The sequence below is a fragment of the Ursus maritimus genome, unplaced genomic scaffold (genome assembly GCF_017311325.1).
Source record: "Ursus maritimus isolate PB19 unplaced genomic scaffold, ASM1731132v1 scaffold_16, whole genome shotgun sequence".
NCBI lineage: Eukaryota > Metazoa > Chordata > Mammalia > Carnivora > Ursidae > Ursus > Ursus maritimus.
Genome location: NW_024424008.1, coordinates 4,747,435 through 4,800,417, shown reverse-complemented (window position 1 = coordinate 4,800,417; position 52,983 = coordinate 4,747,435). Strand labels below are relative to the sequence as shown.

At 43.8% G+C, this 52,983-nt stretch overlaps 4 protein-coding genes across 10 annotated transcripts in view; 3 read left to right on the top strand and 1 right to left on the bottom strand.

Annotated features, from left to right (window-relative positions):
• The window catches only part of LOC103656411 (transmembrane protein 9B), a 52,002-nt gene extending 37,253 nt beyond the window's left edge, over positions 1-14,749 (top strand). For 3 of the 6 annotated variants that reach the window (XM_040630757.1, XM_040630758.1, XM_040630763.1), the window contains 3 exons: positions 6,979-7,087; positions 9,097-9,231; positions 13,535-14,749. In XM_040630757.1, coding sequence (XP_040486691.1) covers positions 6,979-7,087; positions 9,097-9,231; positions 13,535-13,690 — 400 coding nt within the window. In that variant the 3' untranslated portion in view covers positions 13,691-14,749. Of the gene's footprint in view, positions 1-88; positions 352-2,668; positions 2,761-6,978; positions 7,088-9,096; positions 9,232-13,534 lie in introns of those variants that run through there. The other 3 variants (XM_008683797.2, XM_040630764.1, XM_008683799.2) reach the window with 3 other exon arrangements.
• A 7,104-nt stretch (positions 14,750-21,853) lies between these two features.
• On the top strand, positions 21,854-23,223 carry ASCL3 (achaete-scute family bHLH transcription factor 3). Its single transcript, XM_008683802.2, has one exon. The coding sequence runs from the start codon at positions 22,286-22,288 to the stop codon at positions 22,829-22,831; it is 546 nt and encodes a 181-aa protein (XP_008682024.1). The 5' UTR covers positions 21,854-22,285; the 3' UTR covers positions 22,832-23,223.
• Positions 23,224-26,393: 3,170 nt separating this feature from the next.
• Positions 26,394-35,321, top strand: CUNH11orf16 (chromosome unknown C11orf16 homolog). The gene is made up of 6 exons (XM_008683800.2): positions 26,394-26,565; positions 27,782-27,938; positions 29,535-29,769; positions 30,442-31,092; positions 34,109-34,329; positions 35,057-35,321. The coding sequence occupies exons 1-6, from the start codon at positions 26,402-26,404 to the stop codon at positions 35,087-35,089; spliced, it is 1,461 nt and encodes a 486-aa protein (XP_008682022.2). The 5' UTR covers positions 26,394-26,401; the 3' UTR covers positions 35,090-35,321.
• A 103-nt stretch (positions 35,322-35,424) lies between these two features.
• Positions 35,425-42,553, bottom strand: AKIP1 (A-kinase interacting protein 1). Of its 2 annotated transcripts, none has more exons than XM_040630755.1 (6): positions 42,438-42,553; positions 41,983-42,210; positions 41,438-41,518; positions 38,899-39,003; positions 37,841-37,912; positions 35,425-35,868 (listed from the first exon to the last, which is right to left on the bottom strand). In XM_040630755.1, the coding sequence occupies exons 2-6, from the start codon at positions 42,202-42,204 to the stop codon at positions 35,728-35,730; spliced, it is 621 nt and encodes a 206-aa protein (XP_040486689.1). In that variant the 5' UTR covers positions 42,205-42,210; positions 42,438-42,553; the 3' UTR covers positions 35,425-35,727. The 2 variants fall into 2 exon arrangements, with proteins under 2 accessions (XP_040486689.1, XP_040486690.1); XM_040630756.1 differs by having other exon boundaries at positions 42,428-42,518.
• Positions 42,554-52,983: the final 10,430 nt, after the last annotated feature.

Below are 52,983 nucleotides of genomic sequence, written 5' to 3'. Positions count from 1 at the left end.
GCCCGGCGGGCGCGGCACGGCGCAACCTCCGGGCCCTGCGCGCCGGGAACCGTTTCCGGGGCGGATGCTTTTCGTAGCTGACCCGGCGCGGCCGGTGACGCTGAGGCCCAGACGGAAGTGCGGGCGGAGGAGCCCGAGCCGGAGCCGGATCCCGAGCCGGATCCCAAGCCCGAGCCCGAGCCGGAGCCCCAGCCGGGAGCAGGTCTCGGGGGCTCCGGACTGTGGGAACCGCTGGGCCTGGCAGCGATGGCGACCCTGTGGGGAGGCTTCCTTCGGCTCGGCTCCCTGCTTAGCCTGTCCTGCCTGGCGCTGTCAGTGCTGCTGCTCGTGCAGCTGTCAGACGCCGCCAAGGTGAGTCCGCCCAGCCTCCGCTCCGGACAGGAGCTCCTCCCGTCCCCCGGCCTGGCGGAAACTGAGTCAGGCAGCCTGCTCCGCACCCCATTCCCCGCGCAGCCCTGCCGGCCCGACCCCTAGCTTCACAGCGCCTGCACACCCCACCCAGCACGCTACTGCCTCACGGCACTCCCGCACAGCAGCCCGGCCAGTCCGACAGCCGCTTCCCCGCTCCCACCCGTCGTCCTGTCACGACTCCCCCCTTCCCGCCCGGCACCCCGCCGCGTCCCCAGCTCCACCTAGCCGTCACAGTGCCCGCAGCCGGGACGGCAGCTCCTCCACCCCCTAGACATTTCCCTCCCTTCACAGCCTTTCCAGCTCTGAGAGCCTTTCACTTCCCACCCTTCAGCTCCTTAAGTCGCCGCCGCCTTCCACCTGCCTCGCAGACCGCTCTCTTCCTGCCCCGCCCCCATTCCCTAAACCAAAGTTACGAGAAGCCCCCACCTCGCGGAAATCTTGCGGTTAGGAACTAACTCGTTTCCACTTATCCCTCAACCAGTTCCCTTCCCAGTGCAGGAGCCTGCCTCTCCTGGCAGCCTTCCTTCCCAGGAGGACCTACACAGAGTCTCACCAGCCTAATATTCTGACCTAACTCCCTCCAGGATCTCTTGGCCCCTTTTTTGCCTTTTTCTTCCTGATAATTCAGTGGGGGAAGGAAGGGTCCAAACTGGAAGGGAGGTAAAGTTGTAGCCTTCTCCCATGCGCCACTTCTTGGCTCTTCCAGCCTCCTCATGCTGCTCTTTAGTCCCCTTCATGCTCCTACCCTCCAGTCCTGCTCTGCCACCCTACACACTTCGGCTTCATCCTTGGTGAGCTAGCTCCTTACTGGAGAAAACAGAAAGAATTCACGTTAACGTGATGGGGAAACAGAATGAAATTTGCATTTTTTAAAAAATAGGAGTTTTAATCTAGAATATCTTTAAATACAGGGGATGGGAAAGACGGGTTAAATGCAGACAGATCAGGGGGTTTTGGTCGGGAGTTCTTTTTGAAATCTTTCCTACCTCCCACCAGAAATAGGGACAGCAGCAAGTCTCCTGTCTGTCAAAACATGGCTGGCATCCTCTGCATATCTCCTGTCATCACTTTAAGAGTGTATTGTAATGATGTATTTATCTGTCAGTCTCCATTACTAGGGTGTGCCCTCATTACTGGCAGGAACCATGTCTTACACTTATCTGAATCCACTTCATTGAGCACAAGGTCCAGCACTGGGCAAATGCTCACTAAGTGGTTGTTGAATGAATGCATTGTGAACAGCTCTGCCAGACACAGCACCATATATTGGAGCAGTGGGCCTTGTCCTTTGGGGACTAATGAGCCACTTGCCTTCTCAGATAAATTCCCCTTTGCTGATGAAACTTCTCCTATTCCCTGTACTCATATATTTAGTCACCTCTGTCTCCACCTCTTGAAACTTGCTTTATCAGTAGTTATCCCGTCTGTCTACCAGTGATTAGAAGCAAAGTTTCTTGGGAAGAGTAGACCAAACTGATCTCAGCTAGACTTCGACTACTTCCCTTGTGTACTTCCTTTCTAAATAAAGCTGAGTGCCTCTAAAATTTCACCCCTGCTGTAGAGCTCTGGTCCACCCCCCTTATCCATATCAGTGCCATTCTACCAAAAGGGTGGAAGGATGGTGGTTAGAAGAATTGTGACTTGTTTCGTAATTTTTAGTTTGATTCTTCCCCATCCTTTTGTAACCAGATTCTTATTTGCAGGCACAGCTATCTGTCTACTATGTCTTTTTACTGGCAGGTAGATGGTGATAACATTAGCACAATTTGACTGTCATGTGACCTATAAATGTGATTAATCACAGATCGTGTACAGGTATTATTTCAAAATAATTTTATGTAATATAAAATGATTCGTTAGCATTACCAAAAAGAACCTGTGGCTTTTAAAAACTTCTGTCTCGGGGCGCCTGGGTGGCACAGCGGTTGTGTCTGCCTCCGGCTCAGGGCGTGATCCCGGCGTTACGGGATCGAGCCCCACGTCAGGCTCCTCCACTATGAGCCTGCTTCTTCCTCTCCCACTCCCCCTGCTTGTGTTCCCTCTCTCGCTGGCTGTCTCTATCTCTGTCAAATAAATAAATAAAATCTTTAAAAAAAATCCTTTAAAAAAAATAAAAAATAAAAACTTCTGTCTCGCAAAATGACTAGTTTTAGAATATTTGGCAGGGGATGCTTAGCAAAATGTATATGGTGCGGTTTTTTAAAATATTGTTGCTAAACTGTTAACAGGCTATACTAAGTTTCCATTTTGGTTACAGAATTTCGAGGATGTCCGATGTAAATGTATCTGTCCTCCCTATAAAGATAATTCTGGGCATATTTATAATAAGAACATATCCCAAAAAGATTGGTAAGTATTCTAGATTACTGAATTACCTGTCCGATTTCTTTTTGTGGTTGTCACTGTTAGTCCAGAATGTTCATCCAATGTACTGTTTCCTTTTTAAATGCAGTTGACCCTTGAACAACGTAGGGCTTAGGTGTGCTGACCCTGGCACAGTCAAAAATTGGCATATAACTTTTGACTCCCCCAAAACTTAACTGCTAATAGCCTACTGTTGACCAGAAGCCTTACCTATGAAACAGTTGACTAACACACATTTTATATGTGTTCTATACTGTATTCTCACAATAAAGTAAACTAGAGAAAAGAAAATGTTATTAAGACAATCATAGGAAAGGGGCGCCTGGGTGGCACAGCGGTTAAAGCGTCTGCCTTCAGCTCAGGGCGTGATCCCAGTGTTCTGGGATCGAGTCCCACATCAGGCTCCTCCGCCATGAGCCTGCTTCTTCCTCTCCCACTCCCCCTGCTTGTGTTCCCTCTCTCGCTGGCTGTCTCTATCTCTGTCAAATAAATAAATAAAATCTTTAAAAAAAAAAAAAAAGACAATCATAGGAAAGAGGAAATACATCTCAGTACTGTACTGTATCTATTGAAAAAAATTTGCATACAAGTGGACCCATGCAGTTCAACCCATTGTTCAGGGGTCACCTGTATTTCTTTTTAAGTGTGTCAAATTCCACTTCTGTTTGAAAAAGTGAGAATAAGGCCCTGAGTGCGTGATGTAAGCTTAAGGGAATATAGCCAAAAACAAGCCCCAAGTGGGGAGGGTTTTATAAGGCACAGAGCTGAGTTTGTGGCACCTGAAGTGCCCGTAGCTGCCTGCCTGTGCCCTCTTAAATTTCAGTCCTCTCTCTTGCTTTTCCTTGGAAGGTAGGCAGGCCTCATTTATCTGGGTTATCATTTTCACAGCTTGTAGGTCTTGATGATATATTGCCACGTTCAGGAGACTATGTTTAAAAGTGTCAAAAGGCTCAGGAAGGAATGGGAACGAGCCACGTATATCATAGTTTCCCTGTTGGCGTGCTGTAGATATATCAAGAAGTTGCTCCCTCAGCCCTTGGAGTATCAAGCAGGCCTGTGATGACTGGGATCTTGACTCACTAGCCCCCAGCAGCCTTCTCTATTTATGGACCTTACAAATGATAGGTTTTCTACATATAGCATAAAATGATTGGGAAGCAGTGGTTTTGTAGCAGGATGGATGGGCTCCTCCTCATGGTATTATGATGTTTATGGTTTGTAAAGATGGTGGAATACTGCATAGGCATACAAGAAAAATAGCTCGAAATGCTAGCAAGTTTCACATGTACCTGATTTCACAGCTAAACAGTCAGCAAAACTTTGAAAGCAAAATTAAATTCATTTGGTTACAATATTTCAAGCTGACTTTGAAAAAGAAAAAGTAGCCCTTGAGCATGTTTTCTTCTTTCTTTCTTTCTTTCTTTCTTTCTTTCTTTCTTTCTTTCTTTCTTCCTTTCTTTCTTCCTTCCTTCCTTCCTTCCTTCCTTCCTTCCTTCCTTCCTTCCATCCTTCCATCCTTCCATCCTTCCATCTTTCTTTCCTTTCCTTTCTTTCGTGGGGGGGGGGGGCATGTTTCTTTTTTCTGATGCCATTGTCTGTTCTTCCCATGGTATACATTTAGGTTCAATCTGATATTCAATTGAAAACTTTTTTTTTAAAGATTTTATTTATTTATTTGACAGAGATAGAGACAGCCAGTGAGAGAGGGAACACAAGCAGGGGGAGTGGGAGAGGAAGAAGCAGGCTCCCAGCAGAGGAGCCTGATGTGGGACTCGATCCCAGAACGCCAGGATCACGCCGTGAGCCAAAGGCAGACGCTTAACGACTGTGCCACCCAGGCGCCCCTCAATCTTGAAAACTTCTTATGAACTTCAGTGCTCCACTTTAAATTGTCTCATATTACAAAGTAATCTAGCTATATTCTTACAGATTTTATATCATCAAGTTACTTTTATGATACAAGAAAGCTCAAATAAGTTTTTAAGTTATTCTTATACATTTTCCAAAGACATTAAGCACTTACAATTCATTTAATGTATTATCAGTAATAGAATGTGATGCCTATTATTTGAGTGGCAGGTGAACTCACTGTTCAAGTGTTTAGCACTAATCTTTTCACTGACTTTTTATAATTCCAGGTTCAGACAGAACCATATGCCATTCATTCTGGTTTTTTGTCAAAATAGGGAGCTTTGAAAAGAAACAGTTGAAAACAAGTCTTGTTTGTGATCTTTCTTCCCTCTCTCCCTTGCTTCCTTCCTGCAGCTCAGCCTTTTACTGGAGATAGGTTCTCAGCTGTTAACTGGTTTTAGAAGGGTAAGCAGGTTATGATTAATCAGGATGTTATGACTTTACAAAGCCTCCAGTATTTGTTTGGTCCTAGTTATAGTTTTACCGTCTGGCTTCCATTTTGTCCCACTGTTAGCTTTAATTCTTTATTGACTTACGCTGTCTGACTGAAGAAAAGTTTGAGGTCTCCGGTTTGTTTGGGGTGTGATGTTAGCTGATAATATCCTTGTTTTGGCACTAGGGGGAGGTGTTGCCTAGTTCCCAGAGTGGTTGTGTTCTGTATCTGGGTTCTAGGTTTACAACTAGCCAGCCAGAACCAACCTTCCTCTCCCACCCTCCACAACTCTTGCACAGCACTCAGTATCTCCTTGTTATTAAACTGTATCTGTACTTAAAAAAAACCCCACTCAATCCTCAACACTTAGTTCCCCCAAGTAATTCCTAGGTGTTGTTATGAAGGCTTCTGAAGCTGAAATGGGAAACTAGGAGATAAGTCTTATTTTCCTAAGATTCGGAGAGATACAGAGGAGCCAGCCTAGGTGGTAAGAACCCAGAGTTCTAGTCCTTTTAGCTTCTAATCTACTGTGACCTTATGCAGATGACCTCTGAAAGTGTTGGGCTGGATGACCTCTGTGATTGAATGGGATTTAGCTGCTTCTGCCGTTTTATGCCTGCATCCAGCTGGATACATTCCTGGTTTTCTTATATGTTTGGAACGAATAACACAAATTTGTGTGGTGTGAGTTGTGGGACCTTACCATACTACCAGCTGAGGCTTATTTTTTCATTAGCATCTTTGTTGAAATTAAATTACCTGTTAGGGATAACGGATTGAATTTTCATCATTTATGCCATTTGGAGTTTTCTGTCTTTATGACATGGCTCAGAAGGAATGGGACACGAAAAAGTAGATTTTGCTGGACAAAGGGAAAGATGTAGCCTAGAGCATTGGGTGCCTGCAAGAAAGATGGGTGGAATGAGACAGGATGCTATCGTAGTTCTTCAGACAGCCAGAAGTACCTGAGGAAGAGATGACAAAAGAGAACTGGCCAGCAGTTAACAGGACAGGAGTGTTTTGCATACTTTTGCTGAAGGTAAACAGAGTAGTAGGCTCTTAATAGTTGGGGAGAGTCATAATTTATTTCCTAGAATTGACAGATTTCTGGGGAAAGATTTTTTTCATGGAATTGCTTTTTTCATAAGCCATAAATAAGTGGCCTAGAAAATGGGGAAAAAGTAAAGAACATCTAACAACAAAAACATCTAGCCTTTATTATTTTTTATATAGTTCTTATGGGTAATCAGTTTTCATTTTTAAATATTTTTGTTGTCCTAATCCTATTTCTCCATGTGTTTTCAATAGACTTTTGCTCATTAAGAAAAGTAATTGTTTTTCTTTTTTTTGAAAAGTAATTGTTTCTTACTGCACCTTTGAGAGCTCAGTTCCCAGAGTTTCAGAACTTCACCACTGTTCAGTGTGATCAGCCATTTCTATACCACTCCGTGGCAGTTAAGTTTGATGTTAATTCAGAAAAGAGATAATCTCATATTTGAACAATGACCCAAGATACCTTAAATCATTTAAAGCAATTTTTTTCTTGGTAAATGGGAAAGTCTAAATATAATTTGATGTGCTAAGTAGTTTTTGATCCCATCTGAGATTTTTCAGGTGCATTTTTAACCGTTAACAGCAGCACTTTTGAAAATAGCTACTATATATGTGTCTTTATGGTTCTTAAACTGTTAAATCTCACCAAATTGCTAATACTGAGAGAGCAAATGATTTCACTCCCCTCATTATTTGTTCCTTAAGTTCTTAAGTTCGGTGATTATTCTGGATCTCAGGAAAGTTTTGATCAGCCTAAGTAGAAAATCCAGGTAGGCCGAAGCAATGTTTTATCCTTGTCTTTTCAGTGATTGCCTTCATGTTGTGGATCCCATGCCTGTGCGCGGGCCCGACGTAGAAGCGTACTGTCTGCGCTGTGAGTGCAAATATGAGGAGAGAAGCTCTGTTACAATCAAGGTAAAAAAAATCATCTCTTCTGCTTCTGGAATCGTTTTTGATGGTATCTAGACAAGAAAATTTTGGACATCTGAATTCTATTTCATTCACTCACCCCCTGTTCTTCCCTCCCTTCCCCACCATCCACTAACCCCTTCCTTCCTATCCCCAGTACCAGCCCCAGAGGAGCCATGGGTCTGCTCTCTGCCTCACTGAGATGCTTTGTGGATTACTTAGGACAAGTTACATCGGTGTGACATGGGAAATGGCACGAAAACGCCTGTGTGTAATTAGCATATCCTGAAAGATATCCCGGCTTTTCTGTGGGTCACATATGCCAGAAGTTAGTGAGAACACAGCATGACTAGGCCCTTTTCCTCCTGCCCTCTCAACCCTTAGGGGGGAAAATGTATATATAGACTACTTTATTCTAGAAATATCACTTCTGGATTCTAAGATTTCCTTTCTTTGTTTCTTATAGGAAACAGAATGTAGATCTCATCACCATTTGGACCTTTCTTACGGTGGCTTACCGTTCTCCCCAGTTTCTTTACATGGAGCTTCCCATTCATTTCCCCTTAGAAAAGCCCTCATGGGGAATCTGGGGTGGTCAGCTGTAACAGTTACAAAGATTTCTGTAGGAGAGTTCCTGCTCCAGCAGGGTGCTGTCCTGTAGAGAAATCCTCACTGTCCTTTTTTATTTTTCAGCTAAGTTTCTGAAGTGTAATTTACAGACCTAAAAGTCACTCATTGTAAGTGTACAATTAAATAAATTTTAGGAAATTTGAAACAATTTTTTAAAATTCAGTGTTAGAACATTCCATCACCCCAAAAAGATCCCTCATGCCCACTTACAGTTAATCTCATTCCCACCCCTAGCCTTAGAATAGAATAGAATCATACAACATGTGGTCTTCTGTGACTGGTTTCTTTCAGTTAGCATGTTTTTGAGGCTTATCCATGTTGTAACATGTTATCAATATTTAATTCCTTTTTATTACTGAATATCATTTTATTGTATGAATATAACACATTTTCATTATCCATTCATCAGTTGATAAACATTTGGGTTATTTCCAGATTTTAACTATTATGAATAATGCTGTCATAAATATCTGTGCACATGTCTTTGTGTGGATATATGTTTTCCTGTCCAGTAGATTCCTTAGGTTAAGTTTATTTTAACTTTTTAAGAAACTGATGGATTGTTTTCCAAAATGGTTGTCCCATTTTCCATTCCCACCTGCAATGTGTTTGGCTTCAGTTTTGCCACATCCTTGCTAACATTTGGTACAGTCTATCTCTAATTATAGCTGTCCTAGAGGTGGGGGGAGAAGGGTGTCACACTGTACTTTTTGACAGCATACAGATTAAGAACTCAAGAAAATCACTGGCCTGAAATGTATTTTTTTTTAAAGATTTTATTTATTTATTTGACAGAGATAGAGACAGCCAGCGAGAGAGGGAACACAAGCAGGGGGAGTGGGAGAGGAAGAAGCAGGCTCCCAGTGGAGGAGCCTGATGTGGGGCTCGATCCCATTAACGCCGGGATCACGCCCTGAGCCGAAGGCAGACGCTTAACCGCTGTGCCACCCAGGCGCCCCCTGAAATGTATTTTTGTATATCTAAACTAATCTAAAAGAGTATTCTGTTGAAATTCATCTGAATTACATTTTTTGTTAGGGTTCCTTTAAGTTTTCTAAACACCGTGCTGCTGAATCTAGGACACTGTATTCAGGTGAAAAAAGAAAAGTGGTGTGCGAGCAGTGGTGACAAATGATTAGCAGTAGGTGAAAATGGAGTTTTGAAGACTCATAATAAGATCCCAAAGACAAAATGCTTTCTTTTCTCTTTTTCTTTAAATAATATTTTGGTGACGAGTTGCGTTTGTTTATGTTGGAATCTGGTTTGTATAGGAAGCCGATATGCTTAGCAGAAAAATCAGTCTTCACTGTGGCTTCACTGTTAGTACACAAAATTCTGATTCCTTGGCTTGAATAGAGATGTAACTTAATTTCAACTTCCTTTAGGTTACCATTATAATTTATCTCTCCATTTTGGGCCTTCTACTTCTGTACATGGTGTACCTTACCCTGGTTGAGCCCATCCTGAAGAGACGCCTGTTTGGACACTCACAATTGATACAGAGCGATGACGATGTTGGGGTAAGTACTTGGCATGCCCTGGCTGTGTATGGCCAGTCTCTGTCACCATCTGATATGAAGAGCAAGTGAAAAATAGTTGCATATAGACGTTCATGTGCTGGAGCAGATCCTCCGCCAGAGAAGCTAAGGACTGTTGTAATTTTAGTCTGTGTCTCTTCATGAGGAAAGTGCTCTGGGTAGCCATCAATATGGCGGTCTAAATTGATGATCCCTGGTGAGTGTGCTGTACAAGGCTTTGCCCTTTAGTATCAAGGGCACAATTTTCATTGCCTTTCCCTGTTTACACTGAGAAAACTTCTGAGATTCTGAGATAGATTTTTCCCCAAGCTCCTGCCTGAATACCCTTCCTGTCAACATGACCAAATATATAGAAGGCAAAGAGGCTTTAGTGAAGGGAAGCACGAAGACAAGGTTCTTTTCTTAATGAAGTGCAGCTTGATAAGCTGCTGATGTTTTATATTTCTTTTCTCCTCCCTCTTAAAAAATCTACGATCTTTAGAGAAAAATAAAATCATCATTCCAATTCTCTTCCTGTCTTAAAAACACATTTCTATTTATAACATATAGTTGGTATAATCAGTGTATAAATTGTTTTGTGGTCCCCTTTTTGTATTAACATTACTTCATTCAGAAATGTTTGGTAATTAAAAAAAAAAAAAGTCTGGTAATTGACATAGTCCACAAACTTGTTATTCAGTATAGCTTAGAGAATTATATTGTTTTGTCATTAATCTGTTCGGGCCTATTTTCAAATTTTCCACTATTTTATTATTCTATATATAATTTTTTTAGAAATTACTTTTTATTTTGGATTACTTTATTGGCCTACGTTCCTTAAAATGGATAAAATTCAATAGAGTTTCAAGAACCAATTCCGAAAGCTAAAGCCAGGGTGAACCCTTGCTAACTATAGTCAGAAGTCCTTTTATCCTGGAATGGCTTGTGGACCTGTTGATAAAAGATGGGAAGAGGGAATCCTGACTGGATGCTTGAATTATTACTACAAACAGAGCCTGCTTTTTGATCAATACATTGTTATCATATGAATATCAATTATGAATGCTCAACTTATTTGGGCAAGATTTCATTTATGTTTTGTCAAGAACTTTTATAGAAACACCTCTGTTTGCCTCTTTTTTCCTTGCTTCCTTATTAGTTCAACACATAACGGGTAACTTTTCTGTATCAGGTCCTCTGCTAGGTACTAGGACTAGAGAGATGACTAAAACAGAAACAGACATGTAAAAGAAATGACTAATTATAGTACATTTCCACCTCTTATTTTTAATTGTGTAAGAAATGCCTGTTCATTTTTTAAGAATTCCAGGAGGGGATTATTGATAGGCTGGGAGAAAGGCAAAGGGTAGAGAGATCTGATGTGGTCAAAAACTAGGCATATGGGGCCAGTGGGGAAAGAGAGCTAGAAGGACAGGTGGTTGTGTACCAGAAGCATTAGAGTCTCCAATACTGTTCCCATGTTACTTTTCATTCACATGTGACAGATTTTTCTCAGCCTGAACAGCACTGACATTTTAGGTTGGATAAGTCTTTGTTGTGGGGGGTTTTCTGTTCATTGTAAGATATTTAGCAGCGTCCCTGACCTCTACTCACTAGATGTCGGTAGCACCTGTCATCCCAATCGTGATAATCCGAAGTATCCACAGATATTGCCAAGTGTCCCTGGGGGACAAAATCACCCCCAGTTGAGAACTAACATATGCAAATGTTATATATCAAAGGCCACATAAACTATTTCTTAATAGGCACATAGATAGATAGAAAGTCTGACTTAAACTGTATCCTTTACAGTATTAAATATTTGGTTCCTGATTTTAGAAATAAACAATATTAGTATGATACACATAGAACATAAAAGAACTGGATGCACAATTATGTAGATGAAAACATGTAGGAAAGGCATTTGATTGGTGGGGTCATGTGCTTAATAACCATTTTGTTCACCAGTGATTGCTTCTGTGGATATATTAACTGAAAACATCATCTCTGAGAGTCCTGGCTGACTCTTGGATATCTATTGAATTGATTCTGGGCAGAGAGAGGTTTTCTAAACTCTAGCTGTGAATTTATGGTAACAACTATGTACAAAAAAGTTAAATTTAAATTCCTACAGTTGTTGCTTATCTTAACATGAGAATTACCTGCTTTTAAAAATGTTTTTGTTAAATTCTCAGTTACAGTCTTTCACTCTGTTTCATTTTTGTTCACTGTAGAGCATTTTAAATCAAGTGAGAGTTAGTACAAATAGTTAAGAAGCTCACTGCAAGTAGTCACAATATTTATCGTATCATATCCATGACACATATTGCTATTATCAAAGCATTACATTAAAACATGTTTTGTGTTTATTGTAATTTTATCAGGTGTAAAAAGACCAAACATATGAAAAGGGTAAATCTCTGTTTGCATTCTTCTCGCGTCCATGACCACAAGCAGCTAGTTCATTCTTGTTCTGATAGGTGGAAAAGGGACCAAAAGGATTAACTGGTTTGTTTAGTCCTTTAAATGTGTTCCTTAGGAAAGTTTTTCCGGCCCTACCTTGAAGGGTAGATAACAGGACTATGAAATTGAGAGCTGCTCTGCTGATAAAGTACATCCTTCTCCCCAGTCTTGTTTATGTCGAAACAAACCAATGGTAATACTATTTTATATACAAGTTCCTTGAAGCACTGTGTTCCCATAGAGTCCGTTTAATCTACTTGAACAAAATCAGTGTGTCGAGATGACATGACACCCAGTCAGGGTGAGGGGAGCTAAGCCTTGTGTTCATTTGTTAGACGACCTCGGGTCAGTTTATTTCCTTATGAGAAAACAAGTAATCCAACAACTTTAGACTTCCTCGTTCCTGACTTTTTTTCTTAAATCTTTGAAACATTTCGAACTTTATGGAATCGTTTTTATTATTTTCATTCGTAAGGTTAAAAATTTAAAAAACAGGTCTTGCTGTTTGCCTCTCTTATAACAAGTTGTTACCTAAGTTAAGCAAAAAGTTGAGGAAATTTCGGTAAAGAAGGCAGGGGAAGATTCCTTATAGAAAACTGTTTGATGTCTTTGAAATGTAGACTTTGTGTATAAGTGTCTTACCGTAAAAAGAGACCAGGTGCTGCAGCTCCATGTATTTAAAGCTGTGTGTAGTTATGTGGTTGTGTAGAGCTTTCGACAGACATGCTGACTCCTGCCTTCGATGTATAATAGAGCTTTTGCAAACATGCACAGCAAAACAGTATTTCTTTCTTTGAGGCAAGGTTTAATGTACGAGGTACAACTCGTGACTTGGATCCTATGCTGGGACATTTAGAAGCTTTGCTAACACAGGGTTCAGGAAGAAGAGATCAAGGAAAGGGCAAATAAAAGCAATAAATTAGCATTGAATGCTTTTTGTCATTCAGGCAGCTGTGTTTATATCTCATTCATAGATAGATTAGCATGGTGGTTTCCTGTGTCGTGACTACAAACATCAGTGGCATTGGTTTACTTTGACCAGGATGGGTTGGTTTTCTACACAGATACCTGGGTAACCCTTTAATAGCCTCTTTCTTAAGGCAGCAACTAACATGGAAGCCCCCGAGTGCTTAGCAGTAAAAGATTCAGGTGCTGAACTAATAAATCCTTACTGTCCTTGGTAATAGAGGGTGATCGTAGCACTTGAGCTGTGTCTCTTCATTACAGATTGGGGAGGGGGAAATGAAAAAGGAGTTTGGAAACCAGTCCATTTAGTGTATGTGCAGGGAGAGAGTAAAACCAGTCGAGATAAGATCCTGTCAGCTCCTTTCCCAAGGGTGAATGTGGCCCCAAGCTGGCAAGTAACAATTCTAATATAACAGCAGTCAGGAAAGTAAAAGATAAGTCTTTCCCCTGCCAAATTAGCTAGATCGTATTGAATACAGCAAGGAGAAGTTCTATCTTCCATATCTGTAACATGTGGGTATTAACACGAAGATAGATTTTCTTTCCCCTACTTGTCAGGGAAGGCTGTTCTTAAACATAAATGACCACTGTCTTTGTCTTGGTCTTTGCTTCTTATGGGAAATATCTTTGGAAATGATGACTCATGGAAACATTTCACAAATACCTCCTCCTCACTCAAGCTACTAGAACCACCTATTTCTGTAGTTGAGTTCATCTTACTCTTGGCACATGAGTGCCTGGACTGCTTGGCTCCAGAGACGGTCTGTTTGTAAAGTCCAGCTGCTCCTGTCTCTGTGGCTGGACGATTGCTCTTTCGTGTGTGTGTGCTGTACCCTGAGCATGCCATCTGTGATGGTCTCCATTCCTGGACTTTCAGGATCACCAGCCTTTTGCAAACGCCCACGATGTGCTGGCCCGCTCCCGCGGTCGAGCCAATGTGCTGAATAAGGTGGAGTATGCCCAGCAGCGCTGGAAGCTTCAAGTGCAAGAGCAGCGGAAATCCGTCTTCGACCGTCATGTTGTCCTCAGCTAATTGGAAATCAAATCGAAGGTGATTAGAAAGAAATGAGGCAGACAACTAAAAAAAACTGACTGCGTTTTCCTGGGTTTTGTTTTAATACCCTATTGATTTCACCAACTGTTGCAGGGAAATTCAGAATTGGAAACAGAAATGTGCTTGGTATTTTCTTTTCTTGTTAACATATTAATACAGACATTTTTAAGAGCACACACCTCAAAGTTAGCCAATTAACCTTTTTCCTATTCGTGACTTTTACTAATAAAAATAAGTCTGCCTGTAGATTATCTTGAAGTCCTTTATCTGGAACAAGCACTCTCTTTTTCACCACACAGTTTTAACTTGGTTTTCAAGATAATTTTCAGGTGTTTTTTTGTTTTGTTTTTTTCTTTTTCTTTCTTTTTTTTTTTCTTTCTGGCAGGGGAGGGGAGGGATGCGTGGGAAGTGGTTAACATAACTTTTCTCAAGTCACTTTACTAAACAAACTTTTGTAAATAGACTTAACATTCTATTTTCAAGTTTCATTTCTATTTTGCAGTGTAGCCAGCCTCATCAAAGCCCCGACTTACCCATTTGAATTTTGCACTGACTATATTATCTAGGTATCTGGTTGGCCTGTGGCTGCACTTCATGGTAAAGTGGATCTGAGCTACCTGGTGGCTCTTCATAAAATGCAGATTTTCCTCATGTACTGTGATGTCTGATGCAATGCATCCTAGAACAAGCTAGCAATTTGCTAGTTTACTCTAATGACTAAACATAGTCTGGTGTGTGTGGTCTTTCTCATCTTCTTCTAGTATCTTTAAGGATGAATCCTAAGAACTTGGACACTTGCAATAAAAGAATTTTCTTTTAACCTCAAGCGTCTCTGGATTGGTGACATACACACATTTGCCAACATTTCCGGTCAGGTGGAGAGGCAGCTGTTTGAGCTCTAGTGTGTACAGCTTTGAACTAAGACTGGAGTTCCTTTCTGGGTGCCTCCCTCTGAAAGGCATAACAGTTATTGGATAACTGGCTTTTTTCCTCCTGTGTCCTCTTTGGAATGTAACAATAAAAATAATTTTTAAAACACCAGTGTTTATCTCCTCCTTCTTTTGCTGTATAATAAACTCGAAGATACAAAGACGTTTGGTACCCTGTTATGAGACTACTGTTTTATAACAGTGTTTCATCATAAAATATTGGCACTAAATTATCTGTGTGCATGTATGTGTGGAGAAAAAGGGAGAAAGAAAAAACATATGGTACTTAGATGGGGCTCTGAAAATATACAACTACTATTTTGACAAATTGAGAGATTAAAATTCATGAGGAGAAAAATAAAATGCATGAAGGAAATCTTGTTCAAAGAAATTCTTGGCAAAAATTATAATAAATAATAAAATTACACAACCAAGTGGAATTTATCTCAGATATGCAAGGCTGATTGAATATTCAAAAATCAAGTAATGAAATCTATCACAGCAACAGGCTAAAGAAGAAAAACATGATCCTATTAATAGAAGCAGAAAAAGCATTTGACACAATCCAACACCCATTTATGATTAAAAAAAAAAACTCAGTAAACTAGGAATAGAGAAGAAATCCTTGAACTTTATAAAGAACATCTACAGAATCCTAAAGCTAACATCATGCTTAATAGAAACAGAAGCTTTCGTGTTAAGATGAGGAACAAGGCAAGGATACCCTCTCTCATCACTTCCTTTTCAACATCATACTGCAAATTTTAGCTAATGCAATAATAAGAAAAGGAAGTAAAAAGTATACAGATTGGGAAGGAAGAAATAAAACTCTGTTTACAGATGACATGATTGTCTATATAGAAAATCCAAAAGAATTGACAAAACCCTAAAACTCCTGTAACTAATAAGTGATTATACAAAGGTTGCAAGATGGAAGGTTAACATACATAGGTCACTTGCTTCCCTATATACTATCAATGAGCAAGTGAAATTAAAAACACAATTCCTTTTACATTAGCACTCCCCAGAATGAAATAGGTATAAATCTAACGAAATATACATGAGGAAAACTACAAAACTGATGAAAGAAATCAAAGAACTAAATAAATGGAGAGATATTTCATATCCATGGATAGGATGACTCAATATTAACAAGATATCAGTTCTTCCTAATGGTCTATAGATTGAACACAATCCCAGCCAAAATCTCAGCAAGTTATTTTGTGGCTATCAAAGACTGATTCTAAAGTTTATGTGAAGAGGTAAAAGACCTAGAAAAGCCAACACAGTATTAATGGAAAAGAACAAAGTTGGAGGACTAACACTATTTGACTCCAAGACTTACTATAAAACTACGGTAGTCAAGTCAGTGTCAATGTGGTATTGACCAAAGAATAGACAGATAAATAGAACAGAGCCCAGAAATAGACCCACAAAAATGTAGCCAACTGATCTTTGACAAAGGAACAAAGGTAATGCAATGGAAAAAAGCATTTTCTTTCTTTTTTAGATTTTATTTTATCTATTTATTTGAGAGAGAGAGAGAGAGAACAAGCAGGGGGGAGAGGCAGAGGGAGAAGCAGACTCCTTGCTGAGCAAGGAGCCTGATGTGGGACTCGATCCCAGGATCCTGGGATCATGACCTAAGCCAAAGGCAGACAACCAACTGAACCACCCAGGTGTCCTGAGAAAAGCATTTTCAACATATGGTGCTGGAACAACTATACATCCACATGCAAAAAAAAAAAAAAAAAAAAAAAAAAAAAAGACACAGACCTTATACCCTTCAAAAGATTAACTCAAAATGGATCATAGACCTAAATGTAAAACACAAAACTAAAACTCCTAGAAGATAACATAGGAGAAAATCTAGATGATCTTTGGTTTGATGATAACTTTTTAGATAAAAGACAAAAAAAAAAAAAGAAAAAACCACGAATCATGAAAGAAAGGAATAATGGTAAGTTGGAGTTCATTACAATTAAAAACTTGTACTCTGTGAAAAACAATATCAAAAAAATGAGAAGACAAGCCACAGACTGGGAGAAAATATTTGCAAAAGATATATCTGATAAAGTTCTATTATCCAAAATACACCAAGAACTCTTAAAACTCAACTGTAAGACAACCTGATTAAAAATGGGCCAAACACCTGAACAGACACCTCACCAAAGAAGATAGACAGATGGCAAATAAGCATGTGAAAAGATGTTCCACATGGTGTCCTTAGGGACATACAAACTAAAACAACAACGAGATACTCCCACACACCTATTAGAAGGGCCAAAATGAGAACAGTGACACCACCAAATGCTGGTGAGGACGTGGAGCAACAGGAACTCTCATTCATTGCTGGTGGGAATGCAAAATGGTACAGCCACTTTGGAAAACAGTCTGGCAGTTTCTTAACAAAACTAAACGTGAACTTATTATATCATCCAGTAATCACACTCCTTGGTATTTACCTAAAGAAGTTGAAATCTTATATCCATGCAAAAACCTGCACGTAGATGGTTATAGCAGCTTTATCCACAACTGCCAAAACTTGGAAGCAACCAAGATGTCTTTCTGTAGGTGAACAGATAAATTGTGATGCATCCAGACAATGGAATATTATTCATCACTAAAAAGAAATGAGTTACCAAGCCAGAAAAATACATGAAGGAATTTTAAGTGTATATTATTAAGTGCAAGAAGCCGGTCTGAAAAGGCTACGTACTGTGTGATTCCAACTATATGACATTCTGGAAAAGGCAAAACTATGGAGGCAGTAAAAAAAATAAATAAAAATAAAAAAATCAGTGGTTGTCATGTAGTGGGGGCAGGGAGAGATGAAAAGGTAGAGCACAGAGGCTTTTTAGAGTAGTAAAACTATTCTGTATGATTCTATAATGGTGGATACATGTCATTATACATTTGTTAAAGCCCATAGAACGTACAACACCAACAGTGAACCCTAAGGTAAATTATGGACTTTGATGATGCATCAGTATTGGTTCATCAGTTGTAACAAATGTATGACTCGGGGCAGGTGGTGATGGTGGGGGAGGACATGCATGTGTAGGGGAAAGGGTATATGGGATCTCTTTGTACTTTCTGCTTCATTTTTCTGTGCATCTAAAATTACTCTAAAAAGAAAAGTCTAAATTGAGGAAAATAAATTTAAAAGGTATTTTAATAAAATTTAGGTTCATATTGACCTTCCTGGTCATGGCCTTAATCTCTGTTTAAAAGAATATTTTTTAAAAATATTTTATTTATGTATTCGACAGAGATAGAGACAGCCAGCGAGAGAGGGAACACAAGCAGGGGGATTGGGAGAGGAAGAAGCAGGCTCATAGCAGAAGAGCCTGATGTGGGGCTCGATCCCATAACGCCGGGATCACGCCCTGAGCCGAAGGCAGACGCTTAACCGCTGTGCCACCGAGGCACCCCTGTTTAAAAGAATATTGATCAACATTATGAGACTATTACTTACAGATATTTTCCATAAATAATTTTGATAGAAAATCATATAAACCAGATGAATGGGGAGGCATTCTTTTCACAAAAGAATTTGTTACAAGAGTCTAGTTTTGTAAGCAAACCTTTCCATTTAGTATTGTTATCTGTTGCCATATCTACATATTAGGTAGAAAAAATAGCTAAACCAGAACTAAGCAGTTCTGTTTAACTGTAAGCTACTTTGCATACAGTTACTAAATGATCACCTATAAATCACGTTAAGTCTGACACAGCCCAAAATACAGCATCTTAGCGACAAAACAGGTAAGAGACTCTTCTTCAGAGTAGCCCATGGGGGGAGAATAGGAACATGGCCTTGATGATAAATTTTATCAGCTGATTATTCTATTGTCTTGAACTATCAAATATGCCCACATGTTAAACGGGCCAGATTTTGCTGGTGATTAAATCATCTGGAAGAGTGGGAAGCATTTGGTTTGGAAATCAGGAGTCCTAGGTTCTGACCCCTGCTCTGCTGCCAGCTCTGTAAGCTGAGCCAACTCACAATGTATGAGGGGCTGGATAAGAGGATTTCTAAGATTCCTTCCATCCCTAACATTCCATCAAGCAATTAATTATATGTACAGTTTTAGCTTTGTGTTTTTTACACACTAGATATTTTTAATATCTTTGAAAAGTTGAAGTTGTTGTGCTCAGCGGCACTGCCAGAATCTTTTAGGATTTTATCATCAAGACCTCATCATTGGAATGCCTGGGTGGCTCGGTCAGTTAAGCGTCTGCCTTTGGCTCAGGTCAAGATCCCAGGACCCTGGGATCGAGTCCTGCATCTGGCTCCTTGCTTAACGGCGAGCCTGCTTCTCCCTCTGCCTGCTGCTGCCCCTGCTTGTGCTCTCCCCCACCCCCCTGACAAATGAATTAAAAAAAAAAAATCTTAAGACCTCATCACTTATTTCCCAGAAGACAGATATCTGAGATTTTCCCAAAATAGGTGCGTTTGTTAGCTGTGCATATATCTGGAGCTGCAGACCCCCAGCACCAATAGTCTGTGTTGCTTTCTTTTAAAAACTTGTATTCAATTTCTACAAACACTTCCATCCTCCACTAGGCTTCCTATCTTGGTCCACTTCTTTACTGCATTTTTCATTCTATCACTCTATTCTGTTGTGATTAAATTTTCTTCTTTGAATAAAAGATGATCATATTTAAATGCTACTACACTGATTGGTGAACTTTTGGGAAATGCTCAATAAAAAAACTCATCAGTGTGTCTACAGAGACGCTAAGCTTTTTTTCCCCAAGAATTATGCATTGTCTACTTAAAGCCTAGAAACTTTTAAGTACCTGTGGCATAGATAAATTACTCAGATTTCATCTGGGTCAGGGTTTAAGACGTTAAAATGATCTGTCAGGATAAAAACATACCTAAAGAATTCTTGTGTGTGACTGGCTTTGCTGACATCTGCTTTGCGTTTTAATACTCTGTTGTGCTGGGACTGGCTTCTTAGCCGCAGGCAGCTGTAGGGCTCTGCTGTTCTCAGAATGTAGGCACACAGGCTCCATACCCACTGTGCCATCACTTTGTAGCCTTTGCCATACATGTTCTCGGTCTCTTACCCTCTGGAATTCCTGCCTTGGGAATTTCCTAACTCTTCTCTCAGCAACTTTTCATTTGTGACAGAATCTTGGCTAGTTTTTAATCTTCCAGAGATTTTTGTTTTAATTATTTTAGGCTATTTGGTCAGTAATTTGGAATCTTTAATTTCTTGTTCCTTTGTTTTGATTTTTATATATATTTTTAAAGATTTTATTTATTTATTTGAAAGAGAGAGGGCAAGAGCAGTGGGGAGAGGGAGAAGCAGGGAGCCTGACACGGACTCCATCCGAGGACCCTGGAATCGTGCGTGACCTGAGCTGAAGGCAGACGCTTAACTGACTGAGCCACCCAGGTGCCCCTGCTTTGATTTTTAATTGCACCTTTCACATTTATCTCTTTCCCCACCCCATCCCCAACCCCCTATTAGGAAGAGCTTTCCCTGGTATTTCTTGACTCCTTTCCAGGGTGTTCACCATGACTCCTTATAGCACTCTCCACCTCCCAGCCACCCCACCACAACCCATCCCGCATCGCATGCTGCCCCTTCTGATCCCATAGTCTTTTTTGTCTCTCAGCAGCCACACTAGATAGGACAGGCTTTTTCACGCTTGAAAGGAATACACGTCGTCGCCCTTGAATTCTGGTGCTTAGAGGGTGCTCCACGCATTCCATGGCGCGGACTGCAGGTTGCGCTATGCTCACGTAGAGAAGCAAGTGGCCATGTGATCCGATCTTGCTCAGAAACAGGGCTGGGGGAGGAGAGTGGCCTCTTCTTCTCTACCCATGCCAAGCATAGAGGTCAAGCCCTCATTCTCAGAAATGTTGAAAAAACCACACCCCGAGGAATGAACAGAAAGTCATATTTCCCTCGTTTCTGGAGGCTCACAGGCAGAGTTCATGTTGCTTTTCCATTTTAAGTATAGTCCTCTCTCAACAAATATGCTTTGCATACATCAGTGTTTGACTTTCTAGTGTTAGGGAAAATATAAGCCAGGTTTTTCTGTAAGGTGCAATTTAGAAAGAACGCTGCACAAATATTTATCTGTAAAGAAAGAGGAAAAGAACTAACGCCTGTACATTAGGGTTTGTTTGGTTGTTTTGTTTTGTTTTGTTTTTCATTTTATCCTCACAACCACCCTGCAGAATAATTAATACCTCTTTTGATCCTAGGAAAAATGTGAAGCTCAGAAAGGTTAAGAAACTTGCCTAAGGACACACAGGAAGGAAGGGGCAAAGCCAAGATTGAAACTCAAGGGTGTTATAACTGAAAGAAGAATGCCTTTTTCCTACAGCACTACCCTGCCTCCCAGTTAACTGGTTAAACTGCAATATCCCTGTAAAATCTGTTGTGGTTTTATTATTATAGTCAAAGGCAAAAAGTAATGGTGGCTTAATCAATGAGGTGCATGAAGACCTAATCAGAAAAAAGGACTGTCTTGGTGTGTGACCTCTCGGGGTGTCATGTTTTATCCTTATGTCCCGTGGGGAAAAAAAGACAAAACCTAAATACAGATGCACTTCATTCAGTATATTTAAAGTTCTGTGTAAGTAAAACTATATAAATTGACTATGTTTGAAGTTTGGGGAATTTCTTAAAGGTTCTTAAAGTGAATTTTTAAGAGCAAAAATTCTTTTCTTATTTTTATTTTTGGTTCTGCCTCTGGCATATCAGGTATTATTTAAGAAGGCTATGCCCATGAGGCTGCATGATCATTAACTCCTTTGTAATGTCTCCAACATGTATTTGAATATTGCGGTATTTCAGTGTTTCCCAAACTTTAATTATTTGCATGAACTTTCATGGCCTTCGTTATCAGTGTTCCACCTGTACTGTTATTCCCTTACTATTTTTCTTTAAGTGACAATTTTCACTCAAGTAGATGTATTTCTTTTCTTTTTTTTTTTAAGATTTTATTTATTTATTTATTTATTTGACAGAGATAGAGACAGCCAGCGAGAGAGGGAACACAAGCAGGGGGAGTGGGAGAGGAAGAAGCAGGCTCGTAGCGGAGGAGCCTGATGTGGGGCTCGATCCCATAAAGCTGGGATCACGCCCTGAGCCGAAGGCAGACGCTTAACCGCTGTGCCACCCAGGCGCCCCTCAAGTAGATGTATTTTTAAAAGAAATGTTATATCACTGCCCTGAGTGTGAAATCAGGATAACTCACAATTAGTAGAAATTAACAGCAAACCATTATTAAATTCTAGCTATATTGTATCGTTTGTTGGAGACTTCCATCTGAGGAAGATCAGAAAGCATTCTAGGAGTGTGGAAGACACAGTCTTACAAGACTAAAGCTGTATCTTTGTAATCACCAGAACTGAAAAGAGTTGAAAGGGGGTAACTTTCTCACAAAGTGAGTCAATGTTATTTAATGCTGTTTCTCTGTATCGCCAAAAGAATCCTCCTTCTTATTACCCACAGAGTATTGTAACCCCACATCATTTTCAGAATGAGCTCAGAAATGATTCATCAAAGCAGAAAAGGCGTTGAAAACATTGATCGCTGAGAAAGTGGATGATATCTACTCTCTTTCGATCTGGCCAAATTAATAAACTTGGTTATGCTTCCAGGCTAAAGAGGAAATGATGGACAATCGAAGCTTCTCTAATCTGCCAGAAAAACTGCCTGCCTTCTCGGATTCTGCCCACTTGCCACTGACCAGGTCCTTCTATCTGGACCCCATGGTCACTTTCCACCTGTACCCTGAGGCCCCGGTGCCGTCCCCTTACCCTGAAGACCTGCCATTGCTGCCCTTTCCCAGCGATTCCCTGATCATGGAGAATTATGGTGAACCCTGCCCCTTCTCCTTCCCAATGCCTTATCCAAATTATAGAAGGTGTGAATACTCCTATGGGCCGGCTTTCATCCGCAAAAGGAATGAGCGGGAAAGGCAGCGAGTGAAGTGTGTCAATGAAGGCTACGCCCAGCTCCGACATCACCTACCAGAGGAGTACTTGGAGAAGCGACTCAGCAAAGTGGAGACCCTCAGAGCTGCCATCAAGTATATTAATTACCTGCAGTCTCTTCTGCACCCTGATAAGGCTGAGACCAAGAATAACCCTGGGAAAGCTTCCTCCATAATGGCAGTCACCAGCTGCCACACTGACCCCATTTTTAGAATCATTTGATTTAGCGTTTCTGAAAAGAAACAAATAATTTCACAAAACGGTTTTATTACAGCATCATTCACTAGTTTTTCCTAAATGTAACTTCTGCACAGGGAGGTAACAGCTCAAAGGTCCGGCTTTGCTGGGTGTTTCCTACCAGGGTTCGGGTGTACTAAACGTGATCTTATGGGGATTGAGAAGATGCATCTTAAGCTTTGGTGATTTCTTTCAAGAACTTTAGGGGAGCAGGGGTCCCCAGGATTCTCTATACCCCTCACCTTGCCCTTCTCACACACTTGGCCAGGGGCTCAGCTGTGAGAAACCCTCACAAAAGTATTGTGAAGTCTGACCAATGAGTAGTCAATGCTTGTACTGCCCTTTGCAAACACTTCGTGCTAAGCGATCACAATGAACCTCCCTTGGTTTGTCAAAGTCTGGTAGTTCTCATTATTATAATTTGGGGTTGACAGGAAATCTGTACATCTATACCTTACCCATGTCGGGATGGAGAGTGACCCAGGGTGGAGGCAAAGCTAGCTAACAAAATCTCATTGTCATTTGAAATTATTTTGGAGTCATCTTTTTCCTGTATGCAGAAGACTTTTCAGGCAGCTCAGTCGAGGGGTTAAGAAGGCTGTGGAGTCTTGGAATCAAACTGCCTCAGTTTGAACTACGACTCTGCTCTCTCCTCTCCATGTCTCAGTTCTTCGTCCAGAGAATGAGAATAATAATAACAACAGCAACTATTCCCCCATATGTTTACTAGGAGAATTAACAATGCCTGACACACAAGTATTCATAACCGTTATTATTATTATTAATCTTGTATTGTCCATAGCATCACCATTCTGCAGGTTCTCCTGGCCAGAAAATGTACAGGGGCCACACCTGTCCTTCACCTCGAGGAAGGACAGTCACTGCCCCATATCTTGGAGACTGCCTTCAAAATGTCTCTATTTCCATTCCCATGACTGTGTCAGCTCTTCCTTCTCCCTTAACTCCCGGGTCCCATCCATCACCAAGCCCAGTCAGGACATCCCACACCCTAGCACATTCATCTCCACTGTCCCCTCTATGAAATCTTCCCATTCCAGCCATTACGTGTTCCTTTATTTTGTACACATATTTCCTTGCAGTTCCTATCCTACTATCTTTACACACTGTATCACACATCTATCTCTTCAGTAGACAGGGACCAGTCTTATTCCTTCTATATTCCTAGCAACCAGCAAAGAGCCTCAAATCAGGTAGATGTTATGGGTAAATATTTGGTGTTACTATTTTCCTATTCCAATCCTGTCACATCTTACCTGGGTCACTCTTAAGAGTCTCCTCCTGGCCTTCTGGGGTCTAGTCTTGACTGGCTACATTCTCACTCTGATGTTTTTTCTTAAAGCATTTCATGTCACTTCATTGCTCAAACCCCATGACGTCTTCCTTTTGACTACCATGTTGTTTACATTTATCTGCCTGGTTTTCAAAGCTCCCATCAATCTGTCACACCTTGATTTTCTCATGATAGTCTATTTTCTCCAAAAGAGAAAAGCAATCTTGTAAGTGCATCTTTCTCTCTTAGCTCTTGCCTCCGACACTGGAATGTTCTCCTATTTCCCTCCATCATTGAAATCCCACCCATCTTATTCAGATATCCTTCTTTCACTGCCAGAGACTCCGTTGGTCTTTCTTGGACTCTAACTTTCTGCACCAAATAACTCTCAGCCTTTACATGTGTGATCCTTAGCAACAGTCACTCTCCTGACATAACTGCAAAGTTAGGCTCTGGGAGGGCAGTCATCTTTTGGTTGCAAGTAAGAGAAAAATCCAATCCAAATTTGTATAATCAGTACAAGTTCGCCTAACTGAAGCATCTAGCTCTAGGGCTGCCTTCAGGCAGGGCTCCACAATGTCACTGAGAACCTGTTTTGTTTCTGTCTATCATCCCTTTCTCTGGGAATAGCTTCAGTGTCCCCAAAAGGCAGTCAGAGGCTCCCAGAACCATGTACTTTCTCATTTATGTATAAGAGGAAAGAGAGAGTATATACCCAGGACTCCCAACACAAGTCCTGAGATTTATTCTCATTGGGGAGGCTGGGGAACACGCCCATGCTTACCCATCCCCGGAGCAGGACGTCCTGTCCCATGGATGTTCAAATGACAGCAGAGTCCAGACTTCTGTTCCCTTGGTCACCAATGTCCACTCCCATCACCCCCAAGTGGTCGCCACATCTCTGCTCCTTTGCGGGGTACTGTTACAGACAAACACACCCACACCTCTGGTGGTTTTGCCTTAAACTACAGACAAATTCTATCCTAGAGTCCGTCATACAGCCAGTGGCTCACTGAACCCAGCCTCCTGTCTGCACAGGATGGAGGCAGATCAGTAGCCCTCAGTCTCTGTAGGGGCAGCCCCCTCCCTCACCAGACTCCCCTGGGGTTCATGAGGGCTTCCCACCGTGACTGTCTCTTCTAGCTGTGGGGAAGCCTGAGCTTCGGGGAACTGAGGCTGCGGTGACCCTTCTCTCCAGTACCCCCTGTCCCTGTTTCCCCGGAGAAACCCTTGCCCCCTTGCCCTGCCCACGCCTCCCAAGGCCCCTGCCACCTCTCTGCACATGCTCAGCCCACTCAGTCCACAGCGCTCCTGCTGGCTCGCAGCCATGGCAACGTGCCTGGCAACCAGGAGTCAGTCGGGCTGAGGCCCTGAGCCCCAACTGTCAGAAGGCTGAGGTGGAGGAATTTGGGGCTGTGGGTAAGTCCCCTTGGGGTCCGACCTGTGGACTTGGGCAGGGGCAGACCCTAACCGAGCTCTGGTGGGCGGGGGCAGCGGAGTGTGATCTTGGGCCCCGCGGGGGGCAGCTGTCGCGTCTGAACGGGTCTGTGGAGGACATGACCCTGGGATCTCAGCTGGGGCTAGAGTTAGTCCTGGAGGTCACTGGATTAGGAAGGGAGTCTGTGGCTTAGATGAGGGGTCTGGGGCGCCTGGGTGGCGCAGTCGTTAAGGGTCTGCCTTCGGCTCAGGGCGTGATCCCGGTGTTATGGGATCGAGCCCCACATCGGGCTCCTCCACTATGAGCCTGCTTCTTCCTCTCCCACTCCCCCTGCTTGTGTTCCCTCTCTCGCTGGCTGTCTCTATCTCTGTCGAATAAATAAATAAAATCTTAAAAAAAAAAAAAAAAAAAAGAGTAGGGGTCAGCTTGTCACCAGGGGTAGGCCAGCCATCCTTGTGAAGGGAAGTTCTGTTCTATCCCTGGGAGTCCCTACAACTGGGGAGGCGGGAACAGGTATACTGAGCCACAGATCAGCCAGGTGCTTGCCCCGTGTTACCTCCCGAGACACAGCTGGAGCGCCGTGGTGACGTGAGCACGCAGCCAGCAGGCTGCCGCGGATTCCACGCCGGCTTTCTGTCAAGTCACAGCACTGCTCCTTCAGCCCCTCCCGGTCTCGTGCGCTGAGGTCCGCAGGGCAGGATTCAGAGAACCGCCGGCGGCTGCGCGAGCAGAGCTGAGCGTCGTCGGCCAGGCGTCCTCCGCGGGGCTGGGGCGGCCGCTCGGGAACCGCGGCGCTTGTTCTCGCGTGATTTCTCCTCCCAAGGCCATGGAATCCTCTGCAAGGCCTGGCACGCCTTCGCCCAAATACCGCGGCGCGGCCGCGACCCTGAAGCCCCCTTCCTGGACGGGCGCTGCCTCCCCGGGAGCTCTCCTTGCCCCGCCGCTTTGCCATCCAAGCACCCGGCTCACCCGGCACAACCCGCTCACCAGGTACTAGTCTCGGCCCCTCTCGTTCCTCTCTGTTCTTGGCGCTCGACGGTGTACCGCGGGGGGGACCCGCTGCTTCCTGGGAAGGCTGAACGGGTTCTTCAGGTGTGGGCCATGATTTGCTCGTGGTATTCCATCGCTCCCGTCTAAACCGTGCTCCTCGTAGCGCCGTGTGGCAAGGTGGCCGATGTCAGAGTTGGCACGTGTAGAGAAGGCAGTCAGGCATCACCAGTTAGAGAGCTTCTAGCTCGTTTTCACCATCAACTGCAAGACTAGCCCTGCACCGCAGGAGAAATTAGGGCTTCTGCAACCGACAGCTAAGACGAGGGCTCCGGGCACCGCCTCAGGTTCCTTCAGTAACCCTCAGTGATCCTGGCCCTTCCGGAACCGAATCCTGGGTGGGCTGTCTAGTGTGATTGCAGAAGGAAAGGAAGCTCAGCTCTCAAGCATATACAAGTGGTGTCAGTCCCAGGGACTCACTTGTGTCCGTGCCCAGGTTAGGGACATGCCAGCTTGAACCCTTAAGAGCCCGCTTTCTGGGTTCACCTATGTGACCGTCTTCATTCAAAGCCAGAGTTCAGCTTCCCTGCCTCCAGGGTTGTCCACAAAGTAAAGTTTCTTCAGTAACCCAAACCCTGACTCAATAACCTCCCCCAACACTGCACCCCCGGTTTGGCCCTGTCCACAAACCTCTCCAGGAGTAGCTTCTCCTTTTTCCTGTTTCTCAGCCCCTTAGCGCCCTCCTCTGTGCTTCCCCTGCTCAAACACTTCCTCCTCTCTTCTGACCCCATAGCACCAAGCATCCTTCCCATGTTACTCCTTTGGTGCCATCCAAACATGCTTGCCTCATCCTGGATTCCCACACCCTGCCTTTGGATTTACCTCCCCAGTGCTCTTTCCTGGTCCGCTGTTCAGTCTCAGAACCAGCATTAATTCACTTGAATATATCCAGGCTAATCTCGTTTTAATGACCTTGAAGCAATTCTCAATCCCCAAATGATAGTTCCCTTCACTGTCCTCTCCTTCTGCCCCTTCCAGCAGTTTTCCTTGTCTTACTGGAAGTCACAGATCATCAGCCACTTTCTACATGGATTTCTGTTCCACACAGCCTTCCATGTCATATGCACGCTGCGGTGCTGCTCAGATCTGTGAAATGCAGTTCTTGATGTTTTTAGGGCTCGGTCTTCTCCATTCCCTAATTCCATTTGCTTTTTCTCAGATATGCATCTTACCACCCGTGTCTCCACATTGCTGACTCAGCATGGCAGGGGCCTGGCTGGTTGAGAAGAGTCGGAGCTGCTGCTGACACCTGGGTCCTGGCAAGAAGGGGACCAGATGGCTTTTATTACCGGGCTCAGATAAAGGCTGCTCCAGAGGCAAGTTCCTCACATCTCCCAGCGCACTCCTCGGGGTGGCCCTGTCATACCTGCTATGCCTCAGCTGTGTGCCCAGCAGGACAGTTTCTTGGATAAGTGCACAGCTTTCATGGCCAGGTTCTAGAAGGGAAATGTAATGGCGGTGAGTGTATTAGTTTGCTAGGGCTGTGTAACAGGGTAGCACAAACGGGGGGACTTAAAGAACAGAAGTGTATTGTCTCTCAGTTCTGGGGACTGAACTGACAGGTGTTGGCACGTTGGTTCTTTTGAGGGTCGTGAGGGAGAATCTATTCTACACGCCTTCCCTGACTAACTTGCGGTGGCTTGCTGACCATCTGTGGTGCTCCTTGGCTTATAGAAGCGTCACCCCAATCTTTGCCCCACCTTCACATGGTATCTTCCCCCTGTGCATGTCTGTGTCCAAATTTCCCCTTTCTATAGGAACATTAGTCATTGGGTGAGGCACCCACCCTACTCAGCCTAGTATGACTTTGTCTTAACTAATTATATCTGCAATGATCCTATTTCCAAAAAAGGTCACAACCTGAGGTACTAGGGGTTAGGATTGTATCAGATGCATTTGAGAGAGGGATAGAACTGAACTTGTGACAGTGAAAAAAATTGACAGTAAAAAGTGCTCTGTTCAGGAAAATTCAGTGTGTTGAATGATGGGCACCAGCCTAAGGGGAAGAGAAATAAAACATGCCCACATGCATGTTTCTGCCTGAACACACGGAAGCCTGGTCCCCCACATGCGAGGAGCCAGGCCTGCGCTTTACTTCCATGGCTACTTCCTTCTTTGGAGTTTTTCTCTTCTTCTTAGAGTCAGACATTGTGACTATGGATTCATGGAGAGAAGACTAGTGTGAATTTCAAAAAAATGAATTCTAGAATTTCCATTCAAAAGTTATTTTGTCATTTTCAAGGAACTAATATGTGACTTCAAATGAAATATTAGCAGTGTTTTGCTCCAATAATAGGCTGTCTAGTGATTAAAGTAATTTGTAACCAGATTTTATTTCTCTTTCAAATCATATGGAGTTCTCAAAATTTTAATTAGCTTAAAGACTTCTCCTGCCCTCTCTTTTACGATGTTCATTTGCTTAGCCAGACCTCTCCTCCTTGTAGTGCTGAAGGCTGCCCTCACCTTAGGCCACAGCTCACGCTGGGCCTGTGGGTGAATACATATCCCTGGTTGGTCTTGGATGCAGGGACAACACTTTTCAGAAGTGCTGGGAGGAGGGGGAGTGCACTGGAGAAAGATCCAAAGGACCCAGGTTATCCCTGGGAATTGCAGGCCAAATATATAGAGGAGCAAAGAAAAACAGGAAGAGGAGGAGAACGGGAAAGGAAGGGCGGAAAGTGATACACAAGAGTTGCCCATGGCAAAAAGAGGTCAAGGGAAGAGCGTCCACACTGCAGCTTGTCTGTCTCCGCCACAATCAGCTCTAACAGCATCTGTCCCTGTCCCTTCTCTAGAGCGCCCTCACTGTTTGTAAGGAAGGCCCTGGGCCTGGTTGCAGGGCATTGCGGGGAACCACGGGGCTCCCTGTTACACTTCCGCACGCCAGATCTTATTGTGTTTTCTTTTCACAGCTGGAGAGACGGGGAGGCCTGCTTGTGGAATTTGAGGTTCCCCTCATCACAGACCCAAAGCTGCCAGCCCAGAGGCAGAATGTGGTCTTAGAAGATGACGTCATTCAGTTCTTGCCATCCACTGAACGCTCACTGCGACCTGGGGACAAGGTGCTTGCACCCTGGGAGCCAGACCGACAGCGGTATGGCCCTGGCACCGTTCTCTTGGCCCCGGAGGCAAGAGACCCCCAGAGAGGTAAGTAAAGCTGCTCTGACCTGGCGGTCCCCAGGGGGAGCCAGGCTGGTAGGAGAGAGCAAGAGGTGTCTTAGAGGTGAGCTGAGGATCTTAGAGGTGAAGGAAGGAAGGAAGGAAGGAAGGAAGGAAGGAAGGAAAAGGAATAAAGAAAGAAAGAAATCCTTGCCCCCCTCACTTGCAGCTTAATCCTGGGTGTGGCAACAGATACACAAATCATAGCTTTCGGATGATAAATTACCTTTCATCAGGGCAAAATAGCCTAAAACTATTATGTCTTTGTGGGTTCGCTAACCTGTTGTGTGATGGGGTTAAACTGGGGTCGCACCAGTACTCATGACTGGTCCCCCATCAAGTTATCCACAGACTGGGACAGTCCCCTTCTGCAGGGCCCAGCAGTCAGTATCATTGCGATTTCCAGAATGACAGGAGGAGGCTTCTCCTCTTCCCCCATGAAAATCGAAACCAGGAGGTACATGCCAGTGCACCGGGAAGTGGCAGTAAATATGGAGCGGGTGCAGGAATGTTCCCGGCAGGCTGTCCATGGAGAGGTGCACTGGAGGAGGACAAGGAGCAGGGGGCCACCCTGAGGTTTGCTTTGAGGGCTAGGAGAAACCTTGTCCCATGGTATAGAAGAGGTAATTGTAAGAAAATGTTGCTCTTTCTGTTACATAGCATCAAAAGAAGAAGAAATTACTGTTCACTTCTGGAATGGCAAGACAGCTACTGTGCCTCCAGGTGGGGTCAGGTGGGTGCCCCCCGCTGTCTGGAAGAAGGCTGTGGAGAGGCTGCACAAGCCTTTAATCAAGGAGCACCCCAGCCCCCTCCTTTGGGCCCCTTGCTGCTGTCTGCTGGGACCAGCCACTGGACATGTCACCACTGGGCTTTCTCTGGGCGCTCCGTTCCTGTGTCCTCCCTGCGTCTCCCAGGCCTGCTGCCAACTGCTGGGCCAGGGCTGCCTCTGCTGTTGCCCCTTGGCTGGACCTATCTGGTGGCCTCTAGCCAGGGCCTCAGGGGTCACAGCCAAAGAACATCCAGAGGTGGAACTGAGGCCCGCAGCACGTTTGCCCCTAGAGGGTCCTGAAAAAGAGGGAGGAACAGTGCGAGCTCCCCTGGGGGTTTCTTCTTCTTCCTCTTCCTCTTCTTCTGAAGAGGATTTGGAGAATGAGCTGCAGATGGGCCTCCCCCAGAGGCTGATGGTGGACAGCACAGTCAACACAGACCCCATCCTTCTTGAGAAGTCCCCGAGGAGGCAGTGTGGCCTCTGCCAGCCTGAGTGGAGGTACTGGAGGAGAAATGGGTCTGAGCCACATCCTGGGAAGCCAGGTAGGTGTACCTTCTTTAAGGCAGGGCTGAGGGCCCTGTTCCCTTCCCTACCACGTGTCTCTTAGGAATCTCATGCACGGGTCCACTGTGTTGGGATTGGAAGTCACACTTGGGAGTGTGGCCATGTGGAAGGGGAGGCTGTGATAAAAGGGAAATAGTAGGTTTCCATTTGAGCGGTAAAACCCGGTAGGAGAAGATGGGCTGATCTTCATGCAAAGGTCTGCATCCCTGTCTAACAGTAGTCTTCTCCTTCTTCACTAGTCTCTAGGGAGAGGGTGCTGCCATTGTCTGTTTTTGCCACCCTCCCCCACCCCACCTTTTTTTCTTGGAGCCCTTGATTTTTCTCTAGCTGAATAGTCAAAATGCCTCCAGGTGCTGATTAGTGTCTTCAGTGCCCAGAGAGACACAACAACTGGTCTTTAAACATTCATTGGTCATCAGGCCCTACTCTCCAATGGTCCCCTTAGTAAATCCGAGTGGGTAGAAGCACTGCATCATGCTGCTCACTCCTTACGAGAAGGGGAGGCAGTGTTCCTGTCAATCCGCAGCCATCCCCATCTTCACCTTGAGCTGGGAACCATGTGACGCCCTTACGGGCTTAGAAGCCGTGTATCACTGACATGCCTTATGCCTGTCTTATCTAGACTCCCAGCGGGGCCCAGAAAGAGCAGAAGCCTGTCAGCTGGCAGAGGGGGCTGGGATAAGCCCAGCCCTAGACTAGATTCCTGGGGCCCGGGGGTCACTAACTGAACACTGAGTGAACTAAATGAACATTCAGTCCGGGGCAGGGAGGCTGTGTGCTTAGAGTACCACTGCTAAGGGCTGAAAGATCTCCAGACACCACTCACATTGGGACCCACTGTGGGTCCCTATTTGAAGCCACTGCCCTGTTTCCAGGACAGCTGAGGGACCTCGTAGCCCACGAGGATTTCACTCTTGCCCCAGGGGAAAGAACTTCATTGGTCTTCAGTTCCAAAAAGTTGAGAAATTGTTTCTACACAGAGAGACTTTCTTGGTGACTCCTGGACCCCTGAGCTTTGGGGGTGTGGGTGGGAATGGATATAAGTTGGCTGCTGTCGTACTCTCTAGGAGCGTTCTAGACCTTCCTTGGCTTTCCAGCTGTGGGATTTTCCCCTACCCCAGGGAGAAAACTAGAGGAACAAGAAGCCAGCTATGTGCAGCTGAGCTCCTCCTCCCCTCTGACAGGAGACTTTGTATTGAAAATATAGAGCGGGGCAGGCTCTTGGGCTTCTGGAAGATGGGTCATGGATCTCACAGTGAGAGGCTGTGAGACGTGCTGGAAGAAGCTACTTGGAAACAACTGTTCCTCTCAGATACATCCTCCCTTCAGGCGATACTATAAAGAAAATGGTGCCCACGCTAAGTTTTCATGCTAAATTCGCCATAGCTTCCACTGCCTCCTGCTTCAGCAGGCTGGAGAAAGAAAAGCTGTACCTAGCCTGTAGACAGGAGTTTGTAGGGAGCAACAGAGAAGCACCAGGCCCGGCCTCAGGGGGGCAACGCCAGTGGGGTAACCAGAGGGACTATGGTGGTCACACAGGATTTGGGCACCAGCTCTGTGTTCCCAGTGCTATAGCTTTGCTCCCCAGCATTCCATCTAGACTGGTTCCAAACCTGGTTAAGTCCACACCTATTTTCCCTAAGCGTACACTGCTTTGTTCTCCCTCCACTGACCAGCCACCCACATTCAGTCGCTCTCCCCATCACATTTAAACAGATCTAAAGTTTTGTTCCCCCCCACCCCGCCCCACAAAATTCTAGTAATTGTCCATAAAGAAGATAAATATGGTACCTTCAGGTACTTGGTCTGGTTTTCCCTTAGGTACTAAATCATTTGTTATGCTCCAGGCAAAGGTTAATTCTTAGAGCTGAACCATGAGGATTCCTGTGCCTGCCCTCTGCCAGGTCCCAAGCCCAAAGCTGTGGAGAATACACTTGAGTTAGAGTGTGGAGAAAGGGGCCATCCCCGGCTCTTGTCGCAGATGGGGCGTTGGGTGCCGCAGCTGACTAGTGAGGCTGAGGCGCAGAAAACCAGGTGTGCACCAGCTTGGAAACAATGGCAAACACCAGAGCTTTCCTTTCCTCCCCCTCCAGATTTCGTCTGCTTTTAGGGAAACGTGCTGCTTTGCTTCTCCTAAATGCTCAAATACTGATGTCTGACGGTCAGTCTTAGGCTCTGCCTCACGGGCATCCTCTGGTGTGGGTCCCTCTGCCCTCCACGCTTTTTGTTACTCTCAAGTTCCTGTTTGATCCCCTTCTAGAAAGGCCAGGCTGCTGGCTGCCCGCAGTTCCTTTGCTCTCCTCCTAAGCTTATGACTGAATCAGGATTCAATCTGTAGTTTAAAAGCCAGGAAGCGATGGATTCCTGTAAAGTAGTCCCTCCTTTTCAGGTTGTTTTCTTACTCCCCAGGGAGTCACATCTCCCATTATTTTGTTTCGCCTCACACCCAACCTCTTAAACCGCCCCCAGCTTACTACCTCTTCTTTGTGACCAGTGTGATTTTTTTTTTTTAAAGATTTTATTTATTTATTTGACAGAGATAGAGACAGCCAGTGAGAGAGGGAACACAAGCAGGGGGAGTGGGAGAGGAAGAAGCAGGCTCTCAGCGGAGGAGCCCGATGTGGGGCTCGATCCCAGAACACCGGGATCACGCCCTGAGCCGAAGGCAGACGCTTAACCGCTGTGCCACCCAGGCGCCCCATGACCAGGGTGATCTCTAAGCTCCTTTGACAGGTGGCAGTTGGCTACCTTTGCTGTTCTGGAAATTGTGTCTGATACCTTCTCCCACCTAATTCCAAATGTGGTTATCAGATATAACCTATCCAAAAAGCATAATGGCCAGAAATGACACAACCTTTATTTCACTTTAAAAATAGAGAGCAGTGGTAGGAGCTTCCAGTTAGATTCTGGGATCCTTCACATAGTTCTACTTCGGTCATCAGGACTAATCCCATGGTGGCACGTGCAACATAACTCATTGAATTTGGGGTTTAGGAACAAGACATGGAACCACCTGGAGAGAAAAGAGGGGCAACAAACAACAAAGGGGACAGAGTGTAGTGCCGGGGAATACGAAGGAGCTGGTCCTGGAAGCAAGTGGCGTGAAGCCACCACAGACCCCACCAGAAGACGGTGAACACAGAAAATGGAGTCAGGGAACAGCAACCCACCGGAGAGACCAGAATGCCCTCAGACTGGGAGCCCTGAGGAGCCAGGTAAAGCAGGCTGGTTGGGAAGGGGCTCCTAAGGACTCCTCACGTGGTTCTTCGTGCTCTTTTTGAAGATTTTATTTATTTATTCGACAGAGATAGAGACAGCCAGCGAGAGAGGGAACACAAGCAGGGGGAGTGGGAGAGGAAGAAGCAGGCTCATAGCAGAGGAGCCTGACGTGGGGCTCGATCCCAGAACGCCGGGATCACGCCCTGAGCCGAAGGCAGACGCTTAACCGCTGTGCCACCCAGGCGCCCCCTTCGTGCCCCTTTTGAGAATGAGAACTCCCACGCTCTCTTCTCAGGAAAATGCACACACCCACAATTTTGCATTCCACTTCCGAAGGCTTACAGAACCCACAGAGCTGATCACAGGCTTCTTACGGAGGCAAGGATCTCATTTAAGTGACACTTGACCCTACGGTCATGGGCATGGGTCTGCTTGACGAGGCCCTCCGTCCGTGGGAGTCTGTTCCTCACTAGGAATGCTAACACAGCCCTACTCAAAACTTGGTTCTCATCACATAAAACACTGGCGTTTGTCCTGAGGAAGGACCTGTCATGTTCAGAATGGGATGAACTACCAGGCAAAACCGAACTGGCCGACACAGCACTGCTGTTGGCCTGGCGTCTCTGAGGAGTTTAGGGCACATCATGGACTTTTTAAAATCAGTGACTTTTGATCCTTAAAATTACAGTCAGCATCAGACCCTCAGGACTTTTCCTCTTACAGGAAGCTAGAAGAGCAGTGGTGCTGACCACCTGAGGCGGCGCTACTAAGCGGTGGCCGGGGCAGAGCGTAGGTCACACGTGGCAGGCGCATAGCAGCCGCATCCTCACGCACAGACTTGCCCGCACACGAGTGGCGCGAAGGCACCTGCGCTGAGGGGCACAGGAGCCCGGCGGTCCGGTCCCCCCCCCGGCGGTCCTGCGGGAGGCCTGGGGGGCCTGCTCCAGGGGGCCTCTTCCACAGAAGCATAGGGCGTGGTTGGCCTGCTCTGGGCAAACGCTTCCACAGCCTCTCTGTCGCCTTCTCATAAACCTACAGCTGCCCACGAGCGACACTGTCTCACCTCTCCATGCCAATAAAAACGAACTCTCTTCATTTCCAAATCGCTCCCTTTATTATCACAATTCGCCTTCACCTGGAAAGTAAGCAGTTAAAAACTACTCGGACAGCATTATTACATTATGACTTTCAGCAGAAAGTGGGGGTGGGGGCTTCTAGACATTTAAGTTAAAATAGGCACTGAAGGAGACAAACTCCAGTTCCCAGGAAGGCTGACCCTCTACAGTCAGCCCTGAAAGCAGGATTACTGTGTAAATATGAAAAGAATCATACAGTGACTTTATTCTTCTTGCTACTTAAAAAAAAAGGTGATGTGATAGCCATGATGGGCCACATCATACGGGGAAGACCAAGTCCACACTCTGTCCCGAGTCGACTGCTACCACCTGAGTCTTGGTTAAGTCATTTGTACCCACAGTGACAGAATAGGTCCCTGGATATACTTCTATGTAGAGGTCCTTAGAGGTGTTCTCAGCCTGCAAGGAAAAACAGGTATTAGCTGTTGAGAGACTGTAGGTCACGACACCACCAGGCCACCTTGTGTGCCAGGGGCGCAGTGGGATGAAGCACCGGGCTGGGAGACCGAGGCCCTGCTTTCAAGGCTCGGCCTGGCCAGACAATAGGAATGTCACTTACGGAAGTCTCAATGTCTCCCTGTGCTTGTTTCCTTATTTCTAAAGCTGTGGTAATACCTACGTCACAAATAAGCACGTACGTGAAAACACCTGGCAAGTGCTAGAATGCTATACGAACAGGAAGGGTCCTGATCGTGGCAGAAAGAGAAGAATTAGGTAGAGAGAAAGGCGAATGATCATTGTCTTGGGGCTCAAAGGTAGACAGCAGCACACAGATCAGCAGTAACGACAAGGCACCATGGAATAATGAGAATCTTTTTAACTGTGCTTTGTTTGCTAAATTCATGATGTGGAAGATGAAATATTCTTTTCTCCAAAAGCTGAGCATACTATGAGTGGACTCCATTTCGTCATGCAGCAAGTCAGCTGGCTGGCCAAAGCCCCCCTTGGAGGACTGGTTCTCCTACAAGGCGAAACACTGGAAGCTGGAGTTAGTGGAAAGCCTTGTGTTTAAAGCTGTGCTGAGCACAGAGTGTCCTCCAAGGACAGACTTGACACATGGCTGGGAAGTGGGCAGAAGTGCAGGCAGAGGAGGGGTCTCAGTTCAAATGGCAGAGCGCAAAGTTGCAAACCAGAAAAGAGCCTAAGAGCCGAAGCTGCTATCCCACAGCTGGGAACCCCCCGCCCCCCACCCCACGTGCTTCCTCCATGCTCAGAAGGAGCCACAGGCAGCAGCTGTCATCTCTGCCACCACACCCAGGGGGGAGAACAACAAATTACTGGCCAGCAAACTCTACCGGGAGGAATAAGTGGTAATATTTACACTTTTATGAAACTTCCTCCCCGCCTCCACCTTGCACAGAGTTAAAGCCAACTTTTTCCAAAGCTGCTTTATGTTCTATCCTTTCATGCCCAGTTATTGCAAATTTGGTCTTCTCATGTAACTGACGTGAATGTAAATGACTACGCCACAACTATTTATTGGTCTTCAACCGTGTAAGTATACAAAAGTCGATTTCAGAAAATACAACCGTAACAGAATTGCAGAAAGCCAAGGATACTTCATTTGTCTACATAAAAGGAAACACGGGCTGAGATTGGGATCCGTGATTCCAATACCACGAATATCAGGAAGATTAGCATTACCCAAATCCAGCAAGTACGGGAGGCGTCTTAACCTAACTTATATTTGTACTAGAAGCAGAACATTCTTAGTTGTTCCTAACTCCAGTATATTCTGAGTGCTGGCTAGTACCGCACTGTATACAAACAAAGATTAAGCAAACTATTGCAGCAACATGCTGGAGTTCCTTTCCTCCGAATTCCAGACCTTCCAAGTCCCCAAAAATTCCCTGGGTTCATGAACTAATGAGTACTTCTTTACCCTAAAAATGAAAAACTCATCACTGTGTTTTTAACAGAGAAACACTTGTGGAAAATGACGACAAATCCCTTCAAACGTTCTGGAACTCGATCTAACCAAATTTATATGTTTCAGAATTTCAGCAATGGTTTTCACTTTGTAAGCAGGAGGGTCAGGCCCCTCCTGCTGCTTGAACAGATGGTGGAATTCCAGCAGGACCCAGGGCCAGCCCAGCTGAGCTGCAGGAGCTGCGATGTGAATACTTCACATTCTTTCCAACCACAACGAGGAGTTCAGGCACAAAAAGTATCCCTTAAGCTTTAAGTGAAGGAAGGATACTGAGGAAAACACAATTTTACACTGAATCCAAATGGTGTACACTTTTCTCAAGAGTGAAACACCCCAACTTAAAAATACCATAGATCTGGTACAAAGGACCCTATAACCAGCCCAACTAGTTCATGGAATGACACTGGTCGTGAAGCCCGGAACTAGGAGGTCTGTACTCACATGCTGGGATGCTGCGAGAGCACGCCCTGACGCGTGACAGAAGTCTCCAAGACCGAGGGAGGTGTCTTTTCTCTGAAGAGACAAGCAGAAACCCTGATTAGTGCCTAGACTTCGACTTCTGGATTGTAAAGAGAACTTTCTCTTACTTTATTAGGAACTAATAATTGTTCTGTCGGTTTCTTCTAAGTTGTCTCCCAAGTTGTTAAGGCTTTTAGTGAATTCTGTGAGGTATTTGTAGTCAGATGTTTACTGTGATTGCTTTTTATATTTCTATGGGCTTTGGAGTCAGACCTGAATTTGAATCCTATCTCCTGCTTCACTGAAAAGGGCAAATTAAGTTCTCTAAGCCTCAGTTTCCTAGTCTACAACATGGGGATACTAGATTGGAGATTTAAAGTAAAAGAGTGACTGAGACTTAACAGGCTCTCAGAAAATAGAATTCTCTTCTGTGCTTCTCCCAGGAGTCCCAGTACTAGCGGGGAAAACCAGAATTCCCTTTAGAGGCACCAACTTACATTTTATAGGAAGGAACGGGAGGGACAGGAATGACTCTTGCCCACATGTAACTCCCTTAGGGTCAGGCCAGAAAAGGGAACCCAGGTTTCGGGCTCTGGTGTTACTCCACACATCCCAGGCCAGGGAAACAGGAGGGGCCTTCCAGTGTGCATCCAGCCCTCACTCATACCCCTGGGGCCACTCTCCCATCCTTTCCCTAAACCCACAGGCCAGAGAAGTCAGGAATCCAACTTGTGGATTCGATTCTGAACTTAAGTTTGCCATCTCTGAGTATAACTAGGGGGCGTTTAGAAAGAAAAAAACAAAACAAAATAACAGGCCTATTCTCTTCAAAAACAACAATGAATTCCTAGTGCATCAGTTCAACAAGTAGAATCTTCCCCAGAACGTGTGGAAAAAGACAGGTAAGTCTGTAGTGAGAGGCCTGTAATGGTTCATTACTAATACTAATAGTTTATTTTCTAATACTCTAGGAAAAGAATTCTGTTAAAAGCGGGGGAGGGGGAGCTGAGGGCACAGAGCGGACAGCTGAGGATACATACCTGGGCATTCCCCCTGTCCCAGCACCAGTGCAGCTCTGACTTCCCTCTGTGATAACGAGAGACGTGGGCCGCCCCTCCTTCCTCCAGCACAGATGAATAGTATCTCTACAGAAGTAATGTGAAAGATGTTGGATAAGCAAATAGTCTTGTCAAATTTTCAAAAAAAAACCTCCACTACTTGGGGAAAGTATGGTTAAGAGGAAGGCAACAGAGCGAAGGTAAATAACCTGCTCCCTTGACAGGCCTCTGAAGTCAGCACACGAATCTGAGCCCACGTGAAGTGGCTGCAGAGGAGGAAACTGCATTTGGCATGACTTTGCTGCCACCTGCTGCCTTTGTAGGGCAAGAACTCTGGCCAACTACAGTTGGGCACCACCATGCTCTCTGCCAGGTTAAAGAATTTTCACAACGTCTTCGCCCTGATGTCAAATACATGTGCCTTTCCATCTCCTCTCGTCACAAGTTCTGATGAGCTGTTCTATGGTTATTGTCCAAGTCTCAGACAAGGACAAGGGAAGAGGGGTGCATCTCCTTGAGATTTAGAGATACGACAGGAAACGTAACAAAAACTCAATAGCTAGGCAACCGTTCTCCCCGTGCAGAGGGAAGGAAGAGGCCTCTAATTTAAGAATAATCTAAAGGATGAGAAAGCAGTTACATTTTTTTTTTGTCTGCTTCCTTCCTCCCCTTCGAAGTTAACCTTAGACTTGCCCCTGATTATGACTAATGATAAGGATATCACCAGTCTGCTTGTTTTGAACATAGTGTACGAACAGTGTTTAAGGCATGAGACCAAAAGAATGGGAAGCTGGGGAAAGCACTTCCAGACATAGGTCTAATAATGTATTTTTGGGGCTGCTTCAAAATTGTAAAGGCAAAGTCAGAACACTGTTCTTAATTCTATCTCCAGAAAGCCTGAGGGTTCTGAGACTCCATTCCAGAGTGGACACTTGAACTGAAGTATGGACTGAAAATCGAAATGAAGAACACACTAATTGGCTAAACCTCAGACCAAAGACCATTGTTATCCCTTTTAGTGAACCATGAATCAAAATGTTTCAGTTGATCTCTTCACAGAAGAGCTGAAGTTATGGATTTTTCTAAAGCCATTTAACAGAATAACATAAAAATATTCTCAGGACCATATCTCATTGATTGGAATCCTGTTCTTGGAGTCATAGGTATTTTACAAAAGATGTAGAGAGATTAGAGATTTTTTGAAATCTTAGTATATGAAAATGAAAAACAGGACAGAAATAAGGTATTCTCTTCCTTCTCCCTTGTAGACCAGCACCTTTATAACTACAAAAGAATCACATCATGTTAAGGCTGAAAGAGGGGCGCCTGGGTGGCTCAGTCGTTAAGCATCTGCCTTTGGCTCAGGGTGTGATCCTGGCATTCTGGGATCGAGCCCCACATCAGGCTTCTCCGCTGGGAGCCTGCTTCTTCCTCGCCCACTCCCCCTGCTTGTGTTCCCTCTCTTGCTGGCTGTCTCTCTCTGTCAAATAAACAAATAAAATCTTAAAAAAAAAAAAAAAAAAAAAGGCTGAACAAGACCACAGAGTCAGCTGCAACTCCCAGATAATAGAGTACCTTCCATACAGGGGATTTCCCTGGATGCAGGCTGGCCTGCTTTCACCATTCCCTCAAAGTACTTAAAGATGACCTTAGCATGTAGTTTTGAGAAGAAGGCCTTTAAAACCTTTGTACACCCATTTCAATGAATGATACCAAAAATCTCATTTATGTCCCTCATGCTATAGTTAAGGACAATTTTCTGGTGTTCATCTCTCAGTGGAAACCAAAGAAACAGACTCTAAAGGCTGGAAAGTGCTTTCGAGATCTTCACTTTATGACAGGGAAGGTAGGCTGAGTGGGACTACCTGGCCCAGGGCATTATAGCCAGTGAGTGGCAGACCATGGGTCTGATTCCCAGGAGGCTGCTCCTGCCAGCAAGCCACACCACCTCTGATGAGGGCACTGTATCTGTTCCACACGACCACCTTGGTGGCCAACAAGTGATACAAACTCATAGGGACATAATTAAAAACTACACTATCGGGGACTTGAAACTGAGGTTAAATTCTGGTGTAGGCATTTTGTTTCCGTTTTTGTTTCAATACATTTTGAAAACCAGAAAGGCTCAGTTCCAGTTCAGAACGACCTTACTAATATTTTTTAACGTTAGTTCAGTTCAAAGTTTAAAAAATCCCTAATATCTGGACTTGATTGTCGGAATTCAGCAAATAAGCTTCCCCGCCCCCCACTAGTCTGAAAACAACAGGGAGGACAGAGACCTTTTGTGGCTTGTTCACTGGTATATCCTCAATAATACCCACAGAGTTAGACGTTCAGTAAGTATCTGCTGAATAAATTCTAACTTGGATTTATCACCTCATTTAAATCCCTGTTTACAAGCTAACCAGGAAGGTGGGGCATACTAAACGGGTAGTCTCCAGATTCTCCTTCGATTCCACAAAGACCCACTTTGTGGTCCATCTGCAGGTGGATCGGGCATGCTTTGGCTTACACAACTTACCCCGCACTGACTTGAAGTATAGTCCATGAATTCTGCCATTGTTCTGAAAGAAGCACTTAGGGTTGGTTGTCTTTCTTCTCTCTATTTGAATAAACGGCAAATCACAGGTGAGATCTGGTATTCCCTACTGGAGAATGAAGTCAATTTGGGAATAGCATCTTTTTTACTTTCTGAAAAGTCTCTGCAAGTTTAAGTCTACAAGAAGATCTTACTGAGAAAGAATTCCACTCTAAAAGGAATAAACAGACACGCAGTTTATCCAGGACAAAGAAAGGTTAGCTAGCTTTCCTGTAATATCGGACGGTAGCATGTAAGAACTTTTCTAAAAAAGTCACCAACCAGGGCCCAGCACTAGCGGTACCGTAAACTACCCAAGAAGAAGAATCTGTCATGTCAAGAATTTTCAAAGGACTTTTCTGTTCACTGTCCCGTTACTTAGGGCTTCCGCCAAAGCTGAATCAGGGGCGTGGGCTCGGCGTGCCCGGGTTGCCAGCAGGCCACCGGAGCGAACGAACGGGCTGGTCCCCCAGCACAGGAGCCCTCACCTCTCCTGGGAGAAGGCGCTGGGCGCCGGCTGCGGGCCGTCTTTCTCGGTAGGGCCGCTCCCGAGAAGTGAACCCCACGCCGCTTTTGGGAAGCTCCCGCGAATGCCAGTCCACCGCCCTCCTCTTGGCCCGCTCCAGCACTTCTTGACCCAGTCTAGCCGTGCGCTGCAGGGCACGTCGGTCCACCCCGTTCAGCGCCGCGGCCGCCAAACAGTTCTCCATGTCTCCCTGCGCGGGCACGTACACACAAACACCGGCGGGTCAGCGGGCCGCCGCGACCCTGCTCCAGCTGCGGGTCGGAGCCCTAGCCTCGACCTCCCCTGCGATCACCGCCCCCGGCTCTACCCCTAACGCGCCCTTCAGCCGGCGCCCGGCTGGGGGCGAGCCGGTGCGCGCAGATCCCCTCCATTTCCGTCTCCCCCTCCCCTCGGTGGGGGGCCCTCACCCGCCCTCACCGGCCCTCTTCTCTAGGCGCATGCGCTCAGCGTAGTGTGGCACAGAGCGAGGGCTAGGTCTGGAGCACCCGGCGCCGGCGCAGCAGGCCATTGGCGAGGGGCGGGGCCTGTGGCCCGCGCCGGCCACGCCTTCTTTCTGCGTCCGGGCCGCGGCCCCTGCGCGCCGGTTGCCGGGCTAACTGCTGGGCGCAGGGGCGGGGCCTGGCGGCGTGCGGGGCTTAAGGGCCGGAGTCTAGCCGGCGGCGGGGGTGGCCTGTCTGCTCCGTCCCAAGAGCCGCTGGGCTGTGGGCCTCGCCCTTCCAGGTCGTCTCCAACGCCAAACCTGGTGGCCTCGGTGTGAAGTCGGGTGGTCTCCTGTTGGCCTAAGAAATGAGGGGAATTAGACACCTGCCTCCAAGCGACTCTTTCTGCCTGGTTTACATCTTGGGATGCCGCTGTTGTAGAAAACCCTTTTGTTTGAGGAGATGAGTAGGCGAGGCCAAACAGTGCAGCTGCCAGGGTGGCGCTTGGAGAAGAGTTCGGGCGGTCGGCTGTGGGCCGTGGGACGCCCGCGGCCAGATGGCGGCTGTTCAGGGCCAGAGGGGCGCCCGAGTAGTATGTAGAGCCCCGTAATCCCCTCCCGGCAGCTTCCTCACGTCCAGTGGGAAGTAGGGCCTCACAGTGTAGGAAGCCTCTTCTGCGGGGGGGCGGGGGTTGAACCCACCTTTCCAGGATAGTTGCGGCACTTTTAAGGAAGGAGCTGTGCGTCGTTCGCTTGCGCTCCCGGCCTCCACGCCTCCGGGTTGGTGGCCCGTGGAGCCGGTGACTCGGCCACACCGCCCCGCGCGCAGCGGCGCCTTGACGTTCGGGAAGAACCCCGTGGAGGGACACGGCTCAGCGGAGTCACTTTGAGGGACACAGGGAAATGTCCGATGCTGAGCGAGTCTTCTCAGCAGATGGCTTGATCGGCGGTGCTGGGCTACCCCAGGAGACTGCTGCCACCGCCGTCTGCACTGTTGCTCGGTTCCTGCTCTCCTCCCACGGAAGGAAATCGAGTAAAACCTTCCTTATCTTTGGGATATTTTTCATTGTAGTGTAAAAGTATTCTAAAACTTTTCCTTCAGTAATGTTTATGAAACGCCTCCTTAAGAACAGTGGTTAGGCGCACAGGGCCCCGAATAGCCAGTCTGGAGAGCTGAGTTCGAATTCCAACTCTGCCACTTTTCGCTGTGTGATTCTGGGCGAGCAAGTTAAACTTAACTTCTTCGAACCTCACTTTTCCTCTTCTCGATACTTAGGGTTACCAAGAGTACCAATCTCCGAACTGTGAGCTTCTTGAGAGTGGGGGCCATATCTGTTTTGCTTACTGAGGTTAAGGTGCATCTGTTATTTCATCTGTCACAGAAGGGGCTAAAAGTAGCTATTGAATGCAGTGAATCAGGAATAGGGTTGCTGTAAGGATTTTGTGAGAGAATTCCTCGAAAATGCTTAGCACAATGTCTTGCAAAGAGTAAGCGCTCCACAGATTTAGCTAGCATTTTAAGGCTTCGAGCACTGTCCTAGGACTTGGGGAGAATAGACAGTGAATCAGGCTAAAGCAGAATAAGAAAGAGAGAATGATGCACATAAAATCTGTAATGCTAGGAACCAAATATTAAGATTTTGTTCATAGTCTGTTGCTATAAGATTGATACGAAGAGTTATGAAGCTTAGAGGAGAAAGAAATATCGTTCGGTTGGGGGCATCAAGAAAAGCTTTTTAGAGAAGGAGGCATTTGAGCAAAGTCTGGAAGTGTGGCCCAGGAATTAATAAGAGAAGAGATATTTAAAGTACCTGTTAACTGCTTTTATAATGAATATGGTTGGGGGGTAAGACAGTTTGTTTTTCCTTTATTATTTACGTATTTCAAAATCCTGGCTCCATAATTTGTCTGCGTCTGTGTAACTCTGAACAGATTATTTAACCGTTCTCTACCTCAGTTTTGTCATCGTTAAAATGGAATAATAGAATGTTCCTCATAAGGTTGTGAGGATCAAATAAATTAATACAAATAAAGTGCTTTGAATGGTACTTGGCACATAGTAAATGCTCGATAAGTATTAGCTAATACTATTATCTTAATCAGACTTCAGCCTTGTCTCCCCGTATGTTCTCCCTTACCTGATACTACTTGCATACCTCATGTCACTTGGCTTTCTTCGCCAGGATTCTATTACTACCTCCCACCTCCAATTCCATTCCAGCTGAAGCATTACTTTCTTTTTGTCAAGTCAACTTTTTGAAATCTTCTGCTATTTCCAGGTACAACCTCTGCTTCCATGGATTTTTTTTTTAATGTTGAGGTACTTATCTTAATCTGATTTAAATTATATGTAGTTATGGTTCATTTTCCCCCAACAGCTTATGAACTCCTTGAAGGTGGAAATTGTTCCTAATTTGTCCCCAAATATCCAGGGCTTGTTACGTAATATGTGTTCAGTAGACATTTGTTGAATTTACTGACTTAATTTTTTATTTAAATAGATCCCTGTTAGGCCAGATTAAAAAAAAAATCTACCTACATAATTTAATGAATATAATGAATATTCAGTTGTAACTAATTTTCCCAGAATTTAACATTTAGAAATATATGAGAAAGAAGATGCTTAGAATGACACTAAAGCCTAAAGACTGACATGAAATTAAATCTTTGCATTTATTTTTATATTTATAAATATATTTATACATGTCTTTTTTTTATAATTTCAAGGTTTGAACTGTAAACCACAGAGTGATAGAATCCTTTTTCCCTTTTTTAAGATTCGTTGGGAATGATGATGAAACATGACCTACCGTCAGGCCCTTTGTGGATCAAACACAGCCCAAACCAGGTACTTCTTTAAATGGGTTTTGTTTTGTTTGAGAGAGAGAGAGAGAGAGGAAGACCTGAGAGGGTCAGAGGGAGAAGGAAAGAGAATCTTAAGCAGGCTCCGCACTCAGCACAGAACCTGACGTGGGGCTCCATCTCAGGACCCTGAGATCACGACCTGAGCTAAAATCAAGAGTCCAATGCTTAACTGACTGAACTACCCAGGCGCCCCTAAGCCAGGTACTTCTTAAAGCCACTGATGAGACTTGGAAATGGAACAGCAAAAGGAGGGCATAGGATCAGGAATATATCTGATCATCAATGGAAAACCGAACTATTGGTGTCAGTCTTCCATGATTTCTGTCTTCACAAGGGTAGATACATTACAGAGAACACACAGACCTTGTCTAGGTTATATTTTGGGGAATAGATGGGTTGGAGGACATCTTTTTTCCTGAAATCTGAGGAAAGAGATTGGTGCTGTATTTGGGACTTCTTGAGGAGAAAAAAAGAAGTCTAGTGAAGAGCAAATGTAAATTATGTTTCTCCACATGAAGAGGGCAAAAAAGGGTTAAGAACCTATGATGTAAAAGTGGGTATCATGCCAGAGTTGACAATGATTTATACTGTACATACCAGAGAATGTATAAATCATTTTATTTGACAGGTGGTATTTTTATTTCTTCAGCAGACTTAGGGAGCTTTAGAATCATTACAGCTTTGTAAAGTAGTATTATAGACTGAGTCATTAGAGCATTCATTTTGCCTGATTACATCAACTCATTGGGTTTTTGGGGAATGAAAGAAACTCATTATCAAAATTGTCATCTTGATTATATAGATTAAAGAAAATGGATCAAAGTTCTAAGAATTAGCTTTCACAACCTGTTAAAAAATTGGAAGTTAAAAAATTGATTGCAGGGCAGGAATGATTAGGGAAAAGTTTTGTCATTTAAAAAAACTATCAGAGATTAAAGGAATGGTAATTTTGGTAGATATAAATAGTTGGAATCCATGTGGAGTTTTTAAAAAAAGACTTTATTGAATTGAAGTATAATTTACGTTACATTATATTCACCTGTTTTAATTGTACAATTTAATAAATTTTAATAAGTATAGAATTTTGCAAACATCATCACAATCCAGTTTTGGAACATTTTCATTAACTGAAAAAGATTCCTGTGCCTACCATATGCAGTTCGTCTCAGCTCCCGCCTCTAGACCCAGGCAACCACTATTCGGCTTTGCTTGCTGTTTCTATAAATTTGCCTTTTCTAGGCAGTTCAGCTAAATGAATCATACAATACATGACCTTTTTTGTCTGGTTTTCACCAGACAATGTTTTTCACCAGCGTAATGTTTTTCAGGCTCATCCGTATTGTAGCAGGTTATCAGTAATTCACTCCTGTGTATGACTGAATAATATTCCATTATATGAATATACTACGTTTTGTTTATCCATTCACTAGTTGATAGCCCTTTTAATTGTTTCCGCTTGGGGGCTATTATGAATAATGCTATGATGAGAGATTCCAAAGTGGCTGTACCATTTTACATTTCCATAAGTGAGGTACGAAGGTTCCAGTTTTTCCACATCCTCCTCAATACTTATTATTGTTTATCATTTGATTATAGTCATTCTAGTGGGTATGAAGTACTATCTCATTGTGATTTTAATTTGCATTTCCTTAATGACTATTGATATTGAGCACATTTTCTTATAGTTATCAGCCATTCTTATTTCTTCTTTTGTGAAATGTCTATTCAAATCTTTTGCCCATTTTTAAATTGGCTTGTTTTTTTATTACCGAGTTATAAGGGTTCTTGTTCTGACCAAGAATTCTTTATCAGCTTTGTGATATGTAAGTATTTTCTCCCAGTCTGTGTCATGTCTTTCATTTTCTTAATGGTGTTTATCGAAACACAAACATCTTGTTGATGAAGTCCATTTTCCAATTTTTTTCTTTTATGGATTGCGCTTTTGGTTGCTAGGAAATCTTTGCCTCACCCAAGGTTGCGTAAGAGGTTTGCCAAATGATCTGTGTACAGGTTGGGGAACACAACATCAAGTCTGCTACGACTTTTATTTTCAGTTGTGTGCAAGGCCTCGCATTCTGGCAATGCATACCTAGGACCCAGGTATACCTTCCAGACCACCCAGGATACATGCATGAGAGTTTATCAAGGTCCACTATGACTAGCTTGTTCCCTGGATCTCATTGTTAAATTGCTGGCTGGTCTGTTGCTTGCCCCAACCAATACTGCAGTCTCAGCCAGCTGTAATGTTGAGTTTTCCCGATTGTTTACCACTTGTTTTCTAAGGTCGCTTATTTCCGACAATACCCTGGGCACCAAATCAAGTCATTGCCTCCAGCAGCAGAACTGCTGGTTTTCATGGCTTGTTCTGCTTTTACAGAACTACCGTGTTAGCGCTGGGGTCAGGACTAGGGAATGGGAATGGTCTCTGATGTCCCAGATGCCCACTTTCCTCACAGAGGTTCAGCAGTTCTATTGTTTATTTATAAAATAAATGCTTTTCAATCCATTGTGTACCTCTGGTCAGTTTCTGCCCCCCCCCCAATTGCTGAAATGCTTTTTTTTTTTTTTTAAGGATTTTATTCATTTATTTGACAGAGATAGAGATAGCCAGAGAGAGAGGGAACACAAGCAGGGGGAGTGGGAGAGGAAGAAGCAGGCTCCCAGCAGAGGAGCCTGATGTGGGGCTCGATCCCATAACGCCGGGATCACGCCCTGAGCCGAAGGCAGACGCTTAACGACTGAGCCACCCAGGCGCCCCTGAAATGCTTATTTGGACAATTTTGTATAGTTTTATTGTTCATTTCGACAGATGATTTGGCAACCTCCTTACTCCATCATTCTGTAATTGTCCCTATGTAGAGTTTTAATGTCCTAAAAACTGACACAATATATCCTGACAGATGCAGCAGCTTTTTAAAAGTCAATATTTAGATCTTACTGTTCCCTTCCAATGTTATATCCTTCGTAGCCTTTTAAAATATAATTCTTGACTCTCATAAGTTTACTTTTATATATTTTTTTAGGATGAAATTTATTATTTCTATCAGTATTCCTTTATTTGTTCAGCGGTCATGTATTAAGTCTTTGTTCTATATTGATGTTGGAATGTATTTCCATTTCAGGAAGCTCTCACGAGTCAAGTAGGAAGCCAAATTTCCAGGGTTAGAATTATAACAGTTTTAGGGTAAACTTTACTTATATGCCCTGGCCTGTAGTAAGTTTACCTAATTATAATTATAGGTGTATCTCATTTTAAGAAATAATAGAAATACATTTAAAAATTTAAGAGAGAATAGGGTGATTGTATTATTTAAAATATGCTGTTTACACTCAAATATTTGTATTCTTCAGTTTTGAGACTTTTTTTTCAGTCATACACTATCCTCTTCACATTGTGGGGAGATCATAAAATGGTCTACACACAAAGTTTCTGTATTTTTTTTCCCCTATGAGACCCAATAGTAACTAAGGCAAAGATGTCCTATTTGGGTGGGAGGGAGCGGGTTGGGGGGGATTTTGGAAGTTATGCCTGGTGGCTGTAAAATGTGAAGATGGACACCAAAGTTGAGGTGGCTCACGTTATTATCCGAAGTTACCTGACTATAGGACAAGGTGTGGCAGGTAGAGAGGTATGTCACCTTTCGTATTTGTTCCTTGGGCCAGGGAAATTTTACTCTATTGTGGACGGGGCAAGATTGGGCATAAGGTGAGTGGGGCAGAGGATGCTCTCAGTATGAGAAAGGAGGAAAAGAAGATTGGTGGTTGAGACTGTAGCCAAATAGAGCAAGCAGGCTTGTGGAGGGAGGAGGCACAAAAGGGCTGACTAGGCTTGACACAAGGCAGAAGGTCTCTCCAGCTAATAGTAGGTGTTCTGAGTCAACAGCTAGATCCCCATCATCCTTTTTGCAGTTTAAGAAAGTAAAAGGTGAGGTCAAGGGATGATTTTAGTAAATACACTAGTTGGATTTGGGGATCCATTATCTGACGCATAGAATGGACAGAGGGAAATGTACTAGAAAATGTTTCACACTAATTGGTTTTAGATGTGGTCCTCTAATGTAATCTTTGACTTAAGTTTTATACTAACATCTCATAAGTCCTAGCTTGGTCTCAGTGCTAGCACTTAGAAAATGAGATGTTAAAATGAAAAGATAATGGATGTGAAATAATTTTGAAAAACACTTTGCTATATAAATGCAAGAAAACATCATTGTATAATGTTAAAATATTAAGAGCTACTGCTTTATTTTATTTTTAAGATTTTATTTATTTATTCATGAGAGACAGAGAGAGAGAGAGGAGAGCCAGAGGAAGAAGCAGGCTCCCCAAGGAGCAGGGAGCCCAATGCGGGACTCGATCCCAGGACGGCGGGAGGAGTTACTGCTAAATGAAAATTTCTCATATGATAAAGCTTCACGAAAATCGTAATGAAAATTAATGGAAAGATAAGGTTTAATTTCACAAATTTCAACAAGTACATATTGAGTCTATGCTTGCTGAACAGTGAGGCTCATGTATGTTCAAAGTGAAGGACAGAGGTACCACAATTTAAAAATCCTTTTCTGCTTATTGTGTTTATGATGCTAGTTTAAACTCAGTACATTTGCTCTGTAAGAATCTAAAGGAGAAGATCTTTCCCAAAAAAGATGATGGTGTGTTTATCTAGGCCCTCCAAAAGCATTTCCTGCCAGGCAGTGGACATGTAGCCTTGGCACAATTTCAGAAAACTATTTGCTTCTGTTTACCCTTCCAGATACGGCATCTCCTAGGAATTGATATGAGGAATCTCCTTTAGCTCTTTTAAATTTTAGAAGCATACTTTATATGACTTTAGAGTCTACTCTTTATATTAGCACAATGAAAATTCTTGTCTTTAAATTCTTTAAAAAAAAATGCCTCTGTTTTAGTAATTCACTAGCAGAGACATCAAAGCCTTAAAGTGAGTTAACCCAGTGTAATTAGAATATTCCTTTCCCATAAGATTAATCATGGGATAATTGTTAACATTTTCAAAATCCTTCCTCATTAAGAAACAGAACCCACTGTTGAGTTTCTTCTGAAGAGTATGCTCTACTTAATTTACTTATATTTTTCTTTCTCTTTTCATATACCATTTCAGAAATATTTTGGGACATGAAGTAGATATTATATTTAAAAAATATAGTTGGGGTGCCTGGGTGGCTCCGTTGGTTAAGCATCTGCCTTTGGCTCAGGTCATGATCCCAGGGTACTGGGATCAAGCCCCGCATCAGGCTCCCTACTATGCAGCTCCCTCTTTCTCTGCCCCTCCCCCTGCTTGTAGTCTCTCTCTCTCTCTCTCTGTCAAATAAGTAAATAAAATCTTTAAAAAAAATAAATTACTCAAAATTTTTATTTCTTTTAGGGAGTAAATTTGTTTTTAATACTTTTAAATATTTTTAATACTTTTAAATGTTTTTAATACTTATTATATAGTTAGGAATACAGGAGCATATTATAACTTTATTGTGATCCCAGAATGCATGTTATTTCAATTAAGTATAAATGTATCCTTGAGGGAATATGATGGCAAATGTGTTAATTTAAAGATGAGAAATTTGAGATACAGAAAGATATAATAACTTGAGGTACCTACTGCAGTTAAATGTGAGCAAGTTTAGGTCCTCTTGTTCTGATCTAAGATCAGAACAAGACCATGGATCAGACCAAGATAACTTCTGAATGGCAAGGATTAGAGCAAGCAACACATCAGAGACAGAGTATAGCAGACTGGCATGCAAACACCAATGGGATGGATAGATAGGGAGTGATAAGCACATATCCAAAGTTCGGAGTCTCAAATTCAAGGTCTGCCATTAGAACTTGTCCTCTTGATACTCTGGACAACATTGGTTTCTCATTTCCCACCCTCCCTTTGTCTCTGTAATTTACAAGTTTTCAGATGTAGTCGGAAGACATGGCCCTGCTTTTACACTACTGATACTGAAGGCTTATGTGCTGAGATGAATGGCTCCCTGCATTAAGAGAATCAAGAGTCAGCAGAGTCCCAGAGTCCAGAGACTTCTGTCTTAGAGGCTGGAGTTATAAGGGCAAAGTGATTCGGCAAAGCTAGGGTCACCACTGGTACCATGCACAAAGAGTTATCTTGGTCTTGTGAATTGGTGACATTGATCCCTTCCATGACTTCTTATCTCTGTCTTGAAGCCATGTTGATTCCCCAGACTGCCTGGCCCAGTAACAATCTGATTACTGACCGACGGCCTCAGCCCAATCCTGTGAATCTACACCACCTTAATTTTTAGGACTTCCAGCTATGTATTTCAGAGGAAGTAAAGAATAGGAAATCCAGAGTTGGGTGAAACAAGCAGGATGACTGAGACGATCCTGTTAGTCAGGAAACTAATATTACTGTCCTCTCAGAAACAGAGCTCATCCTTACCCCCACCGCACTGCCTGTCCCGGAGTAGGTCCTTAACAAGTATTGGTTGAATATTGAATTATTGCAGGGGCCCGTAAGTGATGAAAGTAACTTAATGGGAGAATGAGTAACTCCTGACATAGGCACGGAGCCTGAATGCAGCTTTCAGATGTGAGAAAGATGAAACTGTTCTGCTATATAGAGATGTCCTAGAAATAAACTAAGGCACAAAGAAGTTATTGACATATCCAAGGCTATAGAGCCATCTAGGGCAGCATTAGAAATTAACTGAGTGTCTTCGTTCTTAGATTTATGCTGTGCACACTAAACAAATGGTTTGTAAAGATTCAAAACAGTGCTTAGGCCAGCAAAAAGAGTTTTTTTTTAATTAATATAAAGTTCGAGTAAGTGAAATTTTGAAGATGATGGAATCTAATTGATAACTTCCTTACTCTTTAACCTGTAGATAATCTCTCTTTTAAAAGTGTTCATTATAATAGTGATTATGCAGAGAAGAAGCCTGTGATGAAAATGTGGTATAAAATTGTGTTCTTTGTTCAGCAAGTTAAAACAAGCTGGTCTGTAAGCAATTATTATCTTCATCAAAATTCCTAGCTCTAATGTTTTGGCTTCATTGGCCCAGCACGTATGCCTTCTCAAACAATTGGATGGATTTAAAACACTTATGAGATGTTTGCGCTTATATCTTAACATAGCATCAGTTCAACAGGAAAAAGAAAAAAAAATGTAAGATTTGGCATTAGGGCATAGTTTTAAAAAGAAAATCAAACCAAAACTAAAGTAAACAAAAAGCCCATAACAGTGCTTAAATCCCTGTATACGAATGAACATTCTTTATTCAGCCTTGTAATGCCCTCAAGCAGCTGTGCAGTAGATAGTGTTCAGGAGAATCTTTCTGTGCCTTACTCTTTAATCACTTAACATTTCTGGGAAAAATTACCAGAGAGTTGGCTACCCCTTACTAACATTTTTATATGGGTGATATATTTTAAAGAAATTTCTTTTTTGCCTTTTTTGTTTTATTTTTGGTTATTTCAAGCAACAACAACAAGTATATTCTGTATTCTAAGGAAACTGTTCAGGTGCCTGCTTGGGTAAGCAGATGCTTTAAAAGTGAATTAGCTTTTTAAATTCAGAATTTACATATGTGTAAGTGACTATGAAGAATGTGCCTTTGGATAAGATTGGGAATGTTTGGTTAAGAAATAATCATCTTTTAAGATTAAAAATATCCACAGGTGCATTTTTAAGTTTATGTAATT

Coding starts and splice junctions, on each gene's coding strand:
- CUNH11orf16 (XM_008683800.2), top strand. CDS start 26,402: ATGGAATCCTCTGCAAGGCCTGGCACGCCTTCGCCCAAATACCGCGGC. Junction 27,939..29,534: donor AGATAAAGGCTGCTCCAGAG/GCAAGTTCCTCA, acceptor TTCTTTTCACAG/CTGGAGAGACGGGGAGGCCT. Junction 29,770..30,441: donor GGCAAGAGACCCCCAGAGAG/GTAAGTAAAGCT, acceptor TCTGTTACATAG/CATCAAAAGAAGAAGAAATT.
- AKIP1 (XM_040630755.1), bottom strand. CDS start 42,204: ATGGAGAACTGTTTGGCGGCCGCGGCGCTGAACGGGGTGGACCGACGT. Junction 39,004..41,437: donor ATACTTCAAGTCAGTGCGGG/GTAAGTTGTGTA, acceptor TTACTTCTGTAG/AGATACTATTCATCTGTGCT. Junction 35,869..37,840: donor CTCTCGCAGCATCCCAGCAT/GTGAGTACAGAC, acceptor TTTTCCTTGCAG/GCTGAGAACACCTCTAAGGA.
- ASCL3 (XM_008683802.2), top strand. CDS start 22,286: ATGATGGACAATCGAAGCTTCTCTAATCTGCCAGAAAAACTGCCTGCC.